Here is a 72089-nt window from a genome sequence, read left to right as displayed (position 1 = left end):
AGGCATAGATAGGGTCAATGCACACAGCCATTTTCTCAGGGTTGGGAAATCAGAGGGCACAGTTAAAAGGTGCAATGGGAGAGATTTAATAGGAAGCTGAGGGACACGTTTTTCAGGCAGATGGAGATCATCTGAGCTGCCACAGGAAGTCGACAAGGCAGGTACATTAAGATCATTTAAAAGGTACGTGGAGAGGTATGTAGATGGAGGAAGTTTAGAACAGGGGTTCCCAACCTTTTTTATGCCATGATCCAATGCCATTAGGCAAGCAGTCCGGGAACCCCAGGGTGAAAACTCTGCTTTAGAGAGGTATGTGTCAAATATGGGCAAATAGGACTAGCTTAGATGGGAGTCTTGATCAGCATGGACCAGATGGGCCGAAGGTCTGATTTCCACATTGTATGGCTCTACAACTCTAAGCAGGGTCTGTATCTGAAATCTTGACGTGTGTATTTTACTTGCACTGATGCTGCTTGACTATGGAATTGTCCTAGAATTCTGCTTTTCTGTCCTTGTGCCGAGTTAGGGCATTTGGCCCATCGTGTCTGCTCCAACACTTGATCGTGGCTGATATATTTTCCCTCTCCACCCCATCGTCCTGCCTTCTTCTCACTGTAACCTTTGATACCCTTATTAATCCAGAATTAATCAACTAATTTAAATATGTCAACTGACTTAGCCTCCACAGTTGTCCTTTGCAGGAAATTGCTCAGTTCACCATCCCCTGGCTAAATGAATTCCTCTTCATCTGCACTCTAAAGGGTTGTGCTTCTATTTGGAGGCTCTTGTCCTAGACTCTTGTCCTCTTGTCCTAGACTCCCCCAACAATGTCCTTTCAACATTCGACAGGTTTCAATGAGAGCCCCCTTCATTTTCCTGAATTCCAGTGAATGCAGGCCCAGAGCCATCAAACATTCCTCATATGACAAGCCATTCAATCCAGAAATCATTTCTGTGAACCTCCTTCAAACCCTCAGCACATCCTTTTGTAGATACTTCAGTTGAAATAAAAATCATTTTGTTGTCCTTTGTACCAAAGAATGACAATAAACAATCAATAGACAGGACACAGCCTCAGAATGGAGATGAGGAGGAATTTCTTTATGAGAATGATGAATCTGTGGAAAGCCAGCTGGGGAGCAAGTCTATGTATATTTAAGGCAGACGTTGATAGATTCTTGATTGGTCAGGGCATGAAGGGTTATGGGGAGAAGGCAGGAGATTGGGGTTGAGTGGAAAATGGATCAGCCATGATGAAATGGCGGAGCAGACTCGATAGGCCAAATGGCCTAGTTCTGCTCCTATTTCTTATGGTCTTATGGAATGGAGGAAAGGGTTTGCATTGATCTTAGAGTAGGTTAAAAGGTCAGTATTACGTTGTGGGCCAAAGGGCCTGTATTGTACTGAACTGTTCTATGTGCTGTGTCTGTTCTAAAATATCCTGCTGTTTGACCGTTAGCCATGAGTTTAATTCCATTATCTGTGGCATGGAATTGTGGAGGGAGATGGGTGTGGGAAATAATATACACTGTATATCAAAACAAGTAATAATTTCTGATATCACAGCAATAATTTAAAATAATTTTGTCCTTTGTTTAACATGGTGCAAACATACAAAAAGGAATATTAAGATGCAGGTAAAGTTTTCACCTAATGCTGAGAAAGAAAGAGTAAAAGAGAGAAAAATGACAGACTTGCTGCTGGCAGGTATCTGTGATTTATTAGCAATCTCAAGCGACAGTCAAATCCTCTACATCTAACAGTTGTCTTCAATTAAGTGATGACATCTATTTGTCCACAGTGTATAAGGCAATAAATAACTCATCTTCTGAAAAATAAGGATGTCCTAGACCAAAGCTTTTAATCAAAGCACCAGAGCACCCTGTTTCCAAGGGCAAGTGTGAGGTATTGGTGTACTTCTACATATAAGAAAATCTGGTGCAAGGAATAAGAGATTGATGATGAGAAAAAGTCAATCCATGTTAAATTTTCTTTCTGCCAGAGGATTACATTTTATTTACTCAGACTACGGGTGTGAATACATGCTTTTTTCTTTTCGTCGACATGAAGACCATAAGACACAGGAGCAGAATTAGGCCATTTGGCCCATCGACTCTGAGTTTTAAACCACTATGTACAGTATGTCCTTCCTCACTCCACCGTGGGGCACAGTTTAGGTGGGTACCAGCTGCGCGGCTTTGAAAAGTATTTCCTCCAGTGTTATTGCAGTACAGACCTCATGGAAGATTGCACAGGATAAATGTCTTTTAAAATGTTCATTTAAAGATTAGCAGTGAAAAATCTGCGTCCTTGCTAATGCAGGGAATTGAGCACCACAAAGCCCCCTGTTCATTGTTAATTTTTCCTTTAAAGGTAAGTGACAAGGTACTCCATTAACAAAGCCTCTTAGAGTAGTCAAGATGGGAAATACCCAGAGACTGTTAATAAGTGCACAACATTGTTAAATTCCAGCAATTTAAAGGTGCTGTATCTGTGTTACTTACGCTATAGTATTTAGTCAATAATCCTTAGACTAATTTGTACTTACCTGCAGAAACTCTCTAAGGTACATTACTACACTGTTGTAATACATCACTGTGGCACAGCAGACACTTCTTCCTTTCTAGAGGACACACTTCAGAGCAGTTATAGGACCATAAGGCATCTGAGCAGAATTAGCCCATTCAGCCCATCGAGGCTGCTCAACCATTTGATCATATCTGACTTATTTTCCCATTCAATCCCATTCTCCTGTTGTCTACCCCATAATCTTTGACAGCCTAACCTTACATGTTACATGATTTGATTTTGTCATTTAGTGTAAAATTGGATAGGTATATGGACAGGAAAGGAATGGAGGGTTATGGGCTGAGTGCAGGTTGGTGGGACTAGGTGAGAGTAAGCATTTGGCACGGACTGGAAGAGCCAAGATGGCCTGTTTCTGTGCTGTAATTGTTATATGGTTATATGATTCAAATAGCAAAGAATTCAGATCTGGCGGTTCCAAATGACCTCAGCATGCTCCAAATCACAGTCTAGGCATTCACTTTAATAGACATGACATCACCAGAGCACTGCAGCACAGAAATGGGCCCTTCAGCCCATCTAGACCATGTAGAACCTTTATTCTGCCTAATTCCATTAGCCTGCACCTGGACCATAGACCTCCATACCCCTCTCGCTCGTGTACTTGTCCAGACTTCTCTTAAATATTGCAATCATGCCAGCATCCACCACTTCCACTGGCAATCCATTCTATGCTCACACCATCCTCTGAGTGAAGAAGTTACCCCTTGGGTTCCCTTTAAATATTTCACCTTCACCCAACCTCAGTGGAAAACTTCTTGCATTTTTCTATCTCATGCACAGATCTCCGTCGGTCAGAGTTGACCACGGATATTGCATCTTAGCTGCCTAGATACGCAAGCCTGGACAGTATGATATGGAGAGCAAGCTATTGACCATGTAGCGAGGCCCCCCTCTCCACACAGCTGATGTACCCAAAGGTACAGTTCAGTAACGGCAGCATCATAGGAGTTGCCAGTCAGCATTGAACTCAATGCAGGACTGCCTTAGGGATTTCAGCTCCGATATTTTCCTCAGGGTTTACCTTCTTCTAGGTGAACTGCCAACCATGGCTGACACCCCCCATCTGCCCAAAATGTTTCAAATCCCTATACTGTATATATAAGATTTGTGTTGGCATGTGGCCAAGTGGTTAAGGCATTCGTCTAGTTATCTGAAGGTCGCTAGTTCGAGCCTTGGCTGAGGCTGTGTGTGTGTCCTTGAGCAAGGCACTTAACCACACATTGCTCTGCGACGACACCGGTGCCAAGCTGTATGGGTCCTAATGCCCTTCCCTTGGACAACATCGGTGGTGTGGAGAGGGGAGACTTGCAGCTTGGGCAACTGCTGGTCTTCCATAAAAAAAACTTGGCCAGGCTTGCGTCCTGGAAACTTTCCAAGGCCCAAATCCATGGTCTATCGAGACTAATGGAGGCCGACACTACATAAGATTTATTTTACCAAGTGATTAAAAAATTATTTGCTGGTATTCTAAAACAAATCTGGGGTTTGAATCTACTACATACCACAAGCGGTAAAAGGCTAGAAGATATAGTTTATTTGTAAAATGAATGAGTTGTCTCTGGGCAAAGAGTAGCTATTTCAGAATGAGAAGCCTTTCTACAAAATCACTGAATAACTCCAGTCTAACATCCAAGTGAACAAGTGGCAGGAGCTTGAGAGTGTTGAGTGCTTTTCATGTTTCATAGGATAGTTTTTGCATTTCCATTTATTGTGTTTTTATGCTTATTGTGTTTTTTGAAGATGCATCGAATACAGAGTAACAATGATTTTGTTCTCCTGTGCACTGGTACTTAAGAATGACAATAAACTACATTGAATCTTGAATCTTCAATTCCTATTTTGTTTCTATGACAGGCTAGATTTTCACTGCATAACACGCTCAGACATCCCCTAAAAACTAATCCACAGAGTGCATGTGAAAACTTCTGCTCTGTTTTATAAGCATTTGGATATATTTTCATGGGGGAAAGAAGTTTAAGTCTCAGTTACACTTTGTGGGGTCAAGGATGAATTGGTCAGCTCTCTGGAACAAGACCAAAGTGTCCAGAAGGTGTGTTTGATATGACAGCATTTTTGTTTAATGTTTTAATTTCCAGGATGTAGACATTACCAACAAGGACGTTGCTGCTCTCAATGTGCCATTGAGAAGCTGGTGGTGAGCTGGTTCCTTGAACCTCTGTTATCTCACACTGTGTAGTTGAATGGGGACTTCCAGGATTCATCCCTACAGAGGCGAAGGGAACAGTAACTTATTCCATGTCAGGGCAGTGTGTGATTACCAGCAACTCAATTAAAATCAGAATCAGATTCATTATCACTGACACCTTACTGAGGACATCTTCAAAAGGCAATGCCGCAAGAAGGTAGCATCCATCGTTGAAGATCCCCATTACCCAGGATGTGCCCTCTTCTCATTACTACCATCAGGCAGGAGGTATAGGAACCTGAAACCCACACTCAACATTTTAGGAATAGCTTCTTCCCCTCTGTCATCAGATTTCTGAATAGTCCTTGAACCCATGAACGATAACTCACTATTTTGTTCCCTTTTCATATTATTTATTTATTTATATTTCTTATTGTTACTTATAGTAAAATTTTCAATGCATTACACTGTACAGCTGCCAGAAAACAACTAATTTCATGGTATATGTCATATATGGCATATGGCATTTCAGTAAGATGGCAGTGCCTTTGATCACAATGGCTGCAATGGGGTCTTCAAAGGGCACTACTGTCTTTTTCAAATGTAGTTTTAATGATCACAAGATCCTACCGGACATTAAGAGCTTAAAGCCCTGCAGGTCTACCCTGTCAGTGACTTACTCATTGGCAGAGACAGCGAAGGAGCTGGACGGAGCAGATTGTGCTACTACTTGAGTCAGCGAGGCTTCGGAGGATCGGTGCGTGAAGGAGGTGGGTAATCTAATAGCGAGTGACCGTCTTAGTCGCTTTCCTTGTGATTGCAAGACCCTTTTGGACATCGTTAATGTGGAATGCTGCAAGTATAACTCACTGATTTATTGGAGGACAGCAAGGGTAATGGCAGGGGAGTTGCGTGGCCTCAGTTGTAGCAAGGACCGGGTCTCAAGCTGGAGTCTCACCTGTTTACAGCCACCAGGAGAAGCAGGAGAAGGCGTGGGAGCTGATACGTTCTACTGGGGCGAGTGGGGGGGGGGGGGGTGCTTGGTGCAATGTCCAGGCTGGAGTCAGCGCTTGCTATTTTGTATGTGCTATGTGTGCTTTATGCTGTGTATGACTGTTGGTACTGTGTTTTGCACTGTGACCCCAGAGTGACACTGTCTCATTTGACTATATTCATGTATGGTGGAATGACAATTAAACGAATGAATTAATTATATTAGTGAGTCCTGTTTCTGATTCCTATGTCCTGAAAATTGCCGTTTTGCAGCAGCAGTATAGTACAATGCATAAAAATAGTGATAAATTACAAATAAGAACATATAAAAATAAATAAATAGTGTAAGAAGAGACTAAAGTAGTGAGGTAGTATTTATGGGTTTATGGGCCATTCAGAAATCTCATGGCAGAGGGAGAAAAGCTGTTACTAAAATATTGAACGTGCATCTCCAGGTTCCTTTGCCTCAGGGGTTCCCGACCATTTTTATGCCATAGACCCCTTTCATTTACAGAGCAGTTTATGTACCCTTCCCATTTACAGAGCAGTTTATAGACCCCTCCCATTTACAGAGCATCATATGGACCCCTCCCATTTACATAGAGTCCATAGACCCCTCCCATTTACAGAGCAGTTTACGGACCCCTCCCATTTACAGAGAGTCCTTGGACCCCTCCCATTTACAGAGCATATGGACCGCTCCCATTTACATAGAGTCCATAGACCCCTCCCATTTACAGAGCAGTTTACAGACCCCTCCCATTTACAGAGCAGTTTACGGACCTCTCCCATTTACAGAGAATCCTTGGACCCCCCCCCCCCATTGACAGAGCAGTTTACAGACCCCTCCCATTTACAGAGTAGTTTACAGACCCCTACCATTTACAGAGCAGTTTACAGACCCCTACCATTTACAGAGCAGTTTACAGACCCCCCCCATTGACAGAGCAGTTTACAGACCCCTCCCATTTACAGAGTAGTTTACGGACCCCTACCATTTACAGAGCAGTTTATGGACACCTCCCATTTACAGAGCAGTTTACGGACCCCTCCCATTTACAGAGCAGTTTATGTACCCCTCCCATTTACATAGAGTCCATAGACCCCTCCCATTTACAGAGCAGTTTACGGACCCCTCCCATTTACAGAGTCCTTGGACCCCCCCCCCCATTGACAGAGCAGTTTACAGACCCCTCCCATTTACAGAGCAGTTTACGGACCCCTCCCATTTACAGAGCATCTTATGGACCCCTCCCATTTACATAGAGTCCATAGACCCCTCCCATTTACAGAGCAGTTTATGTACCCCTCCCATTTACAGAAAGTCCTTGGACCCCTCCCATTTACAGAGCAGTTTACGGATCCGTCCCATGAATGGAGGAGTCCATGGACCCCAGCTTTACCTGCTCAATGAGGAGAGGACATGTCCTGGATGATCAGGCTCCTTCATGATGGATGCTGCTGTCTCGAGGCATCCCCTTTCAATATTATCAAAATGTAAGATGTTACTATTACCACGGATGAGTATGTCTTTCAACTGGATGGAATTAATGTTGTTGCTGTTTTTCCTTCATGGATAGAATCAGAGTGTGGGTACCTCTTACCAGATGTTCTCCGGAACTGCAAATAATCCTGTTTAAAGGCTACCCACTGGTGGAGTTTACACTCCAGCTAGCTCACTCACTGACGGGAAGATCCCTTGGGATGGCCCTCTCCTCTCGGGATTCCAGTGCTCAGGAGTTGTTGTGGATTGATGTGCACAGCTTGCGGTTGTTCTGTGAGCTGCATCTGGCTTTAGTGTTGTGGGAAAATGAGGCTGTATTCATATCACGTGGGAGGATGTCTTGTGGTTCTTGCTGGTAAATGGAGCAGACTCGTGTTATAGTTCCTGCCCCGTCATGAGTGATTCTCATAAGTGTAATCTGAGCTGGATGCTACGGGGTGGAAAATAAACCACCCGTTAAGGGCAAAACAAATGCCAGTTCCCTTGGGCCGCCATAATCATGTAAAAAAGGCTCGATATACACTCAATGGTCAGTTTCTTAGGAATGGGAGGTATCTAATGTGCCTCCTTTAAGCTGCGATAGCTCATCTAGTTCAAGGTTCGAGGTTGTGTGAGTTCAGAGATGCTCTTCTGTACATCACTGTTGTAATGCAGGCTCACCTGAGTTCCTGTCAGCTTGAGCCAGTCTGGTCGTTCACCTCTGACCTCTCTCATTAACAGAACTGCCACTCATGGGATCTTTTTGTTCCTCACACCGTTCTCTATAAACTCCAGAGAGTGAAAATCCCCGGAAATCTACAACTTCTGCGATACTCAAACCACCCTGTCTGACATCAACCAACATTCTACAGTCAAAATCACTTCCATCACATTTCTTCCCCATTCTGATGTTTGGTCTGAGCAACACCTGAACCTCTTGACCATGTCCGCATGCTTTTATGCATTGATTTGTTGCCACATGATTGGCTGGTTAAATATTTCTATAATAAAGTGGCTACCCTGTGTAAATCATCCACTGCACAGAGTTACCTGTTTGTTTGCTTTTGATAAGTCGCTAATCCAGTGCTGTCACCATTATAACATCTACACTGAGTATTTTCATGTTGATAGACATCCTCAAAATTTTTGCACAATGCCAGGTCACCAATTTACATTTGGCTGTGCAGACAAGAGTTTCAGGTTAAATCAGCATCAGAAGGGGATTGCAATATTTTACTGAAGGCTTTGCGTGTAATGTGCGGGTCTGTGCTCGTAACTGAAGTGTGTAAGTTCCTTCACAGTATATATTAGAACATAGTATATAGAACATTACAGAACTTTACTGGCCCTTTAGCGCACAATGTCGTGCTTACCTTTAGAACTACTCTTATCTTTTAAACTACTTTAAACTAATCTAACCCTTCCCTCCTGCATAAACCTCATTTTTTTAATAATCCGTATGCCTATCTAACATTCTCTTAAATGTCCCTAATGTACTGCCTCTCCCTGTACTGCCCCCCCCCCACCCGCAGGGTGTTCCACACCTTCACCACCTTCTGTATAAAAAACTTACCTCTGACATCCCTCTATACGTTCCCTCAATCATCTTAAAATTATGTCCCTTGTCTTAGCTATTTCTGCCCTGAGAAATATCCCTGGCTGTTTACTCTATGTATGTCTCTTATCAAGTCATCTCTTATCCTCCTTCACTCCAAAGAGAAAAGCCCTAGCTTTCTCAAGCTCTCTTCATAAGGCATGCTCTCTAATCCAGGCAGCATCCTGGTAAATCTTCTCTGCACCCTCTCTAAAACGTCCACATCGTTCGTATAATGAAGTGATCAGAACTGAACACAATATTCCAAGTGTGGTGTAGCCAGAGTTTCATGGAACTGCAACATTAGCTCACAGCACTTGAACTCAGTCCCCTGACTGTCGCATGCTTCCATATACAGTATAAAAACAGGCCATTTGGCCCATCCACAAATTCATCAAACTTTGGCGAAAGAAATTCCTCCACAACTGTGTTCTAAATTGGCATACTTTAGTCTGAGTCTGTCCCCTCTGGTTCTCGATTCACCCATTATAGAAAACATCCTCCCTTCATCCACTCTGTCAAAGTTTGATACGTTTCAATGAGATCCCCTCTCATTCTTCTAAACTCCAGCGATCACAGGCCCAGAGCCATCAAATATTCGTCGTACGTTAACCCTTTCACCCCTGAAATCATTCTCATTAACCTCGACTGGAACCTCTCCACTGTCAGTACATCTTTTCATATAGAAGCAGCCCAAAGCTGCTCACAATACTCCAAGCACGGATTGACTAATGTCCTATAAAGTGTCAGCATTATATCCTTACTCTTATAGTCTAGTCCTCTCGTAATGAATGCTTATATTGCATTTGCCACTGACTCATCCTGCAAGTTAACCTTTAGGGAATCTTGCCCAAGGATTCCCAAGTCTCTTTGCACTTCTGGTTTTTGAATTTACTCCCCATTTAGTCTACACCTTTATTCCTTCTACCAAAGTGCATGACCATACACTTTCCTATACTTTATTCCATCTGCCACTTCCTTGCCCATTCTCCAAACCTAAGACCTTCTGCAGAATCCTTGCTTCCTCTACACTACTTGCCCCTCCACGTATCTTTATATCATCCGCAACTAGGCCATCAGTTCCATCATCCGAATCGTTGATATATAATGTGAAAAGGAACGATCACAACCATTGGGCCCTGTGGAATACCACTAGTTATGGGCAGCCAACCAGGAAAGACCCACTCTAATCCCACTCTTTCCCTCCTGACAGTCAGCCAATCTTCTACCTGTGCTGGTATCTTTCCTATAATACCATGTGCTCTTATCTGTTTTAAGCAGCCACATGTGCAGGACTCTGCCAAAGACTTCTGAAAATCCAAGTGAAGAATTTCCACTGACTCTCTTTTGTCTATCCTGCCTGTTTTTACCGCAAAGAGTTCCAACAGATTTGTCAGGCAAGATTTCCCCTTTAGAAAACCATACTTATTTTGGCCTATTTTATCATGTGCCTCCAAGTACCTCAAAACCTCATCCTTAAAAATGGACTCCAACGTCTTCCCAACGATGAAGTCAGGCAAACGGGCCTATAATTTTTTTTCTTCTTCTGCCTCCCTCCCTTCTTAAACTATGAAGTGACATTTGCAATTTTCCAGTCTTCTGGAGCCATTACAGAATCTACTCCGATTCTTTAAAGATCATTACTACTCCTTCATCAGCTATCTCTTTCAGAACCCTGGTGTGTAGTCCATCTGGTTCATGTGATTTATCCACCTTCACATCTTTCATCTTGCAAGCACCTTCTTAGTAGTAGAAGCTACATTCACTTCTGCCCCCGCCACTCTTGAATTTTGGCATACTGCTAGGGTCTTCCACAGTGATGACTGACGCAAAGCTGGGTGGCACAGTAACAAAGTGGTTATCACAATGGTTTACAATACAGGCGAACAGGGTTCAGCCTCTGCCGCTGCGTGTAAGGAGCTTGTACATTCTCCGTGTGACTACATCGGATTCCTCCGGAAGCTCCCGTTTCCTCCCACAGACCAATGACGTACCAGTTGGTAGGTTAATTGGTCATTGTAAATTGTCCCGTGATTAGGCTCGGATGAAACTGGGGGATTGCTGGGTGGCATGGCTCAAAGGGCTGGAAGGGCCTGTTCTTGATGGTCAGGGCTTGAAGGGATACGGGGGGAAGGCAGGAGATTGGGGCTGAGAGGAAAATTGGATCAGCCATGATGAAATGGTGGAGCAGACTCGATGGGCCAAATGGCCTAATTCTGCTCCTAAATCTCATGATCTTATGGTCTTACTAGCGCTGCATGTCCATAGATAGAAAAATAAATAAATAAATAAATAAATAGATCAATAATTAGATAAATAAAATGCTTATTAAGTTCCTCCACCATTTCTTTGTCCCCATTACTACCTCTCCAGCATCATTTTCCAGCATTCTGATATCCACTCTCATCTCTCTTTTACTCTTTATATATTAGAAAAAAAAAACTTTTGGTATCCTCTTTTATATTATTGGCTAGCTTCCCCTCATATATAATCTTTTCTCTCCTTATGGCGTTTTTAGTTGCCTTCTGTTGGTTTAAATAATCAGCCTGCATTTATATATTGTTCTAATTGCTCCAGTAACTCTCTGCCTAGCAACATTTCTTCTCACGAGTCATTGTTGTGCTTATAAATAAGTAAAAAATACATTGTGGGCATTTTTTGATTTCTATATTCCCAAATTGCCATGGCTTTGAGGTGATCTACTGAAAGGAACTGCAGAAAACTACTGTCAAGAAAATATTTCCAGTGCAGACAACTAGTATAATGAAAATACAGGCAAGCACAAAATTTCCTTTGCCCGACGCACCTTCCAGCACTTCAGCCTGAATTCTTGTACACAAAGAACACATTGTTACCGGGCCATTATAGAGCTGTTCTTCTCTACTCGACACTACACGACTCAGGGGAAATGGATATAGATTGCAGCGAAAAAGTCCATCAGACATCACATCTGACCTAACTGTTTCCAGGGAAGAATGAGCCGGAACACTCCTGCTGAATGGACAGATTTTCCGACTGTTTTAAATCAGTTTTGAGACAAAAAAAAAAGAGGGACACAAAGAAATGGATTTGCCCTATAAACATTAAGTGATGTGGTGCCCATTTCTGCTGAAACCTGACATTTAAGAACCTTTCTTGTCGAGGGCTGAACTCAGGGAATAAAACCGCAACAATTAAGCACCAATTGAAGAAAGGCAAGCAAGCAAAAAAAAAATGAAGTCTTCTATTACTGTAATAGCTCAGAGTCTTTTCATTTTAGGGACATAAAGAGAGATGAGAGAGTGCTGTTTTCTTTCCAAAACCCCCATTTAAAATGGTAACTACACCCACACTCCAGCAGATGTATTTCTTATGACGTCCTGGTTTTACATCCGTTCATGGGTTCACATTAGAATTAAATCTCTGCACTCCAATCTCACGGCTGACTTAACCAGAGCCCATAAAATATTGAAGCCTTTGGAGCCGTCCTCAGCCAGGTTGCGAGAAGTTCATGTCCAGATCCAAGCGTTAGATCCAGAGGCAGACTGTACCACTGCGGAAAATAAGAGCACTAATAAAATTTTCATATAAAACGAGCCAAGGATATTGCTAGCATGCTTCCCAGCGTCCGTATGAAAACTTAATCTGAGCTAATGGAAAGGATATGAAAGCCTTTTCTCAATTCAAACATGGTTGGTACATTATTCATAAATTATTTTCAGAAAAGCGATTCCACTCCGAGATTTATTCTCTTCTGACTGAGAAGAGGGGAACGAAAACTCGGATCTTTCTGACCTTTAATGCTGGTAAATTTTACAGTAGAGCTGTCAGTGTATCCAAAGTAAACTGGTCAGTTCAGTAAACAACATCGAAGTGCCAACAAGCACTCACCGCGGTCTAATACTAACACAGCTTTTCAAGGTACCCCTATAAATATCAAGGCACACTAACAGCACCTTACCTGCACTACCCTAGTAAGATGAGAGCGGAATGCAATTTCCATGTTTTAGCAGACAGACACACAAAAAAGGGTAATTATGCTAGCCAAGAGTAAATTATTGCAGCCATAATTTCAAAGCAAGGTAGCATTTTAATCATTGAGTTTGTGAATTTGATTTTATAACCGTGATTTGTTTTAAAGAGCATGTTTTCAATTAACCACTGACACTCTGTTGAAATGCCTAATGCATTGTGACAGATCTTCATTCCTTCTGCATGCTTCAGTTAATAGAAACACTGTATGGAAGGCAAAAACATTTTATTCACCAAGTGCCTGACAATTATATTCAAATGCAGAGTTTATTCCTCGGTACCGAGCATCTGAAGAAAAGCCAAGATACAGATCCCGCTGAGAGGAATGCCTACAACATGGAATGCGAGGTCAACAGTTTAGTAAAGTTGAGAACCGCTCCGTCACCTTGGTTGTGGCTGACTCCCACGTGTAAAGAGGTGATCTGGGTGGCCCCCGAGGTACTTGAGTCAGCGAGCTCTGGAGTTCAGGGTCCCGTCATCGGCCAGTCGAGTTCGGGCCCCGCCATTGGCCGGTTAGGAAATTGTGGGCTGAAGTTCAGGGTCCCGTCATTGGCCAGTCAGGAGTTCAAAGTCCCATCATTGGCCAGTCATGAGTTCGGGCCCCGCCATTGGCCGGTTAGGAAATCGTCGGCTGAAGTTTAGGGTCCTGTCATTGGCCAGTCACGTGCTCGATGTCTCTGTCATCGGTGAATCCTGCGGTCGACACCTGAGATCAAAGCCCAATGGCCAAAGCTCTGAGACTGTGGAAGTCGGCCTTTGACTTCTGTGAGTCCGTGAATCCAGTGGAGGCTAAAGGCCCGGCCTGCCCTGGGGTTGGAGGTGTGAGTGAGTGTGTGTTGTTGTTGTCTGCTGAACATTCTGTCGGTACCGGAATGTGTGGCGACACCTGCGGCCTACCCCTAGTGTGTGTGGCTTGTTAATGCATCCGATGCATTTTACTGCACACATGATAAATAAATGAATCTGAATCTCATTTGGGTGCCCAGAATCTCCCGTCTACCTGTTGCATTAAATTGGCCTCATCACACTCATGTAAACGATTTAAAATGCTCCAAGCCTCAGTCTGGAGGTTAAATGTTGTGGTTTCTTTGTCAGCCTCCAACGTGGTTGTCTTTCTGCTGGCTCCTGGATATTGGTTCTTGTGGGTAGCAGCAGTCGTCATCCTACTCCCTTGGCTTCTGTCTTCTAAGTTCTGAGCAGAGGAGACTTACGGGGATGGTGCCTGGATTGGAGGGCAAACCTTACGGGAATAGGTTGAGTGTACTTGGCCCTTTCTCCTTGGAGCGATGGAGGATGAAAGCTGACGTTATGGAGGTGTATAAGTTGACGAGGTGCATTGATCGTGTGGATAACCAGGGGCTTTTTCTCAGGGCTAAAATGGTTAACACGAGGGGACATGGTATTATGGTGCTTGGAAGGGTAAGTAAATACAGAGGGGTAAGTTTTTCACACAGAGTGGTGGGTGCGTGGAATGCACTGCCAGCAGTGGTGGAGGAGGCAGATTCAATTAAGAGCTTCTTAGATAGGACATAGAGCTTAGAAAAATAGACGCCTATGCGCTAGGGAAATTCTAGGCAGTTTCGAGAGTAGGTTACATGGATGGCACAACATTGTGGGCTGAAGGGCCTGTAATGTACCATAGATTTCTGTGTTCTATGTTAACTGGCCGACCTGAAATGTTAAGTGCTTCCTTTTCTTCAGATGCTACCCGACCTGCTGACCAGAATCTTCAATTTTCACTCTTCCTCTTAGCAACAAGTTAGCCCCAAATATCGGCAGCAAGTCCCAGTCATTATTGTAGCAACTCCCAGCACCATTAGAATACAATTATTTATTCTATTTAGTGATAAGCACTCTAACAGGCCCTTTTGGCCCAACGAGCCTGTGCTGCCCTTGTGACCGATTATCTTACTAACTTGTATGTTTTTAGAATGTGGCAGGAAACTAGAATATGCAGAGGGAACCCACAAAATCTTGATAGAACATCCCAATCTCTTTACAGGCAGCAGCGGGAATTGTTTTAATATATTATTTCAAAGCAAATGATTTACACTCAAGGGGTATTCTTGTACGTGGATGCTCCAAATCTGCAGTCTTACTACATGTTGTGTTACTGATCTTAGACTCTGTGTAATCTGATCATCTGAACATAACATATTGCAAGCTGGTCTGCTTTCTATGAACCAATTTATCTTTTGTTTAAGAGGCATTTAAGTGCTTCCCTCTGCAGATCATTTCTTCTTTTATGTTTAACAAACCTAGTGAATTAATTTCAACTCTGGAAGGGAAAAAATTAATTCAAAGTGAAGTAAGGGAAAAAGTATAATTTCACAAGCTGTTCCTAAGTTACAAACACCTAATTTATGGACACCAGTATGTACAAATGAGCTCCCATAATATTATTAAACTGAAAAAGCGGAAGTACATGCTTCATGAAGTATAAACAGTACATCTAGTTTATACACGCAGTGGCCACTTTATTAGGTACACCTGTGCACCTGCTTGTTAATGAAGATGTCTAATCAGCCAATCATGTGGCAATAACTCAATGCATAAAAGCGGTTCAGTTGCTGTTCAGACCAAACATCAGAATGCGGAAGAAATGTGATCTTCCACTTTGACAGTGGAATGATTATTGGTGCCAGATGGGGTGGTTTGAGTATCTCAGGAACTGCTGACTTCCTGGGATTTCTGCACACAGCAGTCTCTAGATTTTACAAAGAATGGTGCAAAAAGCAAAAAAAAGAAAAAATTCAGCGAGCATCCAGTTCAGTAGGCAAATATGCCTTGTTAGTGAGAGAGGTCAGAGGAGAATGGCCAGTCTGGTTCAAGCTAACAGGAAGGCGACAGTAACTCAGATAAGCTCACATCACAACAGTTGTGTGCAGTGTCTCATGTCTGAATTCACAACATGTTGAACCTTGAGGTGGAAGGGCTACAGCAGCAGAAGACCACAAACTCACACTCGGTGCAGACTTTATTTGGTGCAGGAGGTACCTAATGAAGTGGCTACCGAGTGTATTTGTTCCACCAAGCAACACAGCTTGTTTTCTCTCCCCCTCTCCACTCTCATTTAATCGACCTGTTTTTATCAGTCTTATGTGTTTTCAATGCCATTAGTTACAATACTGTGGAAGGCTGGTTACCACATTGATGATTTTTGAATCGACTTAAGGGCATCTGCAAAAACAGAACCCGTTCATTACCCAGGGATGCCAGTGTGATAAAGGAGTTGAAATTGAAGTGAAATATGGCAGAAGGTTTAAAAAACATATTTGGGTAATACAGGTTGAGCTCTGATTTCAGACTGAGAGGATTATGTTTTGGAACTGCTAACGGTTAAATGGGGTTTTTTGAACTGAAAGTGGTAATGAGACATGTGATTAAAAGGAAAGGCAGTCCATGGTGCGATGGGAGCAGTTTTCTACCCCTCTACCGGCACTTCATGTAATGCTGTTCATCTTTCTGAATCTCCTCGTGTCAGAAGCAGTCCGGTGCCGAGGTGTTGAGAGACACAACCCACAGAGTAGCAGTGTCCAGCGCAGAAACCTGAGCGATGCCTCATAGCTTCGAAAGAGTTCACTTTCTCAGATGCTCTGATTCACATCAGAATGCTTCTGACGGGAATGCCGGCCCAGTGTTGCTCTGCTCCTCTCCATTGATCTCCCGACCCTCCTGTAGAAATCTATTAAAAGTTCCATAAGAGCAATCTTTCTTCTGGGTGATTGTTCTTCACTTAGACTCAGATGTGCTTGGGGAAATCTTTTGTCCGGTAGAAAAGAACACTAGCCCCATTATGAAACATTGTGCCTTCTGCACAGTGGCCTATCTCCTCTTCATTGGAATATTCACTGGCACATAAACCTTTTGTAAAATTTTGTTATAGGATTTGGCTTGGTTTTACTTTTGAAGTTAAAAGCATTGTTTAAGACGCAATCATTCAGTGTTGACCATAACTGTTCACGTGTGAATCATTCACATACGTACCCTTTATCCTCATGTGATTAGATAAAACTAAAGGAAAAGCTCATTTACTTTTAAACTTAATTAATTTTAATGCAGGCAAGTGTGAGGAGTGACTCCTTGGGAGGACAATCCAGGGTAAGACTTACACGGTGAACGGTAGGGCACTAAAGAGTGTGGTAGAACAAAGGGACCTGGGAATACAGATCCATAATTCATTGAAAATGGCGTCACAGGTAGATAGGAGGAGTGGATAAAGAGAGTTTGTAGGCCTTCAGAAATCAGGGATTGGGGTGTTATGTTGAAGTTGTACAGGATGTTGGTGAGGCCAGGTTTGGAGTATTGTGTACAGTCACCTGCCAACAGGAAAGTTATCAATAATCTTGAAAGAGTATAAATAAAATTTATAAATATGATGCAAATTTGAGTTGTAGGGAGAGCTTGAATAGGTTAAGACTTTATATCCTAGAGCTTAGGAGAATGAAGGGTAACCTTCGATGAACTTGCAGCACTGTTGCAGATCGGCAGGTATCATGTTGTGGGCATCACTGAATCATGGCTGAAAAATGAAAGCAGGGAGGTAAATGTCCAAGGATACGCATTGTATTGAAAGGATAGGCAGGAAGGCAGAGGGGGTGGCATTGCTCAGTTGGTGAAAAAAAATGATACCAAATCATTAAAAAGAAATGACATATGGTCAGAAGGTATTGAATCATTGTGGATAGAGCTAAGGATCTGCAAGGGTAAAAATACCCTGATAGGAGTTGTATAGTGACCCTGAAACAGTAGTAAGGATGTGGCATACAAATTACAAAGGGAGATAGAAAATGTATGCCAAAAGGGCAATGTTTCAATAGAAATGAGGAATTTCAATATGCAGATAGATTGGTGCTGGATTACAAGAGGGGGTATTTCTAGAGTGCTTACAAGATGGCTCTTTAGAGCAGCTCATGGTTGAGCTCACTAGAGGATCAGCTATTTTGGATTAGGTGTTGTACAATGAGCCAGAATTGATTAGAAAGCTTAAAATAAAAGAACCCATAGGGGCAAGTGATCATAATATCAAATTCACCCTGAAATCTGAGAAAAAGAAGCTAAAGCCAGATGTATCAGTATTACAGTTGAGTACAGGGAATTACAGAGGCATGAGAGAAGAGTTGGCCAGAACTGATTGGAAAAGAAAACTGGCAGGGATGACAGCAGAGCAGCAATGGCTGGAATTTCTGGAAGCAATTCGGAAGGCAAAGGATATATACATCCCAAAGAGGAAGAAGCATTCTATAGAAAAGATGACACAACCATGACTAACAAGAGAAGTCAAAGCCAACATAAAAGGGAAATAGAGGGCATATAACAGAGCAAAAATTAGTGGGAAGTTAGAGGATTGGGAAGTTTTTAAAAACCACCTGAAAAGGTCACTAAGAAGGTAAAGAGGGAATAGGAAAGTAAGCTAGCCAATAATGTTAAAGAGGATACCAGACGTTTCTTCAGATACATTAAGTGTAAAAGAGAGGCAAGAATGGATATCAGACCGCTGGGAAATGATGCTGGAGAGGTTGTAATGGGGGACAAGGAAAAGGTGGATGAACTGAATAAGTATTTTGCATCAGTTTTCACTGTGAAAGATACTACCAGTATGGTGGAAGTGCCAGGTGTTGGGGCATGAAGTATGTGAAGTCACCATTACTAAAGAGAAGATTCTTGTGAAACTGAAAATCTGAAGGTAGATAAGTCACCTGGACCAGATGATATACACCCCAGAGTTCTGAAAGAGATTGCTGTGGAGGCATTAGAAATGATCATCCTAGAATCAGTAGATTTTGGAATGGTTTTGGAAGACAGGAAAGTTGAAAGTGTCACTCCACTCTTTAAGAAAGAGAGAGGTAGAAGAAAGGAAAGTATAGGCCAGTTAATCTGACCTCAGCGGTTGGGAAGATGCTGGAGTCGATTATTAAGAATGAGGTCTCAGGATGCTTGGAGGCACTTGATAAAATAAGCCATAGTCAGCATGGTTTCCTCAAGGGAAACCTTGCCTGACAAATCTGTTGGAATTCCTTGAAGAAACAACAAGCTGAATAGACAAAGGAGAATCGGTTGATGTTGTGTACTTAGATTTTCAGAAGGCTGCTTAACATTCTGTGAGCCCTTGGTATTACAGGAAAGATTCTAAAATGGATTTTAAAAAAAGCGCCTGATTGGCAGGAGCAAGGAGTGGGAATGATGGGAGACTTTTCAGGTTGGCTGCCTGAGAGTAGCGGTGTTCCATAGGGGTCTGTGTTGGGACCAATTCTTTTTACATTTTATGTCAATGATTTGGATGATACAATTGATGACTTTGTTGCAACATTTGCAGATGATATGACGAACTGTGGAGAGGCAAGTAGTTTTGAGGGAATACAGAGGCTACAGAAAGACAAGCAGATTAAGAGAACAGGCAAAAAGATGACAGATGGAATACAGTATCAGGAAGTGTATGGTCACGCACTTTGGTAGAAGGAATGAAAAGGTTGACTATTTTCTAAACGGAGAGGAAATACGAACATCTGAGACACAGAAAGAGCTGGAAGTCTTTGTGCAGAGTTCCCTAAAGGTTAATTTGCAGGTTGAGTCTGTTGTGAGGAAGGTGATTGCAATGTTAGCATTCATTTCACGAGGACTGGAATGTAAAAGCAAGGTTGTAATGTTGAAAATTTACAAAGCACTGGTGAGGCCTCACTTGGATTATTGTGAGCAGGTTTGGGCTCCTTATCTTAGAAAGGATTCGCTGAAACTGGAGAGGGTTCAAAGGATGTTCATGAAAATGATTCCAGGATTAAATGGCTTGTCATATGAAGAGTCTTTGACTGCTCTGGGTCTGTAATCAATAGAATTCAGAAGAATGAGGGGAAACCTCATTGAAACCTATCAAATGGTGAAGGGCCTTGATAGAGTGGATGTTTCCTATGATGGGAAAATCTAAGGCCAAGAACACAGTCTCAGAACAGAGAGGCGTCCTTTTAGAATGGAGATAAGGAGGAATTTATTTAGCCAGAGAATGATGAATCTGTGGAAGCCAAGTCTTTATGTATACTTAAGCCAGAGGTTGATTTGTGATTGGGTTAGGGCATGAAGGGATATGCGGAGAAGGCACGAGATTGGACGAGCAGACTTGATTGGCCAAATGACCTAATTCTGCTTCTATATCTAATGGTCTGATGGTCATATATCATACTGCCCTGACTTGCATACTAGCTAGTTTATCATATAGACAACTAAGGCTCAATGTCCATTGTTGACCCCAACCAATGGCAGGTCTCATAGAATTGCTAAATTTAGGGAAAACACAGAAGAAATTCTGTCTTTCCAATTAAATAGAATGCGTAATTAGGGAATTCAAGAGAAAATTATTTTACAGACACAGAGGATAGTTGGCACAACTGCCAGTGATGTTGTGTTTAAGGGGTAGTCTTTAATTCAACTCTGGACAGAGTGGATAGTGCAGTGCTGATCCCATTGGTGGGTGGGTTGGGGATTGGAGATCAGAGATTTAAAATGAAGGAGAAGAAAATTAAAAGGAATATGAGATTAAATATAGTTAAACAGCAGGTGTTTGGAATCTGGAATGCACTGTATCAAGCTGTGGTGGATTCAGATTCCATATTGACTTCCAGAATGTAATAGTATAAAAATACATGGGGGAAAAATGTTGCAAGGCCAAGGAGAAAAGGCTGATAGATGGAAGTGGAGCATTGCTCAGGTTAGAGCTAACATGGATCATAAGGCAGAGGAGCAGAATTTAAACATTCAGCCCATTGATTCCCACCATTTAATTGTGTGGAAGCCATAGAAAAAGTGCAGAGGAGATTTACAAGGATGTTGCCTGGATTGGGGAGCATGCATTATGAGAATAGATAGAGTGAACTTGGCCTTTTCTCTTTGGAGTGATGGACAATGAGAGGTGACCTGATAGAGGTGTACAAGATAATGAGAGGCTTTGATCATGTGGATAGTCAGAGGCTTTTCCCCAGGGCTGAAATGGTTAGCACGAGAGGGCATAGTTTTAAGGTGCTTGGAAGTAGGTATAGAGCAGATGCCAGGGGTAAGTTTTTTACGCAGAGAGTGGTGAGTGCGTGGAATGAGCTGCCAGTGGCAGTGGTGGAGATGGATACGATAGGGTCTTTTAAGAGACTCCTGGATGGCTACATGGAGGTTAGAAAAATAGAGAGCTATGGGTAAAGCCTAGCTAGTTCTAAGGTAGGGACGTTCAGCACAGCTTTGTGGGCCGAAGGGCCTGTATTATACTGTAGGTTTTCTATGTTCTATGTCTGATTTATTATTCCTCTCAATCCTAATCTCCTGCTTTCTTCCCAAAACCTATAACACACTGACTAATGAAGAACCTATCAACTTCTGCTTTAGTGATATCCAGTGACCTGGCCTCCACAGCCAGGACATGATGGTCAAAACAACTGGTAACTCTCCCAGGATTCCATAATGTTTAAGCATATGAGAAGAACAAAAAAAGGTATATTAATAGGGTTCAGTGAAGCAGCGTGGAAGACTAATGGGATCGATGGAAATCAAATAGACAGGTTGCTGTTTCTGCACCCAGTGAGTGTTACTCAGCAACCAGAGTGACTTCCTTCGATTGAGTTACTAAATAGATAGACAATAATGGCAGATTCTTTGGTTAAAATTATGTGCATCTAATACTTGCAGTGGGTAGCATGGCAGTGTTGTGGTTAGTTCAATGCTTTACAGTGCCAGCGATCACTGATCGGGGCTCAGTTCCTACTGCTACTTGTAATGAGATTGTACTTTCTCTCCGTGACTGTGTGGATTTCCTCCCACATCCCAAAGACAAAAGGGTTAGTACAGTATTGTAAAAAGTCTTGGGCACATAGAGTATATCTAGGTAGGTTGCCTAAGACAGTGCTTTAAGCAGTTGTTTATATCATTTCTCCAACTCATTTTCTAACCCAAAATGTTGACTGTACTCTTTTCCATAGATGCTGCCTGGCCTGTTGAGTTCCTCCAACATTTTGTGTGTGTTACTTTGATTTACAGCATCTGCAGATTTTCTTCTGTTTTTTCATATATCATTTCCCGCATGAGTTAATTTTGATTTGATTTGAAGTATACGGAGGAAAACCTTCAATACGATGAAATTTTCAAACAGTGTTCAATGTATAAAATGCTGGAGGAGCCCAGCAGGTCAGGCAGCAACTATGGAAGAGTAAACAGTTGATGTTTCAGGCTGAGACCCTTCTTCTGGACCAGTTCTGAAGAAGGGTCTTGGTTCGAAACGTCGACTGCTTACTCTTTTACGTAGGTGCTAACTGACTTGCAGGGTTCCTCCAGCATTTTGTGTGAGTTGCTCTGGATTTCCAGCTTCTGCAGATTTTCTTGTGTTTCCGATTTTCAAAGTACAAGGCTTCCATGTTTTGCAAAATAACCAAGCACAAATTTTAACCTCAATTTGATAAAGAGCCTTTGTAATTCATTTTTATAGCTAGTAGGAGCTGAACTCTATGTGAAACAGCTCTAGTGATAGGAGAGCTAATCACTTGCGAGTCTATCACACTTGGAGTATCGCAGAATTTTGCTTTCAAAAAAGTTTGAGGTAACTTTAAATTGTCCTGTGTTTAGTGCATGAAGTTTGTCTGATAAATTACCCAGTAGGTGCTTATATGTTTTGCTATATCCATGGCAGAGATGACATGGCTTGCATCTTAATTTGGAAGGAGCTAATTTCTGAGCGTGGTAACTACATTCACAGGCTTGTTGATATGTTTGTTCCACCTGGACTTACTTGGAGTATTGTCAAAAAAGCAGACAAGCAAGAAGACTACAAATTGAGAACAGACTTGCATGTTTAATTAAGGTATGGGCACTGTAGTCTGATTAACTGGGAATTGAAATGATAAGGAGAACGGAATTCATTACATCAATATTAATGTAACAATTCTTTGACAACTGTACTTGGAGTGGACTAGTCCTTGTTTCTTTCCTCTTGGACCATAGCTGGAGCATACATTCAATGGCCACTTTATTAGGTACTGAGTGTGTGTTCATGGTATTCTGCTGTTGTAGCCCATCTGCTTCGAGATGCTTCTCTGCACACCACTGCTGTAGCATGTGATTACTTGAGTTGCTGTCGCCTTCCTGTCAGCTTGAACCAGTCTGGCCGTTCTCTGACTTCTCTCATTAACAAGGCATTTTTACTCAAAAAACTGCTGCTCACTGGATTTGTTTTAGTGTTTTTTTTTCCACTATTCTCTGTAAACACTAGAGATGGTCATGTGTGAAAATACCAGGAGATCAGCAGTTACTGAGATACTCAAACCACCTGCAGTCAAAGTCACTTAGATCACATTTCTTCCCCATTCTGATGTTTGGTCTGAACAACAACTGAACCTCTTGACCATGTCTGCATGCTTTTATGCATTGAGTTGCTGCCGCAAGATGGGCTGATTAGATATTTGTATTAATGAGCAGGTGTACAGATGACTGAATAAAGTGGGTGCTGAATGTAAATGCCTAACTCTATTCTTCTCCTTTTACCTCGCCCTCAATGTAAACTGCCCAGGTTCAGTCACTCCTTGCTTAAAACCAATAGCACCATTACCATTGATGTGGCTCTGAGTTGGTGCACCCTTACCCAACCTGGTCCCTCTCTGTCCAGTAGCAGTAGAACCCTGTACTGTGGTCCTCCTCCAATAAGCCCCTGTGATGGTGGCACCAAGCTTCAATGTGTTCTTCAGCATGGACTCTTGTAGCCTGGAATGTGCTGGTCATCAGCATTCCTCCATGGACAGTTTGATGTGCTGGCTGTCCAATAGGTTCTGAGGAGACCAGTGGGCACCTTCCCTCATCACTTAATGTCCATCTGTATGTGTGTTTTCCTAGAAACAGCCCCATGGATCAGAAAGTCCTCGGTCAGGCAGCTGCTTGGGATGAATTATGACACAAGCCCTTGTATCTTTCTTCACACACACTCTTCACAAACCCAGTCTGCAAAGAGGTGAGTAAACACTTTGTCTTCACTAGGGGGCAGCGTGTGATGTTTAATTATTTAGCAATACAGAATGGTCTAGGTCCTTTTGAGTTACGTCATCCCAGCAACCCCTGACAAGCCCATGGGACAATTTTCAATGACCAATTAATCTACTCGGTATGTCTTTAGATCGTGGGAGAAAACCAGAGGAAACCCCATGAGGAGAATGTACAGAGACTCCCTACAGAATGACGCCGGAATTGAACACCGAGCTCTGGAACGGGCCAAGCTGTCATAGCGTCACACTAACTGCTATGTTACCATGGTGCCCGGGTATGTAGGAAGGATCTGACTGGGTGGGGCTCTCTGACTGGCAGCCATGCAAGATTTTGGTGCTGGTTGGTGAGACCTGGCGATACGAGTCATTCTGCCAGATGGTCTGGACAGTTGGTTAGTCCAAAATCTCAGTCAGCCCAAAACTTCAATTAGAGGGGGAATGATTTCAGATAGGGTACATGTCAGAATCTTTGACCTAGGGTAGAAGTGCTTAATCCTAGAGAATATAGCTTTAAAGTGAGAGGGAGAAAGTGTCAAGGAGATATGTGGGATATTGAAAAAGGATCTAATGCTTTCACGGTGTATATGATGAATATACTCTCCTTGGGCTTCCAACTGGGTACAGGTATCTATTATAACCAATGTTTTGATGACAAACTTGGCATCTTCTTCATTCATCCTTGGCAGTTAGGGGGATGTTAGACACATAAATATTTGGATATGCAAGGAATGGAAGGATTCTGATCATGACCGGGGAAAAGAGTTTAATTTGCATTTTGTTTGTTGAAGACCTTGTGCTGTAGTGTACTGTGTTTGATGTTCTTCCCCGTCACACAAGACAACCTCCCTTTTTATCGACACTTGCACTTTGGCTCTCCAGTCATCACACACCTCTGCAGTTTCATTATGATGAATCCTCACTATCCTGGGGTGGTGGGGTGGAGATACATCTCTCCCAAGGGAAGTGTAAGGTGCTCCTTCCCTCCACTAGCATGCAAGTCACCTTTGGGCAAGGTGTCGTGCCTACTTAGCCCAACGATCAGGGCCATGTGAAGCCATGGGCACAGGTCATATGAGCAGCTGGTGCATATCACAAGTCCTGGTACACAACCACTGATGCCAGGAACACCATCTCTGAAGAGTATTGATAATGGCTGGAGTCACTCACCTTGTAAGGATGCTGCCCAGTAGAAGGCAATGGCAAGACACTTCTGTAGAAAAATTTGCCAATAACAATCATGGTCAAAGACCGTAATCGTCCACGTCATAGGATACAGCACCTAATGCCGATGATGATGACTCTTTTCAGAGCCGCAAGGCTTGTTGCTAAACTCAACTTTCTAGCACAGCAGCATGAACTTTCAAGCAAGGGTCAGATTCAAAAGGGTTTCTAAGATTAATCTCCTATCAAAAATTATTTGCTTAGTTGTTTGTTGTAAACAAGAAGAAGTCTCCAGTTCTTAAAGTAAATTGAAAGCAGCAATCAGTTTTACATTTGGGGACACAACTTGTAAAGTGAAGTGACCAGGAGTTTCTTGTCTCCATTAGCCAAATGCAGTACAATGGGGTTATGTCACTTAGCACATCAAACACGACAACGAGTTGTGATGTTTGAGTATTCAGAGTCAGCCCTCACAGCGTCAATTGTGGGTATTTGAGAACTTTGTCACCAGAAGTTTTTAAGAACCTCTGTCAGTTACTTTGTCCCAGCAAAGGTGACTGAAAAACATCACATACAGGCGATGTAATCCAGTAGAAAATATTTTAAATGTCATAAGCACTGGGGAGTGTTAGGAACGACAGTGAGAACAACAGAAAATAGAACTAGAATTCATTCCTCAACCTTCAGTTTCTGTGATGCATGACCTGTTCGTCTGTGACTTGTCAGTATGTTCTACTAACTCATAAGAATTTGTACCTGTGTTGGAAATCCTTGTTTGTAACTCTTTTTTAATTCTGAAATCTTTTATAAATTAGAAATCCTCTGTGAGTGTTAAATGTGTTAAGAATTATTTGCCTAAAGTTAAACAGGTATCATTTAACATAATATAAACGGTGTCTAAGCTGCTTTGCTAGCTCAAAGTATCTCCACTTTCGTAGGGACCTATTACTCAAGCAGTGGGTACTGGCAGTTAAAGTCTCACCACAGAGACTAGTCAGGGAAGTAAGTTAGTCCTTGAAAAATAGGTAGATTCAGCATATCTTCCTATACTGAAGATACCCACAGATATTTATATCAGATTGGGCTTAAATTCTTCATTTTGGGGTTTTGTAGACTGGGAAGTCAATACTGTCACATCATTAGGGCTGGAGTGTCGTTGCACTTCCCCTCATTTTTGTGGTTTAAAGTCTCATCAAAGCCATCACTCCTTGTCTCCCTCAGTCCTCCCTCCTCATAAATTCAAGGAGCACAGACTTGAACTGACCTGGTGGACAGCTGAATTAGCCATTCACCTTCAGGTCTGGTCAGGCACATGTACCAGGTGACATTCTCATCTCGCCATCTGCTCACTGTCCAGGATCACGAAGGTCATTAATTTGCAGAGCAATGCAGCACAAAATCAGGCCTTTTGTCCCATCTAAACTGTACTGTTACATCTTGGTGTTTTGCCATCCATAGGTGTTTTGAAAGTCAAGAATGAGGCATAAAACTTGTTGCTTACAGTTACAAAAAGAACGAAGAAAGAAATAGTTGTGGATTGTCTCATATTCAAACAAGAGATAACAGAATTCCAGTGATACATGTTATGTATTTAATATTTAAATAATCTTGTAAATATATTGTTTGATAAGCATTCTTTGTTGTTTATATAATTCATTGTGGTTATATGTAAAAATATGTGAATTGCATAAGTAGTCACACTGCCAGGTGGATACATGCACAACTTGCTTAAAGTAACCACGAAGTTAGACTCACATTTTAGATTTCCTGAACTTCTGTTGAATTAGTTTGATGTTTTGAAGCTACAAAACATAACTAAAGCAATTAACTATAAAATAGGCAGATTCATTGGATCCTCAATTTCCTAACCAGAAGACTACAATCTATGCGGATTGGAAATAACAACTCCACCTCACTGACAATCAACATGGCGCACCACAAGGGTGTGTGCTTAGCCCACTGTTTGACTTTCTCTACACTCATGCCTGTGTAGGTAGGCATAGCTCAAACAGCACCTATAAATTTGTTGATGATAGAACTATTATTGGCAGAATTTCAGATGGTGATGAAAGGGAGTACGGGAGCGAGATATACTAGTTAGTTGAGCGGTGTCGCAGCAACAACCTTGCACTCAATGTCAGCAAAGCAAGACCAAAGAGGTGATTGTGGACTTCAGTAAGGGTAAAACGAGGGATCACAAACCAATCCCCGTAGAAGAGCCAGAAGTGGAGAGAGTGGGCAATTTCAAGTTCTTGGGTGTCATTAGAAGTTTGAGGAGATTTGGTTTGTCAACTAAAACACTCAAATACTTCTACAAATGTACCATGGAGAGCATTCTGACTGGCTGCACCAACATCTGGTATGGGGAGGGGGGGGAGGCTACTGCATAAGATCGAAATAAGTTGCAGAAGCTCATAAAATTAGCTCTATCATGCGTACTAGCCTCCGTAGTGTCCAAGACATCTTCAAGGATCGGTACCTTAGGAAGGTGACGTCCATCATTAAGGATCCCCACCACCCAGGACATGCCCTCTTCACACTGTTACCATCAGGAAGGAGGTACAGAAGCTTGAAAGTACACCCTCAGTGATTCAGGAACAGCTTCTTCCCCTCTGCCATCCAATTCCTAACTATTTATTAGACATATACATACTTGATTTAACTCAGTTTTTTCCTCCATATTTATTTATCATGTATTTTTTTGGTACTGCTGTCGTAAAGTTAACAAATTTCACAACATATGCTGGTGATATTAAATCCAACTCTGATTCAAGTGGAGTGACACCTGCTACAGAAAACTAATGTGTCCAGAAAACAATAGAATCAACAGTACTGTAATTACTGGAAAATTCACTGATCAACATTGCATATAGGTGATTATATAAAATGTAAACAAGCCTAGGAAAGTTAAACTACAAGGAAAATACAAGAAAACTTAAATTCTGCACCCTAATCTGACAGTGCCGGGCTGTTATTCTACCTGGTATCATTGACCCACATCCAGACCATAGCCCTCCACATGCCCCCTGCCTATATTTCTATTTACACTTGCCTTAGATGCTACAATCAAACCCACATCCTCCACTTCCGCTTCAGATCCTTTCCACACTTGCACCAACCTGATAAACCAACCTGGAAGTGTCAACACAGGTAGACAGAACGCTGCTGAAGGCATATGGCATTCATGTCTTCATTGACTGCAGCGTTGAATACACGCATTTGGGTCATCATGTTACTGTTGTTCCCATTGATTAGACCGCATTTGCAGTTTTGCAAGCTGTTTTGCTCTCGTGCTTTGGGGAAGAACAAGTTACAAAAGGCACAGAAAAGATTCATAAGGTTATAGCTTGGATTTGAAGGCTTGAGTTATAAAGAGAGATATTTGTGAAGTGTTCTGAAATAGGATGGATGTATTATTCAGGGAGGCTTTGTATAATCAGACAGGAACAAGAGTCTTCACCCGTCAGCTTCAAAAGTGGCACAGCTTGCTTCTGAATCACACTGTTAATACCCCAAGGTGTTTCGGAGTAATATAATTAAACTGAGGCAATGTAGGGTGACATTATTCAAAGCGCTGCTACCTTACAACTTCAGCCACCCAAATTCAATCCTTACCAGAGGTTCTGCCTGTAAGCAGTTTGTATGTTCTCCCTGTCACCACATGGGTATTCTCCAGACATCCCAAAGATGTGTGGGTTAATAGATTAGCTGGTTACTGTAAATTTTGGATTTCAAATTTCAGATTCATTTACTTACCACATGTACATCAAAACATACAGTGAAATGCATCTTCTGCAATATGGACCAACACAACCCAAGGATGTGCTGGGGGGGGACAGCCCATAAGTGGCACCACACGTTCTAGTGCCAACATAGCACGCTCACAAACACTGAGCAGAACAACACAACCAGCAAAAACAACAATGACACACCATCAAAAGAAGCCTTTTTCCAACCCCCACTCACTCACACACACAGACAGGCCTCCAACCCCAGGACAAGTCAACTACTGGTATCCAACCTCAGGTCCTTGGGCCTAGTCTCTCAGACTCACAGATTTCTATTAAATGTTGAAAGGCCTAGATGGAACGGATGTTTTCTGCTGTGTGAGAGTCTGGGATCAGAGGGCACAGCCTCAGAATAAAGTGACGTCCATTTAGGATGGCAATAAGGAGGATTTTCTTGAGCCAGAGGGTGGTGAATCTGTGGAATTCAGTGCCACAGGCAGGTGTGGAGGCCAAGTCATTGGGTATATTTAAGGCAGAGATTGAAAGGTTCTTGATTAGTCAGGGCGTGAAAGGTTAAGGGGAAAAGGCAGGAGAATTGGGTCAAGGGTGAAAATGAATCAGCCATGATGAAATGGTGGACAGACTCAATGGGCTGAATGGCCTAATTCTGCCCCTATATCTTATGATTTTATTTCCCCCACTGACCAGTAGATAAGGGGTAGTATTTGGGGCAGAATAAATGGGATTAGTATGGTTACCACACACTGGATGGACTGAAGGGCACGTTTTGTGGTGAACACCTATCAGATTTAGTTTACGGAGGGAAGCAGAGGGCATCAAGCCTGGCTGCCAGCACTTGTCAAACAGGCTGTGCAGGTCCACTTCCTTCCCAAGCAGCCTTCATCACAAGCTCTGGGTGACCCACTGAGTGAGGTGAGGAATGGTTCTGGGAACCAACACAGCTCATTGTACACAGGGAGGGAGGGACATCTTTCAGCAGCACATCAAAATCAATGTCACGGTTTTTGTCTCGTGCACAGGAACTCTCAGAATCTCACATGGTGTCAGATAAAACTTCAGGTTTAAGATGGCACTGGTGAATCTCATCAACTTCTGGCTGGTGCCCAATAAAGCAAAGAAAACAAACAAATACTTTGTTAATCACTCTCTGTCATTGATTGTAAAAAATAGCATGTAACTTCTCTTTGGACTGCGAGGCAACTGGATGTGGTAGAGCCGAGGTGAGGCAGCGGACCCGTCACTGAGAGCGAGGAAGACCTGAGGTTCGATCGATTTAAGCGCTGGGATGAATGGGAAAGGTCGCATATGAGTCAAACTGAGGCAGTGCAGGCCCCACAGCATATCGAAGTGACTGAACCCAATGTTTGGACAATGATTAGGGCCAGAGCAGATTGAAAAGGTCAGGGTGTTGGCGCTCGAGAGAAAGGGACTGGCCAGTTCAGCGCTGTGAGGTTTACTCGTCTCTTCACTGAACTACAGGTCTGTGGACGGACTCTTTTTGAGAACTTCAGTACAGAACGCTATTTTCTTGCATCTATTGTTTGCATGATTTGTTTATTTTCTCTCTGCACATCAGTATTCGACGGTCATTCTTTCAGTGAGCTCTTTTGGGTTTCTTTGTTTTTATGGCTGCCTGTAAAGAGGAATCTCAAAGTTGCCTATGTATACATACTTGGACTTTGAGATAAGTGGCATTGACAAGAAAAACAGAACATAAGTTACACAAGAGCTAATGGCTCTTGTGAAGAAACAAGTCCTTCATCGAGGCGAGTCCCACAACTTAAACTTGGGTACTTACGTCCAAAGAAAGAAAGCAAACAACTGAGGAACTAAACGTTGGTTGGAGTAGTGGGTCCTGGTCATGGTTGATTTATAATCGCTCTCAGCCCCATTCTACTGCCATATCACTGTAATCTTTGACGCCCTTGCTAATCAAAACCCATGGCCCACTCCGTCATGGGCAAAGCCCTACCCACCTATGAGCACATCCATACTGTCACAGGAAAGCAGCATCCATCATCAAGGCACTCACCACCCAGGTCATGCTCACTTCTTGCTGCGTTATCAGGAAGAAGGTACAAGAGCCTTAGGACTAACACCATCAGGTTCAGGAACAATGATTAACCCTCAACCATCAGGCTTTTGAACCATCATTGAATGTTCACTCTTCACCTCATGTTATCAAAATTTCTTGCTTATTTAATTATTATTATTATTTTTTTTGTATTTGCACAGTTTGTTGTCTTTTGCACACTTGTTGAGTGCCCAAGTTGGTACCGTCTTTCATTGATTCTGTTATGGTTATTGTTCTTTGGATTTAGTAACACAGAGACGTGGAAAACCTACAGCACAATACAAGCCCTTCGGCCCACAATGCTGTGCTGAGCATGTACTTACTTTAGAAATTACCTAGGGTTACCCATAACCCTCTATTTTTCTAAGCTCTATGTACCCATCCAGGAGCCTCTTAAAAGACCTGATTGTATCTGCCTCCATCACCGTTGTTGGCAGCCCATTCCACGCACCCACCACTCTCTGCATAAAATACCCCTGACATCTGTACCTACTTCCAAGCACTTTAAGACTGTACCCACTCATGCTAGCCATTTCAGCGCTGGCAAAAAAGCCTCTGACTATTCACACAATCAATGCCTCTCATCACCTTACACACCTCTATCAGGTCACCTCTCATCCGCCGTCGCTCCAAGAAGAAAAGGCAGAGTTCACTCAACCTGTTTTCATAAGGCATGTTCCCCAATCCAGGCAACATCCTTGTAAATCTCCACTGCACCCTTTCTATGGCTTCCACATCCTTCCTGTAGTGAGGCGACCAGAACTGAGCACAGTACTCCAAGTGGGGTCTGACCAGGGCCCTATATAGCTGGAACATTACCTCTCAGTTCTTAAACTCCATTGATGAAGGCTAATGCACCGTATGCTTTCTTAACCACAGAGTCAACCTGCGCAGCAGCTTTGTTTGTCCAATGGACTCGGACCCCAAGATCCCTCTGATCCTCCACATTGCCAAGAGTCTTACCATACCATATTCTGCCATTATATTTGACCTACCAAAATGAACCACCTCACATTTACCTGGGTTGAACTCCATCTGCCACTTCTCAGCCCAGTTTTGCATCCTATCAATGTCCCACTGTAACCTCTGACAGCCCTCCACACTATCCACAACACCTCCAACCTTTGTGTCATCAGCAAATTTACTAACCCATCCCTTCACTTCCACAACCAGGTAATTTATAAAATAATGAAGAAAGGGGTCCCAGAACAGATTCCTGAGGCACACCACTGGTCACCGACCTTCATGCAGAATATGACCTGTCTACAACCACTCTTTGCCTTCTGTGAACAAGCCAATTCTGGATCCACAAAGCAAGGTCCCCTTGGATCCCATGCCACCTTACTTTCTCTATAAGCCTTGCATGGGGTACCTTATCAAATGCCTTGCTGAAATCCATATACACTGCATCTACAGCTCTACCTTCATCAATATGTTTAGTCACATCCTCAAAAAATTCAATCAGGATTGTAAGGCACGACCTGCCTTTGACAAAGCCATGCTGACTATTCCTAATCATATTATGCCTCTCCAAATGATCATAAATCCTGCTTCTTGGGATCTTTTCCATCAACTTACCAACCACTGAAGTAAGACTCACTGGTCTATAATTTCCTGGGCTGTCCCTACTCCCTTTCTTAAATAAGGGAACAACATCTGCAACCCTCCAATACTTCGGAAAATCTCCTGTCCCCATTGATGATGCAAAGATCATCACCAGAGGCTCAGCAAGTTACCTATTTTTTTGAACCTTTCGTAAGCTTTTCTTCTTGACTAGATTTACAACAGACTCTGTACACCAAAGGATAGATTTGTTCTGTTCTGTATCATCTCCACTGACTGTATTTTCTCCACTGGATTTATTGAGTATGCTCATAAGAAAATGAATCTAGGGACTGTACGTAGTGACATATATGTATATCAATAATAAATTTACTTTGAACTTTGAACCTCTGCTTTAAATATAACCAATGACCTGGTCTCCAAAGCCATACTAAAGAACTACTCCAACTAAAGAAACTCCTCCCTATTTCTGTTCTCAAGGGATGTCCTACTTTTCTGAGATTGAGCCTTCTGTTCCTAGACTCTCCCACTATTGAAAACATTCTCTCCACATCCACTCTATCCAGGCCTTTCAATAGCTGATAGCTTTCGATGAGATCCCCCCTCATTCTTCTAAACTCCAGAGAGTACAGGCCCAGAGTCATCAAACGCGCCTCATATGTTAACCCTTTCATTGCCAGAATCTTCCTTGTGAATCTCCCCTTGACCTTCTTCAATGTCAGCACTACCTTCCTTAAATAACTGGTCCAAAACTGCTCATAATGGAGGGGAGATGAATGTGACCTTGATGTTAAGGGGCCAAAGTCTAGTATGAATCAATGTAATGAGAAGGGGATCCTAGTCCAGGATTGACCATTAAACAATGGAGCATTTTATGAGCTGATGCCTACAGTCAGTGGAGACGAGAACAGAACAAATCCATCACTTGGATGTTGTGTTACAGTTATGGGCTTTGTGGAACATCAGCTTTGTAGGCCACCAAATCCCAGCCTGTAGCACAGAACCTGAATAGGACAGGTATTGAAGATTGATCTCATATCTATCTGCAGGTAGGAGAAGGCTTCACTTCGGTGCTGATGGAGATGCTTCAGGTGGGTCTATCCTGGAATACACAAAAATCTAGTTTCATCATTTTTAACTGGTAAGTTTATACAGTTCTCCAGTCTCTGTTCACCAAGCACAACAAACATCCGTGAACCTTGAGGTCTTGGTTAGGAACATTTCTCCATGAAACCCCAGGAAGGAATCTGGTGCGGGAGACACAGAATCGCAACCTAAAAGCAATCAATGAAATCATTCGCAATGCAAACAATCCAGAGTCAGATAATGAAGTATAATGTGAATGCAACATCACAGGAAATCTTCCACAGTTACAATAGTATTTATGACAAGCCCTTCACATGAGTGAAACACTCTTTGAAGTATTCTGTCATGGGGCATTGTTCCATTTACAATATGAACATTTTTTAATGTGCTTTGGCGTGCTTTATTTTAATTTAGTTCTTCTTCCTTCTTCACTGTATTTAGTTCCTGAGCACCGTTATAATGATTAACTTGCGTACAATGAGACAGCCATCTTGGCGTATACTTTACTTATCGTGATTTCTTGGGTTGAAGAGTGTCCGATTAAATATGTGTGGTGCAGACATAGAAACCGTACTTTTGCTTTAGGTCACGAAAGAGAGAAATGCCATTCTGTTAAACGGTAGTGTAGCAGTTTGTACGGTGCTATTGCAGTGTGGGGTGTCGGACTTTGGAGTTCAGTGCTGCCGACTTCTGTAAGAAGTTTTTTTGTCCTTCGCATGAAGCTCTGGTTTCTTCCCACAGTCCAAACACGTACTGGTTAGTGCGTTAATTAATCATTGTAAATTGTCCTGTGATTAGACGAGGATTATATAGGTGGGTTCCGGGCAGTGTGGCTCGTAGGGCCAGAGGGCTTGTTCCGTGCAATATTTTGAAATAAAACAAATAAATATGATACAGGCTTTGAAAAACATTGAAAATTTACTACAGTTTCCCCATGAACAATTTAATTCAAAGTTCAAAGTAATTTTTATTATCAAAGTACCAGGTGCAACACTGGAATTATTTTCCTGTGGGCATATTCAGCAAATCTATAGAATAGTAACTATAACAGGATTAATGAAAGAACAACCAGATGCAGAAGACAACAAACCGTGCAAATGCAAATATAAATAAATAGCGAGAACATGAGATAATGAGATAAAGGGTCCTTAAAGTGAGATCATTCATTGTGGGAACATCTCAATGGATGGGCAAGTGAGTGTAGTTATTCCCTTTTGCTCAAGAGCCCGATGGTTGTGGAGTAGTAACTGTTTGTGAATCTAGTCAGTACTGTTCAGTCTAAATTAAAGCAAGGTGAAGAAACACCATCATTTTGTTGAATGTAGTTTCTAAAACATCAATGCATAACAAGCATTAATCCAATAAACTGAAGTTTGGCTTAATTTAAAACTATTTGAAAAAAACTGTTCAGAAGCATTGTGAAGCGACCACTTGGTACTAACTGATACTTAGAGGCAAATTTTATTGCATTTTGTCATTAGAACAATTACTATTTGTGAGAAAGAATACAAAGAAATTATTATGTAGGTACTTCCTAGCAATGATGATCTAATGTCATTGTGAGGCAGTGGTGGAACTAACTATGTTGTTTCAAAATGCAAGAGATTCTGCAGATGCTGGAAATCCAGAGTAACACACACAAAATGCTGGAGGAACTCAGCAGGCCAGGCAGCATCTTTGGAAATGAACAAACAGCTGATGTTTTGGGCAGGACCCTTCATCAGGACTGGAAAGTAAGGGGAAAGATGCTAGAATAAGAAAGGGCGGGGGGTGGAGTACAAGCTAGAAGGTGACAGGTGAAGCCAAGTGGGTGGGAGAAGGGGAAATGAAGTGAGAAGCTGGGAGGTGATAAGTGGAAAATGTAGAAGGCTGAAGAAGAAGGAATCTGATATGAGGAGAGCGTCCCATGGCAGAAAGGGAAGGAGGAGGGGCGTCAGGGAGGAAGTGATACATTGTTTCAAGATTTCATTTTAGACACGGATGTATAATGAATTTCAAAATGCTTATTTCCTGCTGTCTTGTATTTAGATTATGTTAATCTATGTAAGTATGTGTGGTTTACGAATACGTCTGAAAATTCCACATGATCCAATGCAAAATCCTTAATGTAGAGCTGGGAATAATTCAGGCCTCAAAGGGTTTGTGCGGATGATTTTGTTATATTTATAAGTACACCCAATGAGAACGTCAGGCACTCCCAAATCAGTTATCATAGCAGCCAAATGAATCCCAGCTCCACCCCCAATGTGCACAAACGCGCACACACTCTTTTGATGTTGCCTCTCAGCCACAGTCTCTGAGATGCAAGAACACCATCCCAGCAGGGTTTCGCGTACTCCCAGCCCTCAGGGCTGGATTGCTGAATTTGTGCCAATTAGAGCCAAATTGGGGGTAGCTTTGCGCCGCAGATCATCCCCAGTGGGACTTGGGTTGAACATGCCTAAATTAATTTCACTTAAGATCTTAGCAGCCATCAGAGAGGAGAGAGTTTCAGCCCTTCTGTTGAGTTGGAATGGAACTTGGGGCGTTAGGTTTGAGCAGTAACATACGGGGCCATTGCATTCTTCTCATTATTCAGGAGAAATTACAATTATTGCTTTATTCATCGTACCCAGAATGCTGTGGAGAAGCATTCCCATCATTGCTTCTTTAATAACTTATGTTAAAACAGAAGCCAGAAGCACCGACAGTCAGATTAACGGAGTACAGGCAAGCTCAAGAGAATGAAGCAGAGGTACCAGGTTCATGCATCATTCCTCAGCAAAACGAGAAAATCTCACTTTAAAAAAATCTATTTTGATCTGTGTTGCTATGGTAATAAGACCACAGTCTCCTCTACTGAGGCCTTGTTATCTGGAGCATTGGTGATTTGCTTTCCACTGGCCACAACTCATCTGTCAAACAGAGATCTCCGTTTTCTCTTTGAAACACGTAACCAGATAATATTAATCACGTCATGGAGACTTTTTCTGCTTTGTGGCCCGTTCAACTACTTTATTTAGACGTTGGCAGAAAACAGCGAGCCTCTACTTGTAATGCAACAGATTGCCCCAAGGTGCTGCTTGTTCCTAGTGGGACAGTGCAAGGCAGGAGGAGGATGATGCGGAGAAGCCATCATAGAAACTGGGGACCAGGAGTGAGGCTCTTGAGCCTCTGAGCCTGTTCTGCTGTTCAATGTGATCATAGCTGATTCATGATCTACCTCTGTACACCACACTTTGTTCCACGTCCCTAAGTACCCGTGGATAACAAACATATCAACATTAGGTTTAACATTAATAATCTGCCCGGCAACAGTTGCCTTTTGTGGAAGAGAGTCGCATAATTTCACTTCTTCCTGCTTGCAGAAATTTCCCCACAACTTTCCAATTAAATGCCTCACCCATTTATCACCTCTTGATATCTAGATAACTTCAGTCAAATTATCTTCCACCTAGCTTCGGGAATACTACACATATCCATAGCAACATGCACGAAGTGCGGGAGGAACTCAGCAGGGCAGGCATCGTCTCTGGAGGGGAGTAAACAGTCGACATTTCAGAGCAAGTCCCTTCATCACGACGGGAAAGGAAGGAGAAGAAGCTGGAATAAGAAGGTGAGGCGAGGGGGAGGAGTCAAGCACATAGGTGAGGCAAGGTGAGGGGCAAGGTGAATGGGTCGGGGAGAAGGGAAGAAGTGCGAATCTGGAAGGTAATAATGGTAGAGATAAAGTGCTGAAAAATAAAGGAATCTGATAGGAGAGGAGAGGACCTTGGGAGAAAGTAAAGGAGGAGGGGAACCAAAGGGAGGTGAAGAACAGGTGAGGAGAAGAGAAGAGTTAAGGGGTGAGCCAGAATGGGAAATTTAAAAAGAGAGAAATGGGGTGGGCTGGGGCAGTAGGAAAGATCGGAAGTTAGAGAAATTGCTGTTCGTGCCATTAGGTTGAGTGGCTACCCAGACTGAATATAGTTTCTTTCTCTGGCCTTCATTAACAAGATGAGGAATTTGATGGCTGTGGGGTACAGGCACAGAAAAGAAGATGGAGCCACGGGCAGGATCAACTAAGATCACATCAGCTCTAGGACAGGGTTGAAGGGCTGAGTGGCCTACTCCTGCTCCTATGTTCTCCAAAGGAAGAAAGATATTCAAGGTTTTCCAATCTGAAGGAAAACTTTCTGCATTGAGAGATGCACAATATCAGAGCTTCAACTCACGATGTTGTGCCAATCTCTTAAGTTACTTTAAGATCAATCTAACCTTTCCTCCATTTTCCTATCATCTTTGTGCTAGTCTTAAGAGTTTTTTAAATGCCCCTAATGTATCTGACTCTACCAGGACCCCTGGCTGGGTGTTCCATGCATCCACCACTCAATGTAAAGAACTTATCTTTGACATCCCCCCATACTTTATTCCAATTAAAATTAAGCACCCTTGCACTAGGCATTAATATTGACTGCACAAAAGTGCAAGAGAAAGTTGTGGAAAGATATTTCGAGGCTATAGGGGATAGCAAGACTTGAGGGACATAGTTACAGAGAAATTTCACAAGCTGTCTGATGACTCTGCCACCAATAGTAGAGAAGAGAGAAGAGGCATTAACACGACTAAGCTGGAAAGAAGGTCGATGAGAATGTTGCCAAGACTTGAGGGCTTAAGTTATCGGGAGAAATTTAGCAGGTTAGGACTTTATTCGTTGAAACATATGAAACAGGGGGACCTAATAGAGATGTATAGGATGGTGAGAAGCATAAATAGAGTGAAAGTACACAGTCCCTTCTCCCAGGGAAAGAGAACCAAAAACTGGAGGGCATATGTCTAAGGTGAGAGGTGAAAGATATAATAGGGACTTGAGGAGCAACTTCATCATGCAGACAGTGGTGTGTATATGGAACAATATATCTGAGAAAGTAGTCGAGGCATGAACAATGACATCATTTAAAAACAGTTTGGATAAGTAAGTTGATAGTGTAGGAGCCATGCATCTGTTTGCTTTCTGCATAGTGCCTTTGTTATGTTTATTATGGTAACTAGTCACATGAGAGGGAGGCATGATAAAAACGAAGGAGTTAGCTATGTATTCATGCTTTGTTCTGGTCAGATTTTATAGCTGGATCCACTGGGTGTTATTTCTTTTGTTGACTGCTTAATTATGCTTAATTACATTTGAAATCGCTTAACTTCACTTAAGTCCTTTTAAGTGCATTTGATATTGCTAGTTTTAGTTTCATAAGTTTCATCGCTTCAACATTGTGTGTTTTGCTGTTTGCTGATAAAGGATCTTTTACTTTTTGGAACATTATTATTGGATCAATTGGAGGGTGCCTCATACAAGATAACTACCTGTGTGGTCAGTAATAGCAGGACTGGTTTGTTCGAGTTGCCTCTACATTCAGTCAACAAATGATATGACACCCAGCAGTCCCCAGCTCTAAAAACTGGCCAGAACAAACCATGAAAATGAAGCTAAACCCATTGCTTTTACCATGCCCCCACCCATGTGACTAACCGCCATAATGAACGCAGAACACAGAATACAATGCAGATAGAAATCAGATGCATGGTTCCAATAAATAGGAAATGTGTTAGAGGTTTAGGGACCAAAAGGGACAAGATTAGGTGGATATCTGGGTCAACATGAACAACATGGCCCAAAGGTTATTATCTGATGACTCTATAGTCCTAAATACAAATAGCAGCCTGAACTTAGAAGAGATTCTCAACATAGATTGAGAATTTGTAGAGCAGGTAAAGAACTAAGTCCTTCAGGATGTTGAAGGCACAGATGAGGATGTTAAAATCTTTGTTCCATCTTTTTTCCCACTGAAGTCAAAGGTGAGAATTGGAATTGACTTCAAAGCTGAGAAGCTGAGAAGTGGCAGATGGAGTTCAACCCGGAGAAGAGTGAGGTGGTACACTTTGGAAGGACAAACTCCAAAGCAGAGTACAAAGTAAATGGCAGGATACTTGGTAGTGTGGAGGAGCAGATGGATCTGGGGGTACATGTCCACAGATCCCTGAAAGTTGCCTCTCAGGTAGATAGGGTAGTTAAGAAAGCTTATGGAGTGTTAGCTTTCATAAGTCGAGGGATAGAATTTAAGAGTCGCGAGGTAATGATACAGCACTAAAAATTCTGGTTAGGCCACACTTGGAGTATTGTGTCCTTGCTGGTCTCCTCACTATAGAAAGGATGTGGAAGCATTGGAAAGAGTACAGAGGAGATTTACCAGGATGCTGCCTGGTTTAGAGAGTATGGATTATGATCAGAGATTAAGGGAGCTAAGGCTTTACTCTTTGGAGAGAAGGAGGATGAGAGGAGACACAGAGGTATACAAGATATTAGAGGAATAGATAGAGTGGGTAGTCAGTGCTTCTTCCCCAGGGCACCACTGCTCAGTACAAGAGGACATGGCTTTAAGGTAAGGGGAGGGAAGTTCAAGGGGGATATTAGAGGATGGTTTTTCACTCAGAGAGTGGTTGGTGCGTGGAATGCACTGCCTGAGTCAGTGGTGGAGGCAGATACACTAGTGAAGTTTAAGAGACTACTGGACAGGTATATGGAGGAATTTAAGGTTTGGGGTTATATGGGAGGCAGGGTTTGAGGGCCGGCACAACGTTGTGGGCCGAAGGGCCTGTAATGTGTTGTACTATTCTATGTTCTATGAATTGAGATTGGACTCAGTTCACATGTGCTGGGGTACAGTGAAAAGCTTGTCTTGCAAACTGTTCACCCAGATCAATTCATTACACAGTGCATTGAGGTGGCAGAAGGGGGAAAAATACAGAATGATTGTGCTCTTCAGAAAGGGTAAGATGAAGGAGCACACATCAATCCTCATAGAGGGATCAGAAGTGGAAAGAGTGAGCAATTTCAAATTCTTAGGTGTCAATATCTTTGAGGATCAAACTTGGACCCAACATATCGACACGGCTGCAAAGAAGGCACCACACCAGCTATGTTTCTTTGGGAGTTTGAGGAGATTTGGTACATCTCCAAAAACACTCAAAAGTTTCTACAGATGTACTGTAGAGAGCATTCTAATGGGCTGCATCACCATTTGGGATGCGGGGGTTGTGGGGGATACTACAAAGATTGAAGTAAGCTGCAGAGAGTTGTAAAATGAGTCACCTCCATCATGAGTGCTAGCATCTGTAATATCCAGGACATCTTCAAGGAGCAGTGCCTCAAAAAGACGGCGTCCATCATTAAGGACCCCCATCACCCAGGACATGCCCTCTTCTCATCGCTACCTTCAGGAAGGAGGTACATGAGCCCGAAGGCACACACCCAGGAACAGCTTCTTCCTCTCTGCTATCAATTTCTGAATAGAAATTGAACCCACGAATGCTATGTCACTACTTTATTTAACTATTTTATTTATATTATAATTCACATTTTTCTCTATTATTATGTATTGCATTTTCTGCTGCCACAAAGTCAACAAATTTCATGACATATACAGACAGACCAACAGACAGACATACTTTATTGATCCCGAGGGAAATTGGGAATATGCCATGGTATTTAACCTGATTCTGAGAATGAAGTGCAGAATGAAATGAGCAGCAAAATAGTACAAGGGTTAGACAATGAGGATATTTTCTGCAGAGATGCTGGAAACACTTAGGGTACATCCATGGAGAGGGAAACTGAGGCAACATCAAAAGATCAATAACTCTTCAGTAAAACTTCAGGAAGATGTTAAAAAATGTATCCAGAGATTAAAGGAGAGGCTATGCAGAAAGGAATGAGGGGATGAGATTCCTAGCTCTGGTCTGGTTGTGGTATTTGTATGGCTGAACATAATGCTGAATTTAATTGGGTCATAATGCAAAGCTCCTTACAAATCAGGATGAAACTTTTATCTTGCGCCTTTCATGTCGTCAAGAGCTTCTAAACCACTTCACAAACAACAAATTACTAGTGAAAGGTAAATTAAAGTGTAAATGCTTTCCTTAATGCAGCCATGTGTGGCTTTCAGATTCCACTAATCTCTACTGAGATAAATCACCAAATTGTTTTACTGTGTTGACTGAAGATTAACGTTGGCAAACTCAGCCAATGCGAAAGACCGCTAATCCACTAATAGCCAGAGTAAAAGTAAAACTCTCAGGATGTGCTGACACAGTAACGAGAATGACTCCTTTGAATTAATGCTTACCTGCCTGCAGGTCAGAGACCAGTGGTATTCCACGGGGATCTGCTCTGGGACCCCTGCTCCTTTGTTAATTTTATAAATGACTTGGATGAGGAAGTGGAAGGGTGGGTTAGTAAGTTTGCAGATGATACAAAGGTTGGTAAAATTCTGGATAGTGTAGAAGTTTGTCGTAGGTTACTATGGATCATTGACAGGATACAGAGATGGGCTGAGAAGAGGCAGATGGAATTCAACCCAGAAAAGTGTGAAGTGATTTACTTTGGAAGGTCAAATTTGAAGACAAAATGCAGGGTTGATGGCAAGATTCTTTGCGGTGTGGAGTAACAGAGGGATCTTGGAGTTCACATCCGTCAATCCCTCAAAGCTGCAGCAAAATTTGATAGGATTGTTAAGAAGGCAGATGGTGTGTTGGCCTTTCTTAGTCGTAGATCAAGAGCTGTGAGGTAATGTTGCAGCTCTATAGGATCCTGTTAGATCACACTTGGATATTGTGTTTAGTTCTGATTCCCTCATTATTGGATGGGTGCGGAAGGTTTAGAGAAGGTGCGGAGATCATTTGCCAGGATAATGCCTGAATTTGAAAGCATGCCTTATGAGGATAGGTTGAGCAAGCCAGGGCTTTTCTCTTTGGAGCAAAAAAGGATGAAAGGTGTACAAGATAAGAGTGGGCAGCAGAGACTTTCTCCCAAGGTGGAATCACTAATATGAGAGTGCACACTTCTAAGGAGCGGTGATTGAAGTTAGACAAGTCACCTGGACCAGGTGGACTACACCGTAAGGTTCTGGAAGAGGTTACTGAAGAGATTGCGGAGGCACTAGTAATGATTTTTCAAGAATCAATTGATCCTGAAATGATTCTAGAGGACTGGAAAATTGCAAATGTCACTCCACTATTTAAGAATAAAGGGAGACAGCAGAAAGGAAATTACAGACCAGTTAGCCTGACAAGTGGTTGGGAGGATGTTTGGATTATTAAGTATGAGGATTCAGAGTGCTTGGAGGCACATGATAAAATAGGCCAAAATCAGCGTGGTTTCCTTAAGAGGAAATCTAGCCTAATAAATCTGTTGGAATTCTCTGAGGAAATAACAGGCAAGATAGACGAAGGAGAGTCCGTGGATGTTGTTTACTTGGATTTTCAGAAGGCCTTTGACAAGGTGCCTCTCATGAGGCTGCTTAACAAGGTAAGAGAACGTAGTGTTACAGAAACAGTACCAGCATGGTTGGTAGGAGGCAAAGAGTGAGAATAAAGGTGGCTTTTTCTGGCTAGCAGCTGATGACTGGTGGTGTTCCTCAAGATCAGGGTTGGGACTGCTTCTTTTCACAATATAGGCCAGTGATTTGAATAACAGAATTGAATGGCTTTGTGGCCAAGTCAGCAGTCGATATGAAGATATGTGGAGGAGCAAGTAATGTTGAGGAAGCAGGACATCTGAAGAAGGACTTAGACAGATTGGAAGAATGGACAAAGAAGTGGCAGATGTTGCAAGTGTTGGGAAGTGTATGGTCATTCATTTTGGTAGAAATAAAAATGTAGACAATTTTCTAAATGAAGAGAAAATTCAAAAATCAGGGGTCCAAAGGGACCTGGGAATCCTCATGCAGGATTCCCTAAGGGTAAACTTGCAGGTGGAGTCAGTGGTAAGGAAGGCAAATGCAATGTTAGCATTGATTTTAAAAGGACTCGAATATAAGAGCAAGGATATAATGATGAGGCTCTATAAAGCATTGGTGAGGCTGCACTTGGAGTATGGTGAGCAGTTCTGGGTCCATTATCTAAGAAAAGATGTGCTGGCATTGGAGAGGGTCCAGAAAAGGTTCATTAGAATGATTCCAGGATTGAAAAAGTTAACAAAAGAGGATCATCTGATGGCTCTGGGCCTGTATTCACAGGATGTCAGAAGAATGAGGGGTGGGGAGGGGGGGGAATCTCATTGAAACTTATCGAATATTGAAAGCTCTGGATAGAGTGAACGTGGAGAATATGGAGTCATAGAAAAATACAGCACTTTGTCTGTGCTGAACCATTAAAAGTGCCAACTCCGATTGACCTGCACCTGGACCAGAACACTATGCACCCCTACCATCTATGTACCTATTGGAACTTCCCTTAAATGTTGAAATTGAGCTTGCATGCACCACTTGTGCTGGCCGCTCATTCTGCATTCTTATGACCCTCTGAATGAAGAAGTTACCCCATATGTTTCACTTAAGCTTTTCACTTTTCACCTTTAACCCATGACCTCTGGTTGTAGTCCCACCCAACCTCAGTGGACAAAGCCTACTTGCATTTACCCTGTCTATCCCCCTCATAATTTTGTATACCTCTATCAAATCTCACCTCAGTCTTCTACGTTCCAAGGAATAAAGTCCTAAACTATTCAATCTTTTCTTGTAACTCAGATCCTCCAGTCCCGGCAATATCCTTGTAAGTATTCTCTGCACTCTTTCAACCTTATCTTTCCTGTAGGTAGGTGTCCAAAACCGCACACAATACTCCACGTGAGGCCTTGCAAACACCTTATCAAACTTCAACGTAATATCCTATCTCTTGTACTCAGTACGTTGATTTATGAAGGCCAATGTGCCAAAAGCTTTATATACAACCCTATTTACTTGTGCCATTGCTTTCAATGAATTACGGATCCCTTTGTTCTACCGCACTCCTCAGTGCCCTACCGTTCACTATATAAGACCTACCCTGGTTGGTCCTAGTGAAGTGCAACACTTTGCACTTGTTTCTATTAAATTCCATCTGCCACTTCTCAGCCCATTTTTCCAGCTGGCCCAAATCCCGCTGCAAGCTTTGATAGTCTTCTTTGCCATCCACTACACTCCCAATCATGATGTCATCTGCATATTTGTTGATCCAGTTGAAAATATTTTCATCTATACCGATGACAAGCAACAATGGACCCAGCACCGATCCCTGCGGCATTCCACTGGTCACAGGCCTCCAGTCAGAGAGGCAGCCGTCTACCACCACTCACTGACTTCTCCCACAAAGCCAATGTCTCATCCAATTTACTACCTCATCTTGAATGCCAAGCATCTGAACCTCTTTACCATCTTCCCATGTGGGACCTTGTTAAGTGCGTTGCTGAACTCCATGTGGATAACACACACTGCTTTGCCTTCGTCAACTTTCTTGGTAACTTCTTCCTTTATCAATCTTTTTATTAGTTAAATAAAAGAGTATATATATAAACAAGAGCAGAATTATCTCAAATATCTATATCAATAACAATTCATATAAAAGGTAAAATAAACATTATCAAGATCATACATAGTATTAATCTAATAGTATGTAATAAAGATAAAGATAATTGATTTTGCTCTTATCCATAAAAAGAAGAAAAAAGATAAAGAAACTTTTATAATTAAATTATACGCAAAAAAAAACCACAGAACAGAAAAAAAACAACAAAAAAGAGAGAAATAAAAGAACTGGGCAGCTCAAACTGAGGGTGAAAGCAAGAAAAATGAAAAATTTTCTGGTCATCTCGGTAACTTCCTTGAAAAACTCTATAAGATTGTTTAGAGATTGCCGACCACACACAAACCCCTGCCAACTATCAGTCCCTGTCTATCCACAGGCTCATATATCCAATCCCTTAGAACACCTTTCAATAACTTTCCCACTGCAGTGTGGGAGTCTAGGACCAGAGGGCACAGCTTCAGAGTACAGGGACAGAAATGAGGAGGAATTTCTTTTAGCCAGATGGTGACGAACCTTTGGAATTCATTGCCATGGATGACGGTGGAAGCCAAGTTCTTGGAATATATTTAAAGCAGATGTTGGTAGATTCTTGATTAGTCAGGGCATCAATGGCCACAGGTAGAAGGCGGGAGAAAGATAATAAATCAACCATGATGGAATGGCGGAGCAGACTCGATGGATCAAATGGCCTAATTCTGTTCCTGTCTCTTATAGTCTTATGATTAAAGTACAGTGGGGATGTCAGAGGTAGGTTTCCTTCACAGATTGTAATAGCCAGCATTTAGCCACCTAAATAGCATTAAATCATCTGCATACAGATGTCCAGGCATTATTAATACAGGTCCTGTCCAGGTTACAAACACCTGATTTACGTACAGCCCATATACGAAGAAGGGTTTGGAAGACCTGTGGGAGGGATTTCCCGGCCGGTGTGGGTGGGGCATCTGCTGCCATGTGGGAAATTGGTTCACAGCCACAGTACAGCTCGCTAATCTGGGGAGGACCTGCCGATAGGGAAGGCTGACCCTGTCGATTTGCCATGCCGCTGGATGGCTCAGTGGTTGAGACTTACCAGATATGAACACAGTACTCCAAGTGTGGTCTAACCAGTGTTTTATAGATCGGCAACATTACCTCATGGCTTACCTGAATGACCACTTCATTATGAACAGACTCACGCATACCAGGTCATTCCTTAACATACTTGAGGCTACATTCACACTAGTCCGGATAATTTTGAAAACGCCAGTTTCCTGTAAAAACGATCGGTGTCCACACTATACGTTTTTGAAAATACCTCTATTCACATTGAAACGGAGATTTTGGAGTATCTCCTTCTGGGTATGCACAGGACATATCTACCGAAAACAAGCAAAATGTTTGGTATTGAATCTCGCTGTAAAAGTGCGCGTTTGTGTAGTTACAGACTAGAAAAACTTAAAATGACAGACAGCTGTAGGCTCTCGTGCAGGAGAACTTAAAACTAAAAAAAAACAAATACTGGAGCGTACGTCGGCAACCGACGGGAGTTCACAGACAGATTGACCCGGCTGATGACGAACATTGAAAAACTGACTAACTCTGTTACATTAATAAAGCACCTTGTTAAATGTATAAAACATGTCTGCATCAGTGTTATCTTGTATTTCCATACAATGTTACATTAGGCTGTTACACATCTATTGTCAGAGAAGTACTTGCATAAATAGGTAAACCACCTTCATACGAGCAAGGACAGAAAACAGGGCAAAGTGAGTACACTTATTTATTCAGTAAGTTATGGGTCAAAGTATTTGGTGAGTACATTTCTAACTCTTCTGGCTTCAGTCTCGTTGCCGTCTGTTCTGAAATTGTTAGGTTGCGTTCAAGAAAACAAAGAAATAGCATGCTGCTGTCTGATAGTGTTTTCAAATGTCTCCGGTTACCCCGTCCACACTGATCTGCCCGAGCAGCGTTTTCAAAAATACCCGCCCTGGAATTTCAAAAATACCTATTCTGAATTTACAGTATATTAGTTTTATTTATTTTTACAATGCAGAACAGTCCCTTCTGGCTCAATGAGCTGTACTGCCCAGCAACCCACCCACTTAATCCTAACCTAATCATGGGACAATTTACAATGACAATTAATCTACTAACCGGTATGTCTTAAGGCTGCGGGAGGAAAGCAGAAGAAACCCACGTGGTCACAAGGACAACGTACAAACTCCTTACAGAGGAATTGAAATTGGCTTGTGATGCATTGGGGATACACATGATAGGGAGACTCTGTCATCCTGTCATGTTCAGTGGGCAAGGAGGGAGCAACTCTAGAACTGCAACGGCAGAAATATTGACAAGCAAGTAATCAGAAGGGGACACCCACTGGACACCGAGTAGACTTCTTCGCTCCCCTGCCCACTTTCACCATGCCTGTTTGAAAGATTTCCCCATCTCCCTACAGCTGAAGTTGCAAGGGTGATCCAAATTAACCAGAAGAATAAATCCACCTGATACTGGCTTTGATATCTCATTAGCAGCTGGATTTGTTCTGTGTACGCCTGATGTGTCGGGACATCAGCATAGCTGGTGTCCTCTCCTGGAATTCTGGGAGGATGAGAGATTTGCCAATGACTACGCTTGGAAATTCCTAAATAGTTTCACAGATGTACTGTAATCTACTCCTGGCCACTTAAGAGGGCGATGAAGTTGAAATCTCTTTAGCTCTTTAATGACTCCTTCTGTGCATAAGAAATTAATTAATATTCCTATGAGTGCTTACAGCACAGCCTCATTAATCAATAAGCACTTGTTCCTCCCCACAATAACAATTACCATGCTGGATAATTAATTTCTTTTATTTGACTTTCTACCTGAGCTCCCACAGCTTAAGTTGCTTGACATAAGGTCTCTTATTTAGTTAAGAGGTCTCTTTTTCTCCATATAACGTTCTCTCTCTGGTATTAAATATAGTACCAGTTTTTCTTTGCATGAGTAGCATCTTACCCTCTGTGTTCCCATTTTTTTTTTGCTGAACCTTCTCATTAATTGTGCATGAAACTGTCGAAAATTAGAACTCATGTTAATAGCTTAAGTACATTTTTAACAGCTTTACAATTGTTCATGCATTGCTTATGAGGTAAGGGATCAATTCAATTGCTATATCTTATTCCTACATGTAATACATTCTAAAGGTTTTTTTTAATTATTCTAAAATTCAATACTCTTCAAGTGGACTATGTGGGTGCTTCTTTAAGAGGGTCAATTGGGGATGATTTTCTGGGCTTGTACTCGCTGGAGTTTAGAAGAATGAGGGGGCTCTGAATGAAATCTATTGGATATTAAAATATTAAAGAGAGTGGACATGCACTTAAAGAGGATGCTTCCTATAGCAGGGAAGTCCAACGCCAGAGTGTGCTGCCTCAGAATAGAAGGATGTCCCTTGACAGTAATGAGGAGGAATTTCTTTAGTCAGAGGGTGGAAAATCTGTGGTATCCATTGCCACAGATGGCTGTGGAGGCCAAGTCATTGGGTATATTTAAAGTGGAGGTTGATAGGTTCATGAATAGCAACACACACAAAATGCTGGTGGAACGCAGAAGGCCAGGCATCATCTATAGGAAGAAGTACAGTTGACATTTCGGACCTGATGAAGGGTCTCAGCCCGAAACGCCAACTGTAATTCTCCCTATAGATGCTTCCCAGCCTGTTGTGTTCCACCAGCATTTTGTGTGTGCTGCTTGAATTTCGGAAAATGGGGTTGAGAGCAATATAAATTAGCCAAGGTGGAATGGTGGAGCAGAATCAATGGGCTGAATGGCCTAATTCTACTCCTATATTTTATGGTCTTATCCTTCTCATATACTGTATGTAATGAGCATTTTTTGTTTTCTGTAGACTGGATAAATCACCTGCTGGCTTGGTAGAGTTAACTTGTGCTTTGGTTCATAGTTAATTTATACAGTAAATAATTATTTTCTGATTTAGAGTGGTCAGGCCAGGCATTTGTATTCTACACTCCCAATTTATCCATTTCCTCCTATTACCATCCAACCACATACCAACCCCCTAATACCATGTTTCCTTCCCCTCTTCCACCCCCTCCATCAGCCCGTCCTCCCACTGGATCTCCCCACGATTCCCATCTGCTTACTCACCTCCGTTATTTGGTTCTGTGCTCCACCTTCCTCCCCTATCAGATTCCATCAGCTGCAGCCCTTCAGTTCCTTCCACCTATCACTTACCAGCTCTTTCCCCACCCTCCCCTCCTCTCTTTATACTGACTCTTTGCTCCCTTCCCCATGTCCACGAGAAGGTGCTCAAGAGGAATTGTCATCTGTCCATTTCCCTTTACAGCTGCTGCGCTGACTTGCTGAATTCCTCCAGCAGGTTATTGTTCTGTTGTTCTGCCATGTTTCTCTCCTTTTTTCATTCCATAAATCCTTCACTATCTTCCCCTGCCTCCTTTGAGTCTAATTCACCCACTCTTCACATTCCTCTGCCATTGTTACTTTCTGAACGCCCAACCTTGCTTTTTAAAAAAAAACATTAAATCACTGTTTCAGAGTCAGGTTAAATATCATGGACAAATGTCGTGAAATTTGTTGTTTTGAAATTACAATAATATGTATAAAAGTCAATTAACAGCAGTGCAAAGACAAGAGTATAATAGTGAGGTGGTGTTCATTGTCTGTTCAGAAATAAAATGGCAGAGGAGAAGAAGCTGTTCCCAAAATGCTCTGTGTCTCTTCAGGCGACTGTACATCCTCTTTGATGGTACTAATAAGAGGATTTGTGCTGGGTGATGATGGATATACCTTTTCGAGGTGTTAATTTTTGAAGATGTTCTCAATCCCTTAGTTTTTGTGTACTTATGAAGCTTATTTTCTTTCTCTTTGATTTTACTTACAAATTTTTTTTACATTGTCAGTTTTTAATTAACTTATTTTCCATTCATTTCACTCCCACACTTCCTATACTTCTCCAAGATCCTAATGTCTGACAAAAGCTTCCCTTTTACATTGTCATCGCATGCATCCTGTCAGATTTAGCAATTCCACCCTTTTCCTTTGTGTTCACCTTGAAACCCTTCTTTAAAAGCCCCCCATCACCGTACAACTGACCTAACTTCATGAACTTGCTTCAGGTCCACTTTTGCAATATCACTTAATCAGTCAAGTAAACACACCTTCATCCAATTTAGAATCTTCATTCCTGCTTTGTAACATTTCTCAGTTGTATGCTAAATCTAAATGAATTAAAATGTCTCCCACAAAAGTGCTCTTCCCTTGATACTCTACATATTTGCCCAATTTCATTCCCTAATACTAAACACAAACTTGCTTCTTCCCTTTTTGGACTTTTCGCATGCAGTTAATTACATCTAATCATACATTTTTAAAATACATGTTTTTACTGATGTCAATGGATGAGACAGTGTGGTGTCTTCTACAACTGAAGATATTTATTCATTTTCAGTTAAGTGGATCTTAATGTTACAGTAATGTCTGGGTATCTACAGTACTGTGCAAAAGACATGGCACATAAATGGCTAGCGTGCCCAAGACTTTTGCAGACTACTGTATTTGTCAACATGGATTGGACAACGAGCTTGTAAGTCTGGCAGAAGCCATGGGTGATGAGAATAGTGAAGGTGGAGCACCATGGGAGTGGTGTGGGACAGGTGGCAGAGAAGGAGTGCCAGGAACGGTGGGGATGGGGGTGTGGCACAGGTGCAGACACACCCCAGCCCTGAGACACCAGGCAGAGTCATTTGATTCTTAACAACTGGTTTGTTTTCTCTGGTGCTTCCAACTCCTTCCCCTCTTCCTTTGCCTTTTCCAAACCATGATTCCCCTCTCCCTGTCCCCTACCCACTCTCGGTCCACAATAGATACCCATATCAGAATCAGGTTTATCATTACTCACAGTTACCATGGAATTTGTTTTTTTTTTGCAGCAGTACAGTGCAATACATGAAATTGCTATATTATTGTGCAAAAATCTCAGGTGCTGTAGCAATATGTGTATGTACTGCAGAATTTTGCATAGTACTGTACACGTTATTGTACTGTACACAGTTATCATGTTATTTCTATGTGATTTACTTATTTTTCTTTTTAAAATAAACAGCAGCTGACAGGAAGTTAGTGATGGCCCAAGTGCAAAGGGAGAGACCGAAACACAGAGCAGTTCATTGAGTTTTAATAAAAAACGTACAGAACAGGGCCACTAACTAAAACTCTCAAACTGAAGCCAACACTGTCACTGTGGCTCAGAAGCAGTAACTTAATACTAAACTAATACCACTCCTTTGCAGGGTCAATCTAAATTATTAATCTTCCTTCTCAGAATGTGGACTAACGTAAGCAGGGAGTGTTGCTGTCTCTGTGCTTTGGTCAAGACTTGACAAGACAGAAACGAAAGGAAGGAAGTTAAGTACAATTACTGAGAAACCCAGATTGGCTGGAAAGTGCATTCTCACATTCGTGATTGCCGACTTCTACCAGTTGCCCACCTACAAGAGCACCTGGATCCCGCTGTTGTGACAGCAGCTTTATAGAGACATGAAGTCATAGAACATTACAGCACAGAAACAGGCCCTGTGGCCCATCCAGTCTGTGCTGAACTGGTCTAGTCTTATTGACCTGCACCCTGACTGTCGTTCTTCATACCCCTCCCATCCACATACCTATCCAAATTTCTCTTAAATTTTGCAATTAAACCTGCATCCACTGTTTCCACTGGCAACTCATTCCACAGAAGTGCCCCCTCATGTTCCCCTTAAGCATTTCACCTTTCACCCTTAACTCATGACCTCTAGTTCTAATCTCTCCCAACCTCAGTGGATAAAACCTGCTTGTATTTACCCTGTTGTTACTCTTCATAATTTTGTACAGCTCTATCAAATCTCCCTTCACTCTCCTACCCTCTGGAGAAGAGGGTCCTAACCCAGGTCCTCCAGTCCGGGCAACATCCTTGTCAATTTTCTCTGTACTCTTTAAATTTTATTTACATCTTTCTTTTAAGTAGGTGACCAAAACTGCACACAATACTCCAAATTAGCCTCAAGAGCATTCTATACAACCTCAACATAACATCTCAACTCTTGTACTCAATACATTGACTCATAACAGCCAAAATGTGTCAGAAGCTTTCTTTATGATGCTATCTACCTGGTTATCTATACTATCATTTGGTATTAACAGTCACATACTTATAGATACTGATTGCAACATTAAACCCAACCATCTTCATCAGGTACAAGTTAAGCAAATGACAAGCCCCCTAGAGACACTTCCTTATGTACCCTCTCAGATGAGCAGGGCATAATGCTCGATCCTGATGGGCTGGATCTGAATTGCCTATTCCTGATTGGTTAGTTTGAATTGGCCAAAAATACAAACAGCATGGTATACCATTAAGGCCAATTGTGAATTGCACCAGAACAAGAACACACTCACTTGCCAAGTACTTAGTTGGGGTATTAAGCCCATTGCAGAGTGGTATTGTATCAAATGTGGCCATCAGCAGAAGCTTTGTGGAAAAGATTAAAGACCCTCAAGTTGATCCACAAGTGTGCATGGTGAGCTTTGATGGAGTGTGGTAATGGACCAGGCAATGGTATACTAGAAAGAGGAAATGAACAAAGATGTTTCATAGAGAAAAAAATACTTTGTTGAATTTTGTCCAAATCTTGAAATTGTATGTTTCTTGCACAGTTTTGAGTTTGGTGAAAATTTCTACATCATAAGGATGGGATCTCTTCTGTCTCCTGTACTGTGCGATTTATTCATGGGCAGCCTTGATTCAAAAGCCTTGGTTACAACAACTAAAAAGCTAGATGTGCTATGTGGATGACTCATTTATCCTGTGGAAATGTGATTGGGATGTATTAGAGGCAATTTTAATACATTTTAACAATCAGAACAAGACTGTTCAGTTTACCATGGAGGTAGGAAGTGAAGGAACTTTGCCATTTTTCAGATGGTAGACAAACTGGAGTTGTGTTTACAGGAAGAAGACTCTCACAGACCAGTACCTGAATTTCCAGTCAAGTCATCCAAAAAAGACAATGCTTGGCATTGTTTGAGGCATGGCACTAAGAGCAAATACCTTGTGCACAACTAGAGGAGAAGAAGATCAGAGAAGCATTGAAGAAAAATGGCTACCAAATGCACGTAATTGAGAAAGAAATGGAGTACAACACAACACCACAGCAGAGACAACCTCCAGACAGAGCGATTATTGTGCTATACAGTGGCAGCTTAACTGAAAAGCTAAGACAAATTTGTCAATATAATGATGTTTAGTTAATAGCAGAAAGTATGGACACAATTGAATGAATGAATGAGACAGTTAGACAAAGGCTAAGCAAAAGGACACCTAGAAGACCAAAAGAACTGTCAGGGAGTTGTGTATTCATTTGAAAACCAGGGTAGCAGAACATAACAGTGCCTTTAAAAACTTGAGAACAGAAGAAGTGGGATTGCTGAACGCTTCCAATCATGCTCATGTAGACCAAGGTTTGATGAGGTCAATATCCTTGGCAAGGAAGTGAATGCCTTCAAGAGAAAGATTAGGGAATCACTAGAGATGGAGCATGTGGGAACCTAAATATAGGTTCTAAGTGTGATGAGTTAGCTCCAGTCTGGGACCACATTCCCGAAGAGGAAAAATTGACCAACCAGAACTAGGCCAATTTAAAAACTAACCAATCAGGAATAGGTAATTCAGATCCACTCCATCAGGATTGAGCATTAAGCTCTATCCATGGCCTGCTCACTCGAGAGGATATATAAGGAGGGGTCTCTAGGGGAACTTGTTATTTGACTAACTTTTACCTGAGGAAAATGGTCAGGTTTACTGTTGAAATGTTGCAATCAGTATCTGTAAGTAGATGACTGATAAGGGCAAAGGATAGTGTAGATAAATTTGATAACCAGTCAGTTCTACCCACCTGTGACACCACTTACAAGGAGTTACGGATTTGTATTCTGAGATCCCTCTGTTCTACCACACCCTGCAGTGCCCTAGCATTCACCGTGGTTTGTCCTCCCAAAATGCAACACCCACCTCTCATCTGTCTGCATTAAGCTCTATTTGCCATTTTCCCGCCAATTTTTTCACCTGGTCCAGGTCCTGTTGCAAACCTTGCTAGAATCAGAACCAGATTTAAAATCACTGGCATACGTTGTGAAATTTGTTGTTTTCCAGCAACAATAGAGTGCAATAGATTAAAAAAAACTGTAAGCTACAATATGAAAATATTCTAAAAAATTAAATTAAATATATAGTGCAAAGAGAGCAAAAATAGAAAAAATCTCAATGACAAGAGCTCATTGTCCATTCAGAAATCTGATGGTGAAGAGAAAGAAGCTGTTCTTAAAACATTTAAGTGTGTCTCTTCTGGCTCCTGTACCACCACCTTGAAGGTAGCAATGAGAAGAGGGAAAGTCCTTGATGATGGGGGTCCATAATGAAGGATAAAGCCTTTTTGAGGCATGGCCTTTTGAAGATGTCCTCGATGCCTGAGGGGCTAGGGTCCATGATGGAGCTGGCTGAGTTTGCATTTGTTTGCAGGTTTTCTCAATCCCGTGCAGTGCCCCCCCCCCTCCCCATACCAGATGTTGATGCAGCCAGTTTGAACCTCTCCATGGTACATTTGTAGAAATTTCTGAGTTTTTTGTTGACTTACCAAGTCTCCTCAAACATCAAATGAAATATCATCACTGTCGTGTCCTCTTTGTAATTCTGGTAATATGTTGGGCCCACGATAGATCTTCAAAGGTGTTATCACCCAGGAACTTGAACCTGTTCAGCCTTTCCACTGCTAATGCCTCGATGAGGACTGGTGTGTGTTCTCTCCACTTGCTCTTCCTGAAGTCCACAATGAAGTCCAGGTAAGTACGGATGCAAAAATTCCATTTAGATCTCCCCAGTGTCTTTTTGTCCCATGCATAGAGGACCACAGTGATCTTTAAGAGTTCCGATTTTGTCCTTTGCCTCTTTTTGCTCTAAATGTATCTGCAGAAGCCCTTTATTTTGAAGTACTGCATTATTAAAGGTAACCTATTAAAAATAATTTATGAACATTGACTTCTGTAACACAGTAATTTCTGCAAAATCCTCCTCCTCTCTTCTTTTCATTTCCCATTCTGGCCTGCCGCTTATCCTTTTCTCTTCACCTCACCTCCCTCTGATGCTCCTCATTCCCTTTCTCCTGTGGTCCACTCTCTCCTATCAGATTCCTCCTTCTTCAGTCCTTTACCTCCTTCCAGCTTCTGACTTCATCTCCCTCCCTTCCCCACCCATCCACCTTTCCCCCTCACCTGGTTTCACTTACTACCTGCAGCTTGTACCACCTTATTATAGCTCCTTTCCTCCTTTCTCTCCAGTTTTGATGAAGGGTCTTGGCCCGCAATGTCAACTCTTTATTCCTTTACAGAAATGCTGCCTGACCTGCTGAGTTCCTCCAGTGTTTTGTGTGTGTTCCTATTCAAACAGTTTAGATGACATTGGAAAGGTTAACCATTATTTGGTAGCATCCGTCAGACTCATGAGACCCTGGATCTGCACCTGGAGTCCAGGGCGCAGGCCTGGGCAAGGTTGTATGGGAGACCGGCAATTGCCCTAGCAGCAAGTCTCCCCTCTCCACAACACTGATGTTGTCCAAGGGAAGGGCAAAGGCTGATACAGCTTGGCACCAGTGACATCGCGTGAGTTGCCAGAACGAGGTTGAAGGCAACGTCGGACTGCCTCAGGGACTCCAGCTCTGGATTTGTCCTCAGGGTTTACTCCCGAAGCCTTTCCCATGAGTGGGTATGGCCGCAAGGCAGCGGAGGTTTGAAATCAGAGTTTTCCCCCTCTTTGATGGACTGCCTGCCCAGGCTGATGAGCTCCATCTCCCCGAAGCACTGGTTTTAAGGTGCCAGGACCCACCTTCGCCCCTTTTCCTGTCAGTAGTAACAGTTCCACCAGGCTTAGAGGCTAAGTCACACGAGAAGGCCAGGAATTGGACTTGGTTGTCAGAGGCTATTTGAGGCGCATGCCCTGAGGAGCACTTTTAAGCAGTGGGAGCTTGTCCCCACTACCACTCCTCGGCTTGACAACCTTTATTTATATCTAGTGAATACTTATTGATGCTATTAACCGATTGAGTTTATGTTTTGTTAACAGTGCATTATTTAAAGAAAGATAAACAGTACCACAGCATTAAAGACAGGACCAACAGGCTCTGGGACAACTTCTTCCACCAGGCCATCAGACTGATTAACTCACGCTGATACAATTGTATTTCTATATTGACTGTCCTGTTGTACATACTATTTATTACAAATTACTGTAAATTGCACTTTGCACATTTAGACGGAGACGTAACGTAAAGATTTTTACTCATATATGTGAAGGATAAAGTCAAAACAATAAAGTCAATTCAATTCGATTCAAATAATGATGAAGGTTTATTTTCATGTGTATATTGTAACATTGAAACATACAGTGAAGTTCGTCATTTGTGTCAATGACCAGCACAGTCTGAAGACATCCTAGCATTTAGACCCGCAAGCCTGGGCAGTACAATATTGTAGAGCAAGATCCCCCTCTCCACAGGCCTGATAAGCCCAGAGGAACAGCAGAGACCGATACAGCAGCATCACAGGAGTTGCCAGTCAGTGTTGAACTCAACGTAGGACTGCCTTAGGGACTCCAGCTCCAGATGTTATCGTTGGGATTTACTCCCAAAGCCTTTCTTCCTCATGAATGGGTAAGCCGAAGGCAGTGGAGATCAGAGTTTTTCTTCCCGGAGTTGAACATTGTTGATAAGCTCCGTCTGCCAGAAGCGACTGCTCTTTAAGTGCCAGTAACCCACCTTTGCTCCTCCTCCTGTCAGTTGAAACGGTTCCGCCGGGCTTAGTAGCTAAGCCACATGTGAAGACCAGGAGCTGGACTTGGTTGTCTGAGGCACACGCCATTGGGAACACTTGATAGGTAGCGGGAACTTATCCCTATTACCACCCCTGGCTGTAACAACCTTAAGGAACCTTTTTTTGTATATTTTCTGTGCAAAAACACTTACAAACTTTCCTGAATTGCTTTTGGAAAGTATAAAGAGATGTTGAACAGAAGCTTGTGGAGGAGGGAATTAGCTTCATGTTTTCTTAAGTATATTGGTCTATACACAATTGCCAACCAATAATGCAGGTTGAACCAACAAGCTGTCACTTTGTATATGAACGGGAAGGAACTCCCGTGTTTATCACTGTGGAAATGTCGATATCTCTGAAGGTAGTTTTACGGTTCATTCAGACACTAATAAGAAATCATTATACTTTTTAAGACTATTGACAATTGCACAGATGCATTTAATGGAGGAAAAGGCTTAATTTTTCAGTTCGTTAGGCTGGGCATTCTAAATTGGGTCTTTTATTTAACTGAGAATCAACCATCAAGCATATTTGAACCGGAAAACCAAGCAGGTTTCCCACAGCAGCTGCAGCCACCATTTTAAGTCAGTTTCAAATAAGTTACAGGTAAAGATTTATTTCTAATTGACAATAACGCAGTTTGATCATTGACTTTTTATTCTGAAATTTGTTTGTAAAGCTGATCCTGAATGTTAAACATGAGGAAGTCTGTACTTGCTGGAAATGCGAAGCACACAAATTGCTGGAGAAACTCAGCAGGTCTGGCAGCATCCATTTGAAATGAATAGGTGGTGGTTTTGGGCCGAGACCCTTCTTCAGGGCTGAGAGAGAAGGGGGAAGATGCCAGAATAAAAAGGTGGGGAGGGGAAAGAGGCTAGCTAGAAGGTGATAGGTGAAGCCATGTGGGTGGGTGTCATGAGCAGAAGGAAAAAAATCTGATGGGAGAGGAGAGAGGACCACAGGAGAAAGGGAAGGAGGAGGGGACCCAGGGGAAAGTAATAGGCAGATGGGAAGAGCTACAAGGTCTGAATAGGGAATAGAGGAAGAGGGGGTGGGAATTAGTATATTGGAAGAAGAAATCAATATTCATGTCTTCAGGTTGGAGGTTACCAACATGGAATCTAAGGTGCTAAACTCCAAACATTGCATGTATGAGCTCTTATGAAAGTTCATTTATGAGTTACTAAGATGGATCAAAAAGAAAAATCTCATGTTTCAACTTCTATTGGCAACTGTGCTCAATATCGCTTCTCAGTTTGTGATGCCTCCACAAGTCACTAGACCACTTGTTGATAGTTTCCACAGAGACCATAAGGGTAGAATTAGGCCTTCCCACTGCTCTACTGTTCCATCAGGTCTGATTTATCGTTCTTCTCAACCGCATGCTCCTACCTTTCCCTTGTAACCATAGATGGCCTTATTAATCAAGAGCTTATCAGCCTTTGCTTTAAATATATCCACAGCAATGAATGACACAGATTCACCACCATCTGGCTAAAGAAGTTCCTCCACATCTCTATTCTAAACAGACATCCCCTATTCTGAAGCTGTTGTGGCGACCCACTTTCTGTGCAGGCGAATTGGCTCACAAATAGCCAGTGCGTGGGGAGAGACTTCGGTAGTGCACCTCTGATGTCATTTCCGCCCGGAAAGGGCAGGCGCTAGGGATTAAATGCCAGCGCCGCGAAGTTTGAATAAACTAGTCTCAAAACGACTTACCGACTGCTTGTCGTTGTCTCTAGTGTGTAGTACATAGCTACATTGGTGACCCCGACGGTCCAAACGGGATTTGGACCAAAGATGACCGACTCTTCATCTGTTCACGCAGTTTCGCTAAAACTGCCGACTTTCTGGATGCTGTGACCATGTATGTGGTTTAGCCAAGCAGAAGCCCAGTTCCAGATTCAGCAGATATCTTCTGATTCCACGCGTTACTACCACGTGGTGAGCGCCCTTGACCAGGAGACGGCCGCCCAGGTTGTGGATTTCATACAGTCACCCCTGGAAGAAGGCAAATATGAAGCATTCAAAGCGCTGCTCATTGGGACCTTTGGCCTCTCACAGAGTGAGACAGACTGCTGTTAGCATTGATGAACAACATGCTGTCCCTGGCTGACGGACACAAGTCCTGCCTAATGTTCGAGCAAGCATTCCTAGAGCAACTGCCCGGGGACATACATCTGCTGCTGGCCGACGCAGATTTCAGTGACCCCCGGAAGGTGGCGGCCCAGCAGATGTGCTGTGGAAAGCCAAGAGGGAGAGCGTGGCATCATTCGGTCAGATTACCAGGCCACGCGTCCAACAGCGGACCAGACCAGGCCCGGCAGAGGGGCGCACGCAACACAGAGACAGGAGTGAGGAGGCCAGTGAACAGTGGTATTTCTACCACCAGCGGTGGGGCACAGAAGCCCACCATTGTCGCCCGCCCTACAAGCGCCAGGGCCAGGGCCAGCTGCCAGCTGCCGCTAATGACTATGGCGGCTGGCCACCAGGACAGCCTCTTGTATGTCTGGGACAAACAGTTGGGACGCCGCTTCTTGGTCGACACCAGAGCGGAAATCAGCATCTTGCCCCCGACGGGGTACGACACCCACAGCAGGAAGCCAGGAACCACCCTGAGGGCCGCAAACAGCAGCAACGATATGGACCTACGGCACCCGCACAGTGCAGCTGCAGTTCGGCGCCAGCTGGTTCACATAGGACTTCACACTGGCCGCCATGGCCCAACCACTCCTGGGGGCGGACTTCCTGCGAGCTCACAGCCTGCTGGTCGACTTGCAAGGGAAAAGACTGGTACATGCCGAGACTTTCCAGACATTCTCCCTGGGTGAAGCGAAGTTGCCGGCCCCACACCTGGACTCCATCACGCTGCTGGACAACGAATTCACCAGAATCCTGGCGGACTTTCCATTGATTCTGGCACCGCAGTTCATGGCAGCCATGCCCAGACATGGGGTACAGCACCACATCCCGACCAAAGGACCACCCCTCCACGCCCACGCACAAAGGCTCCCCCCCCCGGAAAAGCTTCGCCTGGCGAAGGAGGAGTTCAAGAGGATAGAGGAATTGGGGATCGTACGGAGGTCTGACAGCCCATGGGCCTCTCCCCTGCACATGGTGCCCAAAACAGCCGGGGGTTGGAGATTATGTGGTGATTACTGCAGATTGAACGAGGCTACCACTCCAGACTGCTACCCTGTGCCGCACATACAGGACTTTGCAGCAAACCTGCACGGGGCAAGAATCTTTTCCAAAGTAGACCTCGTCCGGGGATACCATCAAATCCCGGTGCACCCTGAAGACATCCCCAAAACAGCACTCATCACCCCGTTCGGCCTGTTCGAGTTCCTCCGAATGCAATTCGGCCTGAAGAATGCCGCACAGATGTTCCAGCGGCTAATGGATGCAATGGGACGTGACCCGGACTTTGCGTTCATCTATTTGGACGACATCCTCATAGCCAGCAGTTGTCTTCAGGAGTATCTATCCCACCTCCGCCAGCTCTACTCCCGCCTGAGTGATTTCGGCCTCACGATCAACCTGGCCAAATGCCAGTTTGGTCTCAATACCATTGACTTCCTGGGCCACAGGATTACCAAAGACGGGGCAACACCTCTGCCCGCCAAGGGAGACGCGATCCGCCACGTTGCCCGGCCCAACACGGTCAAAGGCCTGCAGGAGTTTGTTGGTATGGTGAACTTCTACCACCGTTTCCTCCCCTCAGCAGCCCGTATCATGTGCCCTTTGTACACCCTGATGTCGGGTAAAGGACATTACTTGGGACGAGGAGGCCGCGGCCACTTTTGTTAAAGCCAAGGAAGCCTTGGTAGATGCCGTGATGCACCCCAGAACGGACGTTCCGACCGCACTCACGGTGGACGCATCTGACACAGCAGTCAGTGGGGTGCTGGAGCATCTCATTGAGGGGCGCTGGCAACCCCTGGTGTTCTTCAGCAAGCACCTACGACCACCCGAACTCAAGTACAGTGCCTTCGACTGGGAGCTGTTGGCACTGTATCTGGCAATCCGACATTTCAGGTACTTCTTAGAAGGCAGGCCGTTCGCTGCGTTCACGGACCACAAACCTTTGACCTTCACGTTCACGAAGGTGTCCGATCCCTGGTCGGCTCGCCAGCAGCGACATCTGTCCTATATTTCCGAGTACACGATGGACATCCAGCATGTCTCGGGAAAGGACAACGTCATGGCGGACGCTCTCTCCAGACCAGCTATCCAGGCCTTGTCTCTGGGGGTGAACTATGCAGCACTGGTGGAGGCGCAGCAGGCAGATGACGAGATGCCCAGCTACAGGACCGCAGTCTCGGGTTTGCAGCTGCAAGACTTTCTCGTAGGTCCAGGTGAGAGGACCCTCCTGTGCGACATGGCTACTGGCCAACCTCACCCCATCGTCCCGGCAGCCTGGAGGCATGAGTTTTCGACTCCATACACGGTTTGGCACACCCATCTATCAGGACAACCGTCCGGCTGGTCTCCAGCAAGTTCGCGTGGCATGGACTTCGCAAGCAGGTCAGTGAATGGGCCAGAACGTGCGCACAGTGCCAAACAGCCAAGGTGTAGCGGCACACTAAAACCCTGCCGCAGCAGTTCAAACCCACCCACCGGAGGTTCGACCACATTCACGTGGATATCGTGGGCTCCCTACCAGTGTCCCGAGGAGCGCGGTACCTCCTAACTATGGTAGACTGGTTCACGAGGAGGCCAGAGGCGGTCCCGCTTACGGACACATCTGCCGATTCCTGCGCCCGAGCACTGATTGCAACCTGGGTAGCACGCTTTGGGGTACCGGCCCACATTACCTCCGACAGAGGTGCCCAGTTCACCTCCAGCCTGTTGGGAACGCAGCTGCACTACACTACTGCCTACCACCCACGGTCGAACGGACTCGTGGAATGCTTCCACCATCACTTGAAGTCGACTCTCATGGCCCGCCTAAGAGGACCTAACTGAGTGGATGAGCTCCCCTGGGTCCTGCTTGGAATTTGCACAGCACCCAAAGGATCTGCATGCCTCATCGGCCGAGTTGGTGTACGGCACGCCCCTGGCTGTCCCAGGAGAGTTCATACCAGCCCCAAAGGGGCAAGAGGAAGAACCCGCAGCAGTCCTGGACAGACTACACGAAAGGCTCGGCAATCTGGCCCCTGTACCAACTTCACAGCACGGACAGACCCCGACCCATGTACCCAAAGACCTGCAGAACTGTAAGTTTGTGTTTGTACGAAGGGGTGGACGCCGGGCACCACTACAGCGGCCATACGAGGGGCCGTTCAAGGTGATCAACAGCAAGGGGTCCATGTACGTTCTGGACATTGGGGGGAAAGAGGAGGTTTTCACGGTAGACCGACTCAAACCAGCCCATGTGGACTTGGCGCAGCCGGTCAAGGTTCAGGCACCGCGGCGCAGAGGCAGACCTCCCAAACGGACCGACCCAAACTGAAGACATTGGGGGGTGTATCGCCGGTTCTGAGGGGGGGTTATGTGGCGACCCACTTTCTGCGCAGGCGAACCGGTGCACAAATAGCCAGCGCGCAGGGAGAGACTTCGATAATGCACCTCTGACGTCATTTCCGCCCGGAGAGAGGGGGCTCTAGGGATTAAATTCCAGCGCTGTGGTTGAATAAACTAGTCTCGAAATGACTTACCAACTGCGTGTCATTGTCTCTAGCTCTGTATGTAGAACATTGCTACATTGTGCCCTCTGGTCCTAGACTCACCCACTACAGGAAACATCTTCTCCAATTCCACTCTATCTAGGCCTTTAGATATTGAGTAGGTTTCAATGAGATCCTTTCTCATTTTTCTAAGCTCCGGTGTGTACAGGCCCAAGCCACTTAATGCTCCTTATTGATTAACCCTTTCATTCCCAGGATCATTCTTGTGAACCTCCTCTGGGCCCTCTCCAGTACCAGCACAGTGGACTGCAGATAACTAAGAAAGAAGCTATTGGAAAGATGTCATTAAACTGGAAAGAGTACAGAAAAGATTTATCAGGTTGCTGCCAGGTGACTGATAGAGAGAGGTTGGACTGGGCAGGACTTTATTCCTTCAGGGTGAAGGGGAGAAGTGATTTAATAGATGTATAAAATCACGAGGGGTATGGATAGGGTGAATGCACTCAGACTTTTCCCCAATGTTGAGAAGCCTCATATTTTATTTCTTGGGGTGACCCTAGAGGTGTATAAAATCATGAGGGCTAAATATAGGGCAAATGCCTATTGTTCTTTTCCCAGAAAAGGGGAGCTGAAAACCAGAGTAGACAGGTTTAAGATGGGAGGGCAAAGATTTAATTGGAATTTCAGGGGCAAGTTTTTACATGAAAGCTGGTATGTATCTGGAATCAGTGGTCAGAGGAAGTGGCTGAGGCAGATACAATACAACTTCTAAAAGGCAATTGGACAGGCACGTAGATAGGGAAGGTTTAGAAGGTTATGAGCCAAAGGCTAGCAAATGGTTCCAACTTAGATGAGCATAGTGGTCAGCATGAACCACTTGCACCAACCTGTCTGTTTCCATGCTCTGTAACTCTAGCATCTCCAGAATCTGCCTTCCAAATCACTATTAAATTCAACAACATTAGGTCACCTGGTCTTCTTTTCATCTATGTTGGAAACTGTCATGAGCCCTGTGGGCCTGTACACCTGTGATTAAGCCCTTGAGCTTTCTGTTAATCTTGTCCAGTTTATTTTGACTGGCATGGTTTTACCACATACTGTGATTATTTAAAGCTGGCTGCCAATTAGCCTTTATCACAGGCCCTTGTGTTTCGAGAATGACCCATCTCGCTGTGTTGCTCGGTCAAGCCCATGGCGTTCTGTTGGAATTCCTATGAATAAACTCTTGTTTCTGTGTCTCGTTCCTCTGCACCCGAGTTCAGTCGTTGTCAGAGCACAGCGTGACAGAGGCCAGCCATTTCCACCAGCCATCTCTCTGTGACTTTGTCCCTGTTTCTACTGGCATGGCTTGCTCCACTGGACATGCCCATAACTCTTCTATTAGCAACACATATCAACAGACAAAGAAACACAATCTGAATTTATTGTCCACACTAACCACTTTGGTCTCGCCCTAACAGAGAAATTCCTCTTGTCCTACACCTCCATCCCACACTTCAACTACCGAACACTAACTTGTTTCCTCTGTTTTCCTGAATCATTTTGCACCTGTTTCTCTCTTCACAGATGCTGCCTGCTAATGTTCTAGTTTTTCAGCAGCCGGTCTTGGACTGGCGTCGCAATTATATCAGAATCAGGATCAGGTTTAATATTACTGACTGATGCTGTGAAATTTGTCGACTTTGCAGCAGCAGTACAATGCAATGCATTAAGTAGTTAAGTTAGATAAGTAGTGCCAAAATAATAATAAAAAAAGTAGTGAGGTAGTGTTCTTGAGTTCAATGTCCATTTAGAAGTTGGATGGCAGAGGGGAAGCAGCTGTCCCTGAATCGTCGCCTTTGCGCCTTCAGGCTTCCTGATGAATGAGATCAAGGCATGACCTGGGTGATGAGCGTCCTTAATGAAGGGTGCCACCTTTTTGAGGCGTCACTCCTTGAAGATGTTCTGGATTCTGCAGAGCCTACTGCCCATGGTGGAGCTGACTAAATTTACAACTTCCTGCAGCTTACTTGTACAGTAGCTCCAATCTACCCCCCCCCCCCACTCCAGACGGTGATGCAGCCAGTTAGAGTGCTTGTTGCAGTGCATTTGTGGAAATCTTCAAGTGTTTTTGGTGACATACCAAACCCTTCTCAAATTCCTAAAGAAATGTAGCCATTATCATGCCTTTTCTTATGCTGCACTGATATGTTGGGTCCAGGTTAGGTCCTCAGAAGTATTGACACCCAGGAACTTGAAATTGCTCACTCTTTCCACTTCCGATCTCTTTATGAGGATTGGTGTCTGTTCTGTCGTCTTAGCCTTGAAGTCCTCTATCAGTTTTTTGGTCTTACTGATGTTTTGTGCAAGGTTTTTGCTGTGACACCATTCAACCAGCTAATCTATGTCACTCCTGTTTGTCTACTCGTTTCCATCTGAGATTCTGCCTACAATGGTTGTATCATCAGCAAACTTATAGATGGCATTTGAGGAGCACTTAGCTGTCATGGGTGTAGAGAGAGTAGAACAGCAGGCACATCTTTGAGGTGTGCCAGCGTTGATTGTCAGCGAAGTGGAGATGTTGTTTCCAATCCACACAGACTGTGGACTACCAGTTAGGAAATCAAGGATCCAGTTGCAGTGGGAGGTACAGGGCCCCAGGTTCTGGAGCTTTTTGATCAGAACTGTAGGAATGATGGTGTTAAACACTGAGCTGTAGTCAATAAATAACATCTGGACATGGGTATTGGTATTGTCCTGGTGATCCAAGGCCGTGTGAAGAGTCAATGAGATCACATCCACCGTAGACCTATTGTGGTGATAGGCAAATTACAGTGAGCCCAGGTCCTTACTGAGACAGGAGCTGATTCTAGCCATAACTAACCTCTCAAAGTGCTTCATCACAGTAAATGTTTTCTATGTTTCTAAATGTAAGTGCCACTGGATGATAGTTATTCATGCAGCTCACCTTGCTCTTCTTGGGCACTGGTATAATTGTTGCCCTTTTGAAGCAAGTGGGAACTTATGACTGTAGCAGTGTGAGATTGAAAATGTCTTTGAACACCTTCCCATTCGGTTGGTATATCAGAGCTTAATGAGAAGAGCATTTTTTTTCTGAAGGACGCTGATGGATCCATTGTGATAATTTGTCTGATTTGTCTCCCCATTTTCAGGTAGTACCAAATATTGATCTGCTAGTCTTCACTGCAAAAACCATTACCCTTAGTTATAGCAAAACACAAACCCAAATCTCAAACAGGGATTAAGGCCAACTTGATGCCCGTCAGTTAAGGATTCAATTCCTTCCCTTATTGATGGTTAGAAATCTGAAGAGAAGTAGAAAAATAATAGGAGAAAAGAAAATATGATGGCTCAGAGTATTTTCTTTAATAATAATTAAAAACAAAGATTAGTAATGATGAGCAAGTGTGTGGTATTAAGGCATAGTTCCCCAAACAGAAGGGAATGAATATATTAATAGTGATGAATGCAAAAGTGCACATCATGGGTTTTATATTTCAGACAGTGTACTTCAAATTGTGGAAGACAAGAGCTTTAGTCATAAAAAATTAAGGCAATGAATATTGCTTTGGAGGATTGGATGCAAAATATGTAAGCACGAGTCAGGCAATATGTGTCTAGCTACAAGTCATAACAGAGAACAGCTAAATTATCCGCAGTGCTTGTAGACATACCATGAAACATTAATTCAACTTGAAACCAGGGAGAAGAAAATGGTGATTAATATGCTGAATAAAGAGCAGATAATGTCCATGGATTGAGGAGATGGTGCCAGGTTTGTTCAGTAACCATTTGTAAACGTTTTTGCATCTACACATTAAAGCTGTATATATTCAGTAAAAATAAACTAAGACATGAATCATCCAATAAGCCTTCCATAAAAAGAATCATGAATTTCAAAGCTATTGTGCTGATGGAATTTAACGATCCAAAAAATTTGGACTGAATTTAAATATTCCTTGCATTGTGAAGTTATGCTTTACTTACTTGAAGCTGATGGATTACTCTTGAGTTTCAGTTATAATTCAGTTGAGTTTAAGGTACAGGAACCTGAAGGCACACACTCAACGATTCAGAAACAGCTTCTTCCCCTCTGCCATGTGATTTCTGAATGGGCATTGAACCCATGGACACTACATCACTAATTTTTTTTGATTTTCTATTTTTGCACCATTTATTTAATTTAACTATAGTGTGTGTGTGAATGTATATATAAATCTATGTACACACTCACTGTAATACACAGCTTTTCTTGTTCTCTCTATTATCATGTATTGCATCGTACAGTTGCCACAACATTAACTCATTTCATGACATATGTCAGTGATATTAAGCCCAGTTCTGATTCTGATAATGAAAATTATGAGGCCCTTTATTTTCATGGTACGGTATTGTCATTAGTGTAATCTTACATGTTAACTATCTCTAGGGGCTTATGTCTGCATTTCACTTCTTTATTTAAGAAAAATGCACTACATGGAATTATCCCAGAACTGATTGCATTTGTTGTAAATTCATGGTTAATTGCTTCAGCATTCAAGGGTTACTCCAATTTTTCTACAATAATAAGGATTTCATGGTTTCTCTTCCCTTCTGCAGGACACTAATAGCACATGGAATTTCTCCAATGAGAAAGTTCTGATGCTCTACTCAAAGTCCAAAATAAAAGTTGTTATCGAAGTACACATACGTCATCAAATGCGACACTTGATATTTTTTTTCTTGTGGGCATATTCAATAAATCTATGGAATATCAACCATAACAGAATCAATGAAAGATTACCCACCTAGGGCATTCAACCAGAGTGCAGAAGTCACCAAACTGTGCAAGTACAAAAAGAAAGAAATAATAATGATAAATTATTGAGAACGTGAGAGTCCTTGAAAGTGAGTCCATTTGTTGTAGAAGCTTTTCAATGAAAAGGAAGAAATAATGATAATAATATATAAATAAGCCATAAATATTGATAACATGCGGTGAATATTGAACACTCAATGATGGGGCAAGTAAAGTTGAATGAAGTTATCCCCTTTGGTTCAAGCGCCTGATGGTTGAGGGGTATTAACTGTTCCTGAACTTGGTGGTGTAAGTTCTGAGGCTCTTGTACCTTCTTTCTGATGGTAGCAGTGAGAAGAGGGCATGTCCTGTGTGGTGGGATCCTTGATAATGAATGCTGCTTTCCTGTGACAGCGTTTCATGTAGATGTGCTCAATGGTTGGGGCGGACTAGGCCGAATTGAACTAGTTGGTTCCTGCAGGTAGATCCTATATAATAGACGGCTTCAATATATCTGTACTAAAGTTGCATTAATGAGACAGCATTCCACTCTTTCACTTCAGTCACAAGCAGACAGGTGTGAGGTGTTGCTCTTTGGGAGGACAAACCAATGTAGGGCTTACACAGTGAACAGTAGGGCAATAAGGAGTATGGAAGAACACAGGTATCTGGGAATACAGATCCATAACTCCTCAGAAGTGCCGTCCGGATAGATAGGGTCATAAAGAGAGCTTTTGGTCCATCGGCCTTCATAAATCAAATAGTTGAGTACAGGAGTTGGAATGTTATGTTGAAATTGTATAAGATGTTTGTGAGGCCTAATTTGAAGTATTGTGTGAAATTCTGGTCACCTAGATACAACAAAGATATCAATATGGCTGAAAGTGTGCTGGGAAAATTTACAAGGATGTTGCGAGGAACTGAGGATCTGAGTCAGAGGGGAAGGTTAGAGGTTAGGACTTTATTCCCTGGAGTGTACAAGTCTGAAGGGTGATTTGATAGAGGTATGCAAAATGATGAAGCGTACAGATAGTGAATGCAAGCAACCTCTTTCCACTGAGGTTGGGTGAGGCAAGAACTAGAGGTCATGGGTTAAGGGTGAAGGGTAAAATACTTAAGGGGCACCTGAACGTGAACTCTTCACTCAGAGGGTGGTATGATTTGGAAAGAGCTGCCACCAGTGTGGTGGATGCAAGATCGATTGTAACATTTAAGAGAAGGGTGGATAAGTACATGGATGGGAGGGGTATGGAGGGCAATAGTCAAGGTTCAAGTTGATGGGACAAAGGGACTGCTTCTGTGGTGTACAGCTCTTTGACAATATGACCGCTGATTGCTATCCATCGATAAATTTTTGGAGGCATATAAATACACATGTCATGTTGTCTGGACTGAAGAGAGTTTGTGGAGTTTGTGGCCTCCCATCCCAGCCTTGGGGACAGAATTGCTTACCATACTCACCATTTAATTTAGGAGACGCAGAAGACCGCAGATGCTGGAATCTGGAGCAACAATCTGCTGAAGGAACTCAAAAGGTTGAGCAGCATCTGTGGGAGGAAAAGAATTGTTGTTATTTCAAGTCCTGATGCCCCAAAATATTGATGTTTTCTTTCTTCCAGCAGATGATGCTCAACTCAGTGAGCTCTTCCAGCAGATTGTTTGCTGTCTCCATATAACTGATGGCCATCTTGGGCAAAGTGTACACCATGGACATGGGATCAAAGGGTTAATACCATAACGGAGGCAAATTGTGTTAAGGCTGAGCAGCATTGTTGTGCATTACACTAAATAAGTTGTTGCAGAATAAACGCGAGATTTTTAAAAGATAGTTTTCCCATAACAAAAGAATTAAGTGTAGTCTCAGCCTACATGAAAAAGCCTGGGATCTACAGGCCCACAGCTTTCTCTGATCCAGATATTTGTCTCTATTGATCTTTTTATAGACTGGAAATAGAGAGAGTAATTATCCATCCAGACCAACTCATTGATTAGATTTTCCATAGGAGAGCAAGCAATGACTAATCATTATTGAATTCCCAAGGGTTTTATCATTTCCGTGGTAATTGGTTTTCTTTTTAGTTGAATTGCTTAAGAGAATTTTTTTTCATTTTGGAAATTAGAATGACTGCCCAGCTTCTTTCCCTTTACTTCTAAACGTACTGTGTAACCTTTTAAACACATTTAGCTTTGACTGAGGTTATGAGGAGTATGTTGATAAGGCAGAATGTCATTATAATGAAGTGGTTACTTAGTAGCTTATTAACAGTTCAAGAATAGGATTAAAGGAACCAAATGGTCATAGTGATTACTAAATTTCTACTGTCTGTAACTGCAGTTACGGTAGTACATTATGCCATAAAGATCCTTGAAATATATTACAAAGTGGCTAGAATTCAAGTTGCTTGGAGCATCAGAACAGGACAGCACCATTCGGCACAGTATGCCTGTTCTCTCATTGAGTCAGTCCTGGTTAATGTGTATGTGACCTCTGGGTGCTAATCATTTCACCCTTTCTCCTAAACTTGCAAAGCTGAACTCTACAGTATTGCTGCTGCTCTTGCAATGTCCAACCGGGCCAGTCATCTGAGGAAGGACCGGTTTCCGTGCTGTAGTGCTCTATGATACTATAAGAATACTTGATTCCCGTGTTTTACACTTGTATCAGCATGATATCATAGCTGAGCAAGTCTTAATAGGTTCACCAGAATAGTACCTATAGGTGCAAAGGTTAAACTCCAAGGAGAGTTTACAGAAACCAAGGATAGAAAGGCTTGGAATTCTGAAGGTTAAGGGAAATCTTGTCTGGTTTCTGCAGATTGGGAATCCTTGGTCGCAGATCATGGCACTAAAAGCAGCAATATTAAAATACAATTCTACTCATATACAATAGTAAAATCTCTTCCATAAATGTTCAAAATGTTAATGATTATACTGATAGGTGGATCAAGCTCAAGGTTTAGCTGGTGTAAGCCCACTGCGAAATTCGCAGGCTGCCCCCAGCACAATCCCTGCTGATTTGTATTTGACACTAATTGCACACGTTATGATGTTTCAATATATGTGTGGCAAATCAAGTTGATCCCTTTAACCATTCAGGGCAATACAAGTCCACCTTATACAACATGCTTTCATACAATAAGATACTGTCTCTCTGGAGCCGAGCATGCTGTAATTCTGGCAAACCTCTTTTGCATCAAGGTTATTGGGGTCTCCCTACCTTCTGTCCAAGACCTCTTTCAGAGTCGATGCCTCCAGAAGACACGGTACATCATTAAAGACCCCTCACACTCTCTCCATGAACTGTTTGTTCTTCTGCCATCAGGTAAACGTTACAGGAGCATCAAAACTAAAACCACAAGGCTACTAAACAGCTTCCTCCCACAGGCAGTCAGACTACTAAATAGCTGCTCGACCTGACTCTGCTTTGGACACTTTTAACTTGCACTGGACACTTATAACTTGTTTTTAACTGACATGTGGCTGTTGTGTTTTTACTATTTATTGTTATGTTATGATTGCACTGCTCCTGGGAAACGCTGTCTCATTCTGCCCTGCAGAGCTGATGTACGGTTAGAATGACAATAAAGTTTTTGAATCTTTTTGAATCTTTTGTGATTTTCCCAAAGGCTGATATATTTTTGCTTGTTCTGTGGTTTAAACTGAGGGTCATTTCATCGAAGAACAAAGATTTGAGGGGTTTTTTTTGGAGGGCAAACAGTTGCTTAATCTAATTTCAGTACAGAAATGGACCATGATAGAGAAGTTTTAAGCAGGAGATGTCAGAAAAGTAGAGATAAAGGTGAACCTGCAGAGAAACTTCTTCACTCAGAAGGTGGTGCAAGACTGCCAGTGGAAAAAGTAATACTAATTGTAACATTTAAGGGAAGTTTGGATAAGTAAATGGATGGGAGTGGATAGAGGGCTATGGTCCAGGTGCAGAAGATGGAACTAGGTAGAAGATTTATCATGGATTAGATGGCCCAAAGGGCCTGATTCTCTTTGTAATGCTCTATGACTCCATAACTCTCTCAGTTACCACAGGGATAACTGGCTCGCAATGGCAATGTTCATAGTAACATCACTTTTCAATTCCTGAATGTTGGTCTGAACATTAATTTTCTGTCAGAGTCACCAAATCTACAGGCTCTCCTGTGCCTAGCAGCACCTTATGGACATACAATTGATATAAGCTATCTTATTTATTGTGTTTTTTAATTATTGTGTTCTCTATCTTATTGTGCTTTTTCTTGTGCTGTATCAGATCTGGAGTAACCATTATTTTGTTCTCCTTTATACTTGTGCACTGGAAATGACATTAAACAATTGTGAATCTTGGTTCTTGCCAACATTATGATGCAGAATTCTCTAAGCATTGGATATTAGGGAGCCTAAACTGTGTTTGGACCAATGTGATGCTTCATGGTTTTATCCCATTGGTGATGGGAGGTTGCATTAGTCAACCTGCTCGGTATGAGAGGAGGTCGCACCAAGCATACCGGCTAAGCCGAAGAACGAGTAGTGGGAATCTACCATCCACTGGACTACAACTAAGTGTTGAAGTCAGAATCTGTGCAATGTTCTTTAATATGAGATGACCTCTGTTTGCTGTGAGTGCTCCCTGGTAAAGAGGAAAAGTAGTTTGATAGTCAACAATAAATTTAGCTTGAAGTGGAAATGCTTAATCTGTCATGTTAGAATTACCACCATGAATAATAAGGTAATTGAATGAAGTAATTCAAGGAATAAATCAAATTTCTTGCAAAGACACTGCAAATATTGAAAATGATTTTCATACCTGACTACATGTTTGAAAATCACAAAATCAGTGTAGTCTATAGTAGGGCCCAGAGACATGAATGAAATTTCAGTATTGAAATCTACAAGGCATAATTTAGTTGAGACACTGATCCTGTCATTCCTGCCAGCTGCCTCTCTTCTGCGTCAACACAGGGCTCTGAGCTCTTTCACACGCCCCTT

Source organism: Hypanus sabinus, chromosome 11 (genome assembly GCF_030144855.1).
Source record: "Hypanus sabinus isolate sHypSab1 chromosome 11, sHypSab1.hap1, whole genome shotgun sequence".
In the NCBI taxonomy this organism is placed as follows: domain Eukaryota; kingdom Metazoa; phylum Chordata; class Chondrichthyes; order Myliobatiformes; family Dasyatidae; genus Hypanus; species Hypanus sabinus.
This window is presented reverse-complemented; position numbering follows the sequence as displayed.